Source organism: Coptis chinensis, chromosome 8 (genome assembly GCF_015680905.1).
Source record: "Coptis chinensis isolate HL-2020 chromosome 8, ASM1568090v1, whole genome shotgun sequence".
Taxonomy (NCBI): Eukaryota; Viridiplantae; Streptophyta; class Magnoliopsida; order Ranunculales; family Ranunculaceae; genus Coptis; species Coptis chinensis.
In genome coordinates, this window is record NC_141463.1 from 18859847 (window position 1) to 18931935 (window position 72089).

Genomic DNA, 72089 nt, shown 5'->3' on the forward strand with positions numbered 1-72089 from the left:
AATATGATGTGTAGTTATAATTCAATGGGAAATGATGGTTTGATGACTCAAGGCTAAAACCTCCATTAGAGGGGTTGATGAAGCCTTGATGAAAACTTAGTGGTATAGTGTAGAAACATTGTAGAATCTATTCCAATCTAGAAGGTCGTGATTAAGCCATGAGAATGGGTGGACGACCTCACATGCTAGTTAATTTTCGGTAGAAATGCCATGAACACTAGGGATTAGAACTTCGAATTTCTTGCCGTAAGAACGTAAGAATCGAGATACAAGAATCTATGTTAGGCTATTAAGTTGGATTTGAGGTGGATTCAATTCCCCTCTAATCATTTATCTAAATTCAAAACAATCATATTTCCATAGCATTTAGTAGTTTAAAAGTCAAGTAATCAAATTCAAGTAAGTATCGTAGTAATCACCTTCGTAAAGCTCTTATTGACTTAAGACCGACTAATTAGATTAGAAAACATCCATGCTAGAGCACTAGGAGAGGAACAATTTGTTACTCCACTCTATTTCGATAGAATTGAGAGTAGAAACTTTGATAAAATAGACACTTAAATAGTTTTAGTTTACTTACGTTTTGAGTTTTATCGTTCATTTCAGTAGGTAAACTATTCATTTTCAATTTATCAAATATACGCTGCCATCTTAGTTGCACTTTAGCATTGTTTTCATAGTAGAATTAGTCATTTTAAGTCCTATTAAACCCACCCACCCTTGTTTGATTCATACTTGCGGGTTATCCATTTCGTGGTTGAAAAATTACGGGTAAAAATTACACCGATGTGCCAGCCCTTCTCGAGCGACCATCGCCCTAACTCATTTGGACATAGAGCGACGACCCGCCCCCCATGTGGGAGCGACCGCTAAAAACACTGTAATTTGAAAATTACTCGAGCGCAAAGCGCGCCTATTCGGCCTTGGCCGATACGTGTTAAGTTTTTCGGATTTCGGCGGTTTTATTTCGAACTTTGCTCTTTCATATTTTTCAGTGTTCTAACCGCTATATACTGAACAAGCGTAAACAAGACGCTTATTCATAAGCGAAGCAAGGACGCAATCAGGTATTCCTTTCTTCCATACCTCGCGATCTCGGTTAGAGGTTCATACTAATATATCAAGATTGTTTGGGTTGTTTTCGTGTTTAGACTTAGACTTGCATGAGATTAAGGTCCGGTGGGGAGAAAAACACCGAATGTAATTAACCGTCAACAAACAAACATATCGAGAATACCAATCATAACACCTCTAACTACTATTCCACCAACCATACCGACATAATGGGTGAAGAAAGAGAGACTCCTCTCCGACTTCTACAAAGCTTTGAGCGATAGCCCTAAATCTTGCATCGTTCTAGCAGACCGATTGGGGGATTTTGAATCCCCCAAACATATTTAATTTGTTACCCGTTTTCCATGGTTTAGGCCATGAAAAACCTTACCAACACATCGTGTAGGATTGAACAAGTCCTTACAACATTCCATCATCCTACGGTTGGTGCGGAACAAATTAAAGCGAGGGTATTTCCCTTCACCTTAGCCGATAAGGCAACAGATTGTTAAGCGCCCAAAGCTTTAACTTTCGTGGACTCGTGGGCTAAACTTGTTCACCTATTTATGGAACATTTTTACCCACCCCTAAAGACGGATGAAATGCTTTCCAAGATTCATTTCTTCGACGTAACCCTCATGAATCATTTTTCGAGGCTTGGAATCGCTTTCACCGATCCGCTAATAGAGTGTCCACACCATAACCTAGCAAAAGACACGTTAGTTCGTGCGGTTTTTTCAAAGGACTTCAACATCACCATAAAGAAGTCCTTGACATAATGAATGGGGGGTAGTTTCCTAAGTAAAGGAGCCTCGGAGGCTTATAAATTTTTAGAAGAACAAACTAAACGCAATAACAATTGGGAGTGATGATATCCCCCTCTCGCTAGTTCTTCTTCAACAGTTAAGGCACGGTATGTTTGAGATGAAACCCGACCTTAACTTAAAAATTTAATCGAATCTCTAACTAAAAAGTAGAGGCTATTTCTATTCAACAAAAGCCTATTCGAGTCATGAATGTCAACTCCAACCCATGTAGTTTTTGTTTGAGTCCCGAAAGCACACCGACTCTATTGTCCTCTCGCCTATGAACAACAACAATCGAGCAAGATAATGTTTGCTCCATTAATAACTATCCTATTCCTAATGCCCCATGGAGACAACATCCCAACTTTAGTCGGCGAAACAATCAACAAGTTACAACTCCAGGGTTTAATAACCAAAATGCTAGGCAAACAAACAACTATAATCAAGCTCCACCTAGGCAAGGACAGGGACAAGGTCAGGGAAATTATAATAATTATAACAACTAAGCACAACCATGACAAGGTGTAGCACAAGGTCAGAATAATTATAATAATTATAATACCAATAGAGGTATCGTTCCGGTTAACAATAGTAACTATCAAAACCCACCCATAAATAATCAACGTGAGATAGTTCAAATTCGCACCAATTGCGGACTACTACACCTACACAACCGGATCGTATCGACGCCTTTATACAGGTTACCCAACAACTTTTCCAATCAATGACTCAATCAAACCAACAGATATTACAATCCATAAATCAGGGCATACAACAATTAGCCCAAGAGAAAGCCCAACCAAAAGGCGTGTTTCCAGGACAAGCGATACAAAACCCTAAAACAACAAACACAGCCTTTGAGGTAAACGGTAATACTAGTATGGAAACAACTATAGTAGGTGACCTGAATGCCATCACCACTCTCCGCTCTGGAAAGGTGGTTGATAACAAAGTAACTATGCCTATAGTTACCGTATCAGTACTCCCTACACCGGATATCGAACTAGATACCGACATAGAAACTGAAGAACCTACCACTGTAGAGGTACCAGTTAAACCACAACCTAAGAAACAGAAAGCCAAGGTTACACATCAAGTCGAGCCATACGCTAAATATAGAGCGAAACCACCATTCTCTCAAAAATTAGCCATGCTAACCAGGGATACCAACTTCGAGGAGATTAGGAACGTTTTCAAAAATCTAACGATAAACCTTCCTTTTCTCGAAGCTATTAAAAAGCTACCTAATCATGCTAAGTTTCTTAAAGAGTTGTGCACTACTAGGCGTAAGACCAACATACCTAAAGACGCCTTTTTAACTGAACAATTCCCAACTTTATCCGAAAATAATGGAATTGTTAAGTACAAAGACCACTCGGTAGATCCCCATGTAAAATGCACCTTAGGAGATTACCACACGACGACCGCTTTATTAGACTTTGGGGGAAGTGTTAACTTACTCCCCGTATTACTTGTATAAACAAATAGGTCTACAGGAAATGCAACCTACAAAAATAACGTTGCAATTAGCGGAGAGGTCTATTAAGTATCCTAAGGGTGTAGTGGAAAACGTGCTTGTTAAGGTTCAGGAGTTCTACTATCCTGCTGATTTTGTTATCCTCGATACAGAAGTCGTTAATGACTTCAGACCCCGATCATCTTAGGACGCCCCTTTTTAGCAACTGCCAACGACTTATTAATTGCCGCGATGGTAAGATGTCCTTATCTTTTGGCCATCTCACAGTTGAGGTAAATGTTTTTAAAATGATGAAACAGTTACTAGATTCGTCTATAGATGGGGAGGTTAGCATGATCGAGAGCTTAGCTCAAGATTATTTTAACAACACGTTTCCTGAAAACAATATGTACAAATTCCTTTCTTTTGGAAAGTCAGATTTTGTAAATGACTCCTACTTAGAGGAAGTCAACACCATCCTTGAGTCCACACCAATTGTAGACACTTCGGTTGCTCCACATATTGAGTATGAAGACTTGCTACCCAAGCAAGTATTCATTATGCAAAATGAGGACCCCGATGAAACATCTATTGATTTTCCTTCCACCCCAGTGCTTAAACTCCTTCCCCCAAAATTAAAATATATACAACTTGATCCGGATGGTAATCATCCGGTAATTATATCTTCTGTTATCTAAGAATGAAGAGACAAGTTTAATCCGGGTGATTAGGGAACATCGTTTCGATTGGTTGGTCCCTAGTCGACATTAAGGGAATTGACCCTAAGGTTTGCACTCATCGTATCCATTTGGGAGGATAACGCGAAGACTTCGCGACGAACCTCAGCCGCTTGAACCCCGCCATGAAAGAGGTGGTTAGGGAAGAAGTCTTACGATTACTCGATGCGGGTATCATATACCCAATCTCTGATAGCGAATGGGTCAGCCCCATTCATGTAGTTCCTAAGAAATCGGGAGTTACCATGGTACGTAACGAGAATGGTGACTATGTTGTCACACAAGGTCCCATGAAATGGAGGATCTGTATTGATTACAGACGGTTAAATGCTATGACACGAAAGGATCACTTCCCTTTACCCTTTATAGATCAAATGCTCGAACGCCTAGCTGGTCATGTTTTTTATTGTTTTCTGGATGGCTACTCAGGCTATTTTCAGATTATCATTGATATTAATGACCAAGAAAAGACCACCTTCACATGTCCCTTTGGAACGTATGCCTATAAACGAATGCCTTTTGGCCTTTGTAATGCTCCTGGTACCTTCCAGCGGTGTATGCTTCATATATTTAGTGACATGGTAGAGCGCTTTATGGAAGTTTTCATGGATGATTTTTGATAAATGTAAAATGTATAGTCTACCTACGAAATGAACGATGAATTCAAAACGTAAGTAAACTAAAACTGGACTTTTACACTCTATTATCAAATCTTCTACTCTCTATGCGAATTGCACTAAGTGGAGTAGGAAGTTCGTTCCACTCCTAGTTCCCTAGCATGGATTGTTTTCTAAGTCTAAGAAATCAGTCTAAAGTCAATGAGAGATTTACGAATTACGAACTAGACTACGATGCAACTACCCACGAAATGCAACTAGTCGATTATCAGACAACTAAGGGAATGCTACGTTGATTCGATGATAAGGAGTTAGAGGGGGGATTGATTCCACCTTAACTCAACTTAATCCACTAACGATGAGTCGTCGTAATCCGAATTGAACTGCTACACAGAACAATCGGTTCTTCCTAATCCCTAATTACACATGGCATTTCTACCAATTTATAACTAGCATGTGAACAATTAAACCCATTCTCATGGTGAACTAATTATTTCTGGCGTGGAATAGAAATTACGACGACTCTACGATAAACGGGATCAAGCTTTCATCAAGGCTTCTCAACCCCCTCTAATGGAGTTTAGCCTTGAATCATTCCGCAATCATTCCCATTTAGATTAAAACTAAACATAATATAAAGCATTGAAATTTACTTAATTAAACAATAATGAAATCTAAATTAATGACTAAAATGAAATAAGAACAAGAATTGAAATTAGATCTAGAAATGGAAGTGACAAAATCGAAATTGATAAAAAATACTACTTTATTGATCTAATTAAATGGAGAACAAGATTCAAAGGTTTAATCTAATAAAGGATTTGAAACTAATTAAATAAAACAATTAAATCTAGATCTAGAAGCTATTTTAATGGCTACTTTCTATTCTAACCTATCTACCTAACCTAACTGCCATTGACTGCCATTAACACTGAGTCAAGCTTTTGTTTTTATACATCCAGATCCAAAAATCGTGCATGGGCTTGGAGCCATGTTTTGGGCCAGAGAATCAGGCCCAAAACCCAATTCTTTCAGTCCAAAAAGGCCTCTTCAGCTGCAGTTGGCTTCCACAGACTTTTCGTCCACTTCTGCTCCTCTGATTGGGTCAAGGCTTGGACCATTGCAAAGCTCTTTCCGAGCCGGTCGTTTTGACATAAGGTAGGCCTCAATCCGAGGTCTGAGTCCAAAGATATGGCATTCGGAAGTTCTGCTGACTTTTGCTCCTTTATCTCGCTAAAGTGGCACATTTCTGCACATAATGGACTTTGAAGCCTGAAATGCATAAAACACGTAATCAGTATTAACTCTTACTTATTATTCACATAATTGGTCTAACAAGTATGATTATTAGGGGTTAAACCTACAGTTTTGGGCTCTTATCAAACCACCCCAAACAAAGATTTTGCTTGTCCTCAAGCAAAGATGAGAAATTAGAATAAGTGACCAAAAATGGAGTTCTAACTACTCTCGTTTATTTGAGTGCGATTGCATTGACCATATGCAACAAGGCCTTAAACCACTAGGAATTCCCTAGTGGACGAAGTTATAGCCTCGTGAGAGTTTTCAAATGAAGGTACTCACAAACTTCATCTATACTACAACGACTAAGAAAATAAAACTATTGTTTCCTTATTCATGCTCAACTATCTATACATCTCTAGCAATTGAATAAGAATAACCAAGTCAGAAACCTAAGTTAATATATGCATAATAATCCATCATCTACAATAAACATATACACAATGAGTAGTACTATAAAATGTTTAGCAGGTTTGTTTTCGAGAACTTCGGAATAAGCCCTTAAGTAGGTTCTCAACGATAATAGTCAAGAAACAACACTCGATTGTTCCACTCAAGTTTAAGCTACCAAATTGTACAGTGGGCACACTTTACCTTACAATCTCAATGACACACAGGAAGTTTTGAGTCGATCAAACACATCTACCACTTACTATCACACTAACCTATTCCTAATTGAGCTAGAGGTCTTTATTAGGTGTTACGGGATTAGGAGATGGTTTAAGAAGGAAGGAAATGGATATTCTAAAGGACAAGTCTGAGATAATAGAGTCTTCATATTATGTAACTAGAGAAAACCTTGTTATTTACTCTTGCTTCTACACTTTGTTTCCATCCTTAGCCATATTTTTCTTTTTTCTTTTCTTTGGCTTTTTGACTCCCTTTTATTCTATTTTTGGAGTTTTTATTTATTTCTATTTTTTTCTTTTCCTTGGATGGAAACTTCTTTTCTTTTTCTGAAGCAACTAACTTTTTTTTGTTTACACAGGTTTTCTCTTCTTCTTTCTTCACTCATTCTATTCTCGGACTTATCTTAATGGGTAGGTTGATTTATTATATATATATATATATATATTTTTTTATTTTGTTTTTTTTGTTTTTGTAATGAGGGGTAAAGGAATTGTGGTTTATGGAAGGCTAAAGAAAGGCTCGTGAGGGGCTTAACTAGCGGAAAATAATTCATAGGTTTGAATTTCTGGCTATATCGATCCAAAGAGGGCCTAAATTCTCGCTTTAGGATATGGCATAGTGATCAAGCAAGTGGACGGTGATTTCTCTATCCGGATTTTACTTCTCCCTTGTGTCATTTCTCAAATGTTCGGGCTCATATAAGGCTTTTAGGCTATATTCTCACGGGATTTGTAGAATAAGTACTCTAGCCTAGATTTGAAACTTTATCGCTAACAATCATAGATACTCATGTAATATATTTATAGATAGATGCAAAGATTATTACCTACATATTAACCTAAGTTTCTAACAATTATTCTGATGCAAAAACTATGTGAGACTTCTAGATTGTTAAGAGCATGGAGAAAGAAACAATACCAATATTCCTAAGTGTATAGCATAACTTATTTATTTATATTTTTAAATTTTTGAAATTTTAACTAGAAAACAAACACTACACCATAACGGTGCTATTTGCAACGGCAAAAGCGTAATAATAATTTTGCAACGCTTTTAAGCGTTGCAAATATGGCGTCGGTAAAGTGTTGGAAATATTTGCAACGCTTAAAAAGAGTTGCAAATAGAAATTTCCAACGCTTAAAAAGCGTTACAAACAGAAATTCAAAGCGTTGCAAACAGAAATTCAAAGCGTTGCAAACAGAAATTTCCAACGCTTAAAAAGCGTTGCAAACAGAAATTCAAAGCGTTGCAAACAGAAATTTCCAACGCTAAAAAGCGTTGCAAACAGAAATAATTTTACCAACGGTTTGTAACCGTTGTAAAGTTGTTAATTAATTTAAAAAAAAAATAATTTAAAATTCATTTGTAACGGTTATATAAACCGCTCGATGGGTTGCTAATAAAAAAAAAATAATTTCTCATATTTTTTTGTAGCGAGACCGCCTAAACCTACAATAACCAATGAATACAAGAATGGTTTAGACAAATATATATATAGCTACAAACTCACTCCAAACTTAAACAAACAAAATTAAGGACAGAAAACAAACTTCCCACGAAACAAACCACCCTTGCTTTCAAAATCTTCCTTTCACTCTAGGAAGTCCTTGGCATCTTCAAACCCAAAAAGCTCAACACCTTCGCATTCCCCTTCCACGGCCACAGAAACCTGCCCCGCCATGCCCTCAACCCATCGCTCTAGCAGTAGCATCTCCTTGTGCACTCTCCGACTGGATTATCAATACAATGAATAGCCATTAGAAAATAACAATGCAAAGAAAAATTAAAAACACTATGACTACCAAGGATGGCACAGTGGAATGAAAAAAGAAATAACAGAAGGCTGAACAACTGAACTCTTGGGATATGAAGACACTGAACTTTTGGCCGAGTGTAACATGTTTGATAGATAACACTACAAACGCCATACAACTAGCTGGAGAAAACCTTACCTTCGGGTTCTTCACGGTCTCGTCCACACTTAGAATTAGGCAAGTGCCTCTTTGTTGTCGATTTATAGCATTTATCCGAGACATTTGCAATCACGCACCAATGTAGGTAAAAGAAACCGAACAAAACAACATGGGAAATAACATTGAATACCTTAACAACAAGTAGGTTCCCATACAAAGTTGGCAAATGTATCTATGATTCCACCGGTGTTGTTTATATCGACCCGTAGCTGTTGCAACTTTTAATTTCTATTAAAATCACAAATACCTTAAATTTGTTTGAGGCATTTGACCCGGTTCTTTCTTTACTTTCTCCTGTGAAACAAGCATTCTATGTTAATGGGACTACACAATATTGGCGGTGATCCCGAAAAGCATAAAACAGAGGGGTATAATAAGCAAAGACCGACTGAAGTTCCACATCCTTTATTATAAGCAAAGCTCCTTCTGACCAAGCTCATCTTTGGAGAACTTTTATCCGTAAATGAAAAATACAAAATTAATAAACCCATCTCTTAAAAGCATGTGATCCAAAGAAAGAGAAATTAGAACATTAAATGCTTACCCGTCTTTATCACGAAAGCGCGTTCTGCGAAAAATCAAATAAAAAGTAGAGTTACATCCATCGCCAAACATAGTAATCCAAAGCACATATAAAAAAAGAAGGGGTAAAGCATACCGACTATTGTTATATCGTGCATTTGTTTGAGCAAGTAGCTGATTCTCGGCTGCTGAAATTTGAGAACATTAGTTCTAAGTTTTGATATCTCGCCCCCCCAATTCAAGTAGTTTACTTCACTTTACTTTTACTTGAATATAGTCTTTTTTAAAAAAAAAATTCTAGTGCAGTTAGTTTATAGAGCACGCGTTGCAAAATCTTGTATCATATCGGTCAAAATTCTAAGGTTCAACTAGAAATCAATCTCCATAATACCGAGATTCTCTCGCTCAGATAGCGTCACAAGAAATCAAATTTGTACCGCGGCCTCTCGTGTGCCCTATTAAAGAAGGCTTCCGATTACTTGTTTTTTTCTTGATTCTCCTCAGATACTTACCGATTAGTCGCTCCACATCTTTCCAGAACAAACCTTCCACCAATATTCCATCCTTCAGAAAACCTACAAAATGTTACCAAAGAAAGTCTTGGACTGCCCTGAAATATAGACAAAGAAAAGATGCTAATATATATAAAAATACCATCCAAGAACACTCTTGGTAAACTCTAATCGGGTTCCTTAGCGTAAACAGATTTAGGGTCGACCGCAATTCTCGGAGAGTATATAGGTCGGGAATACCTTGGTAGATTCAAGAGACCACCAACCCCGATCTTGTTGAAGGATCCCCTACAGGAAGATAACAATGAAAAGAATGAAAAAGACGAAGATGCCATAAATCAAACATGACTTCAAGTAGTTTACGTGCAATTCCATAATAACGTTCACTGCATCCAATTTTGTAACTATAAACGGACCACGGCCGCACATTGCATACTAACCCGTGTGGAATAAACAACCACACGGGTTGCTTCAAGATGAGGGGGCTGCTCGCGAATTTTAGCACCGTGGTTGAGGATCGAGGATCTTGAGCAAAGCATGAGGCGTGTTGATGCCGGTCCATGAGGGCTCTGTGGTACATGAGGGCACCGCTGTCCATGAGGATGCAGGGCTTAACCCGGCAGAGAAAGCTCGGATATACACTGGTTGGCCTATTGGAACCGGGCTGAAATGGTGCAATGTAACAACTCAAAATCAAAACTAGCAGAGCTAGCAATTTAGTGATTCAGCATAATAATTCCGCGGTTACAAGCCACAACAATGACTTACCTATGAAGTCAGTAGTAGTAGTAGCAGCAGTTGGTCGTACTTGTGTAGAAGAACATATTCTACAATGTTTGGGCAAGAGTCTCGTGAACAGGCATGCACATTTAAATTCAACTTCCTCCCAATTGGTACTCCATCCATGTTAACCTTGACAAACGAGAACTCCCAAGATGACCTTTCTTTGAACATTGCCATTGTTGTTGTTTCTTTCATCGATTTTTGTTTGTAACATCCTTATTTTTATTAGTCTCAATGACCATTTTGTCTTCATCGACCGAGGAATTCTTGGTTTGATTAACCAAGCTGTTAATCCTATAAGTCCTAATAGGTGGCCACCCCCCACAACCCGATTTGCTACCAACAAATTAAGAGTCTTTAATATTGTAATACTAGTAATTCCAATAGACCCTAAAAAAAGTCCATTCAAACACCAAAAATAGGAAATTTCAGCATGACAAAAAAAAAAAAAAAAAAAAATAAAAATAAATTATTATATCTTATCAACAAATCACACAAGACGAAAAAAATAAGAATAATTTATGAACACCGAGCAAAATACGATGATAAAGTAACACTCTTGACAAGCAAAGAAAACCAATAATGGAAAATGAGTTTACCGACGACGCCATTTGGAGAAGAAGAACCGTGGATCAGCAGCAGGTCTTTTAGTACCGTAAAACAGGAGTTTTAAGTGAACAAGGATGATTAATAACAGCATTATTATTACCAGAAGATGATGAAGAAGAAGAAATACAAGAACCAAAATCTTCTTCTTCTTCCTCCTCTTTTTTCTTCTACCTCCCTCTTTGTGGGATAAGAGAATATAACTTCAAATCTTCTCAATCTGTGTGTCTCTTTGTATCCCACACAAGTGTTATATAAAGTGTTTTAGTTTCATCCGATCGATTTCATTTTGTTGTGTGAAAGTAACTTTAATAGACCGATCAAGACTATTGAATAAGTGCAGGGATCCTAGTATTTGTGGTCAAAGTCTTGCTCTAACCATGTTGAAATATAAAAGAAGTGTGAGATATAGTAAAACCACAAAGTACCTTACATTGATCCTCCATTATGAGTATAATGGCCAGAATTGATCATTTGAATTTAGAACAACAATTGACCCTTAACTTTTTCCTCCAAAAAATACCATCTCATTCTTTCTCGGTAGCCTTTTCAAACAATCCAATGAGTTTAAATTGAAGGATCCGTGTGTGCATAATTATAATTTTCAGCTCAGAGCATTTACCGTCATCAATGCATTGGCGACACCAATAGTTACCGATAAAAGGTACATTATATTGTGCATGCTTTGGGAAGAATGAGGATCCCCGCACTGAGAATATCCATAGAACACTTCCAGCAGTAAAAAGAAGACCTTGAGACGATTACCAGTCCACGTCATCTCCTACAAAGTGTATTATTAATGGGTTAATGAATGGATTAAAAATGATACATAAAACATAAGAACAAAATGTTGAACGAAAGGATTGAAATCGAAAAGCAAACCTGTAGAATGACAGATACCACAAAACTGCATATGTATATGATGGCAGGTACCTACTCACATTCGTTAAATGGTAAGGTAGGACACAAAAGAAAGACGTGAAAGATTGTAAATAACAAGTTTATGACATATAGGCACTTTACAACAGCCTTTGATGATTGACCCATTTGCAGATCATTAATGACATAGAATGCAAGAAGTGCTCATGGAAATAAAGTAGTAGCATTAATGCACAAAGACAACTTGAAAAACCTATTCACTACATTTCTCTTCCATATCAACTCGCAGTAATTGCACAGAAAAACTGATACCAAATAAGTTTTAATTCATCTTTGAATATGAAAATAAGAGAGCTATTACCTGTGATACGTTGGTCACTAGTCGGGTGAGCATATAAAGCACGACAACTTGGTAGTACAAAACTTTCTTGAACCAATGGGCCCATGAAATTCTTTGACGAACTTTCCCTGGAACATTTGTTTCAACCTATGAAAAGGACACTTTTTTTTCACACTTAATCAAATTGGTTCACTACTTAAATGCTTGTTCATGAAGAGCTCAAGAACGGAGAACACGATTGAGAATAGTAAACACACCTTGGTTCTTTTGTTCCAATCAGAAATATGCCCACAAAACAAAGAAGACGAAAAAAATTGACAGTATGCTATCCAACGGGTCTTCGCTTTCAATTCACAAAAGGGTAAGACTAAAACCTAATGATAAGAATTCTAAATATGTTAAGTTCACCAAAAACATACCTCATTTTCAATGTCAATACGTGTTCTAGACTTGCTAGCACCGAAAACAAACTAAAAGCAATGCATAGAGGGTAAGATTGGCCACCTTTTCGATGAACAAAACAAAAAGGATCATTAGTGGCTTTGATTATAATGTCCAAACAAAAAATCAATTAAAATCATAAATAAGATGTGCTAACCATTGTAAAAGCATTACGGCAGCTAGCTAGGACAACTCGCTTGTTGGATTTAGTGTGATGCAATTCACCATAGACCTTCAATGTATTGAATTACAAACTAAATAACATTACCGATAAGAAAAAACATAAAAAGGAAAAATGTACGCAGATTGATTTAAAACTGCAAGGAATGAAGGACCAATACATATGTGAGACTTGTGCAAAGAGCCCAACCCACAATTGAAAATTGCTGAAAACACGCCAGATCCAACCGTTCGCATTATAGATGAATTTGTACCAAGATTTTGCAAGGAAGGCAACCACCAAACACGTAAGAAAATGAAATAGCGATTACGGTGATCCCCGCACCATGCCATAATTTGAAATGTCCAAAACCTGTCTATCTAACATGCAAAGAAGGAATTTTTTTTTGCGACACAAGTAGAGAATGAATGAAAGAAATTGCTGTTTTTTTTCGAGGATTGAAATGTGTTATTGGCACTTCGGTTATGATTTATCACGTAAACACGCCAAGATACTACACAACAAGAATTGTAGACACGATCCATGATTGCTTTTAATCCCAACAATTTGTGTTCAAGTCGTTATTACAGGCGGTGACAGATTTGAAAGTTCCTACACCGGATACTAATTCTAATGAAGCATGGCATTTGCAATATTAATACGGTTTGAAGATAAACTAAACCTTGAGGCCGTGGTCCATGCTATCCTTTTTCGGGCATATACAGAAGCTACTCCGGACAAAAATGTGAAAACCCTTGTCGGTTAAAACGGGATTTGGGTATCTAAACTCCAAGATTAAGATGTGTCCAAGTCCCAACACAATGAATGAGGGTCTGGACCGTGATAAATCACATTGAACACCGACGATTAGTTTCTAACTTTCTATTAGACATGTTCCTAATAGAGTGCAATCAAAAACAAAGATCTACAATAAATGAGATATCCAACAACATATCGTTTTTCTCAACTTTATCATTTTGTAAGCCTTACAACTAATAAAATATAGGTGACAAACAAGTAATGTAGCTAACAAAAAGTATTGTTCTTATCATCATCAGCATTTTGCAAACCCAAAATCGATAATAAATTAGGCGATGTAAAATAGAGCCTGAAGCACCTACTCAAGAACGACACCTTAGGAATATCATACAACTAAGTTTAAATGCTTCAAATGAAGAATGTTCCAGATATGTCGCTATAATTCTCAAACATACTCAAAAGCCAAAAGAATGAGGTAACAAAATAAAGAATATACAAGAAGAAGTAGATAAAGAGAGGGGGTTGGTTATGACTTGAATCAACCGATTATGTCCGCACTATCTACAGAAATTCACAATATTACCAAGATTATTTTGGTAGCTCCTATAGCTCTAGTGATTACCGAGGAGTTCAAGGTTCAAGTTCACTTCGTGAATTAACTTCTTTGATCACACCAAAAAAAAAAGGGAAAAGCAAATGCGTTCAAACTTCGTGAGCCTTTTCAGTCAAAATCACGAATGCCTATATAAAGAGATCCAAATGCATACCTTGTTACTGCAACAACTACAACTAACCGCCACAAGTAAGCAACCGACAATTTGATTAAACGTATACTTTCTTCCCAAAATCACTGTAGAGAGCAAAGCAGGTTGCCATACCAAAAATGTCTCATGAGGTAAGAAAACAAAATGACGAGGATGCCAAACCAATATATGACAAGTTGGTCTAACAAGGCCCATTAGACAATAAAGATAGAACATCACACTTATATGGAGTAAGCAATGAATGAGCAATCAGATTCCAAGTTTATTCAACAATTTTTTGGTACAGGAAAGATATACCAGGTTTCATTCATTTGTTTTTTATATGATAAATCGAGACATAACTAACTTTTTTGAGTCTAACTATGGCCGTATAATTGGGTAACACTTGTTCATTTTCGTAATCAGGTAAGAGTATGAACAATTATGCCAGTTTTTAAGAGCTAAAAACATAAAATGAAGATGGAGCTCAGGTACTCTTTGACGGTCATAATGAGTATGTTACTATCTAAGTCTTCTTTGCAAATTGGAAGAAAGTGAATTGAACTTTACAAATCAACATCACACGACTTAATATTGGTATATTTGGTCCCGGAAGCATTGCCGAAAAGGGGTATGCAAAACTCATTAGTACACAAAAATTAATAATGCACCAACTAATTGTACCTTTCCACCCCTTTAAAAGCTCAACAAAGGAGAACAACACGTCTTTTGCTTATGGTGCTCGATATCGACTTATATAAAAGCAAAGTTTCACTTGTATCAATAAACCCAGGAACAAAATGGAATATACATTTCGGTTATTCCGAGCATTGAATTTGAATAATGATCTCTACTTAATCAGAATGCCTGCGCCTAAAGTGTAATACTAACTACCATCTAAGTTTCAGATATACCTCCAGCCGGAGACATCCCAAAGAAGCAAGTCCAAGGGCTTCTAGAATACCAATTAGCACAAAAGAAGATTTGGGAAGGGATAGCATTTCCTTCGTCCACGAAGTCCAAAGACAATATCTTGCGAACAAGATGGAAAAGTATATACCAACATACCTGCATATAAGAAGTAAAACATTAGTGAAAGGGTAGTGCAACATTTATCTTAACCAACATTCCAATTCCCACCTTGATACAAATACACTTTGTACAATCTAGTCGTCTATGAAACCAAATACACTCAAACTTAATTTTCACAACCAAAGAAAAATACCCAAGTCCCAAAACTCAAACAAATCTCATGAGCACAAATATACATTGGTGCACAAACAATTTTTACACTACAATAAAAAAACAATTACGTAAACAGATTACCCGAATGTGGTGAATTGAGCAAGAAAGAAAGGGTACTCCTTCATAGGAACAAGAGCAAGTTTATATAAAACTCAATTCACGACGGTGAAAACAACGGTAATTGCAGAACCCAACAATGACTGGTCCCTTAATACTCTCACTACTAACTCCTCCTCCCCGATTCTTCCGATGATGATAAACATTCAACTCTTTTACTATGAAATGGTTTATTAAACAGTAAATGGTTTATTAAATGGTGTGGTTAGAGAGAGTTTTGAGCTGAAGTTCTGAGGTGGTTTGATTGAGATGAGTGGAAAGTGTGAGTTGTTATGAAAAATGGAGTTGTTATTTATATGCAAGTGTTTATGAGAAGGAGGAGAAGGGTCGACGACGATTTATCAAAAATAAAGTCATACCGGCCCCGTTTTGATCGATGCCAAAATCTCAAGAACCATAGCTTTCTTAGATCCATCGCCATAATAACCAACAAGATTCTTGGCACATTTCTCAAATTTGAAATTCTAGAAGTAGAAATCAAACCCCCAAAGTGCAATCAAAGCAACAAAGATCATAGATGAATTCAGCCCTAACCCTCTTCAACTCAAAACATTTTTTACCCTAAAAACATAATAGGAAGATGGGCACTCTTGATGGGGTTAGATTTTTCTGTTACTATTTAGGAGAGAAATCAGAGAATTTGAGAGAGGGAGTGAAGAAGGTGGCGTGGCCACTGACAAGTGAGTGAGAGCTTGAACAATAAAATGAACAAATAAACTAAGCGAAAAGGTCTTACCTTGAGAACTGAAAAGTTAGGAAGAAAGGACGGAGCTTGAGCAAATTTGAACAAATCCACTATTTTTCGTGATCCGAAAGTGCAAGTAAAGCAAGGATAAGGCGGTCGAACTTTCATCTCTTTCAATCCATACCGATGAGAATAATCATACCACGACTTCCTCCAAAATTAACCATAAAACAGTTTATTGAATGGCCAACATAGAGTAAAACCAAGAAACCCCATTTCTCATATACTAAACCCCCTAACCCTAGGTTTAGAAATTATAAAATAGAACTAAAAAGGGGTGGTAAAATTGCATATTGTGGCTTCCAAACCCCGTCTCTCTTTCTCCATTTCATCGTGCTCTATAATCTATATGGCGGTTCTGGTACACAAGTGTGTTTTCTTTGTTGAAAATAGAATGAAGGTTTCTCTATAATCTATAAAATAGAATGAAGGTTTCTCTTTGTTGAAAAGGACATAAAGATAAGAAAACCCTAACCTAACCCAGCGGCTGTTAGAGAGAAAGAGAGGTTTTCTATTTTGACATACCGACGACGATTTCTTTTTTGTTTCTCTATTTTTGAAATTTCGAAGTTGTTTTGGTTTTTTGGATTTGTAACACTTCTCCAACGCTTTTTAAGCGTTAGCAATTAATTCCGGAAATTCACTCAAATAAACCAACGCTTTACAACATTGCCAACGCTTATTTAGCGTTGGCAATTTACTAACGGTAAATAAGCGTTGCAAAGCAAAAAAGGTGCGTGTTGCAAATATCCTATTATGGTGTAGTGAAATGCATATTATATCTATCTATATCCTAACAGATGTCTTAATTACACGAGTTTCTATGCCCCCACAAACAAGAAGCATGTTTTGTCCTCAAAGCATTTAAATAAAGAGGGTAGGAAAAATACCATCAAGCGTGAAATTCGGGAACATCGTAAAACAAGGTTAGAACGCACTAATATAGGAAATAAAACTGACACAACTCTATACGAAGTTCTACCCATTATGGGGTTATCGAATTAAATTGCTTGGGACATAAGCGGCACTATTCAATGAAACTAAAACTTACATCCACTTTGTTATTGTTATTCGTCATCTTCGTCATCCTCTACTTCTATAAAGAAGTGAGGCTCCTTCGGCGATCCGCCATGCTATGATAATTTGCCAGGCTTCACGCCATTTATCATCTATGTTTGCTAACATATTAAGTGCCACTTGGTCTGATGGGGTGTAGGGTGCAACCTGGCGAGGTTGTATCCGCCACCCTTGCCAAGTCATTGCACGGAAAGATCGAATAATACTATTGGTGGGTCGCACCGTGTCTACCGTAATCCAATCCGTGAAACGTGTACAAAAAATAGAAAAGAAACATAGCATAATACGTGAAATTAGAACAGGCATAAGAAGGTACTTATGCCTCATGGTATGGGCTCGTGCTAAACTAGACATCAAAGTTCTGGGAAGGTCATAGAACCGGCGCCCCGTGGCTAAAGCAAGGAAAAACGCCGCAAGTGGCGCCATTCACGTAAGAAAACGCCATTCCCTAAAATGTTTAGCATAATCCAAAACATAACAGTTCCTATGTTCATGGATGGGCTACCAAGCGGCAACGTTATAGTCCCCTTTGGTCCTCAACATGGAAAATGCCCGCCCCATAAGCCTCGTGCAAAACTCATAAGTGTAGACATGCATATTATCGACCCAATAGCACCATGGGTCTTGTATCTCAAATGGGCATAGCAAGTCCAAGAACAAATGCTAGCAAGAACACGGTAATTTCCATTGGTTCATCGTCAATATTGATGGAGAACACTTGTTCTCCATCCGGTCTCTCAAAGAAAATGCAGTTATTATAAAAATAAGATGCAAGTCTTTGGAGAATAAAGTTCACCGGTCTTACCATAAGAGGTTCCCACCAACGATGTGATCACCTGAAACCAAGCACCGTAAGTAGTGCTTTGGAACAAATCTTCGAAAGACTGTTTCGGTATCAATGTTGGAGATGTCATCTCAAAATTACGCTTTGGAATAGCTGCGAATGATCCGGATACTACGCGAAAAACCGGAAAATTTCTGGTCCACGAAAGTCGGGCGCCGAAGGCCTTAACTAGGGGGCGAAGTCGCTCTTTGTATTTTGGAATTTCGGTGTTTGGCGCTGAAGTCTTTGACTTTGCGCTGGCGCGCCTCGAGCAAAAATTTTCTGTCGAAGTGTAGAAGCGAAGCCCTTCCTCTATGCTGGCGCTGGCCCGAAAGGCAGATTTGCAAAAATGGAGACGAAACGTGGGAATCGGGTGTGAAGGGTGAGTGATGGAGTTTAGGTGTAGTGTGAGTTGTGAGGATAGTTTGTATCAAGTTTATATAGGTTTAAAGTTGCTAAAATGGATGGAAAGTTGCCAAAACTAATTACGGCGGTTTCGAAATCCTAAAATTTCCAAAAACGAAACAACTCATATCCCGGATTCTAATTCAAACCCAAGATCTTTTAGGTTGATTTTATGATAGAATGTACCTATTTAATCTAGATTTCATCCTACAATGATACTTAATCATATTTCTGCCTAAACATCCATATTTTCACCTTGACTCCACAATTAATTCTAATCACGAGGGTTATACAAAAATAGTGCTTGAATTGATAAAACCACCCCAAACAAGTTGGGAAGGTGGGGTCAATATGAAACAACCATGCATAATGAAAATAAGCCCTTATATTAAAATTTCATTCGAGTACCACTACAAAATTCAAATTACGGAAATAAAAGTTACATTACAATAAAACAACAAAAGTAAATAAAACAACAACCACTATCAAACCTCGGACTCTCTAAACACCTCGCCATCGGTGGCGGAGGGCACACTCTCTAGTGGTGGCTCCCCGGGCTCCGGAAGGTCAAAGAGTAGCCGCCCTTCGCCGACGACGCCATGCCTCAGAATTTGTGTCCTCGAAGAGAGTCCGTATGAGGTGGGAAGCGCAAGCATATCCAATCTAAACCGGCTACTGGGCTTCCATCTCAGCCCTCGCCTGTTCCCATCTCTCATCCTCTCTGCGGGTGCGGATCCGAAGTTGTGATGAATAGTCGCCTGTCGAGTCCCGGAGGTCTCAGACAGATAGTGTTTAGTGAACGCGATGCCCCTATGAAGCACAGCCATGCTCGTGATCGACCAACACCTCCGAAGGCATCGATCAAAGCGCGGTCAAGTCTTCCTCATCCTCGGAGGCATCCCCGATGTCCCCAGCCTCCTCTTCATTCCAGCTCCACCATCCTCTTCTTCTTCTTCTCTATCCTCAGCCCTCCTCCAAACTTGTTGGACACACTCCCTATAGATACGCGTGTTATGGTGTAGGGTAATGTAAATCCTCTCAGACGCCGGAGATGCTTTCATCTTCAGCATGATCTTGGTGATTAACACAGGAAGAGGTGCCAAAGACTTTCCGACCCCTAATCATTTCAAGCCAAAACTCCAAGATACAGAAATTGTCTTTCGCTCCTGGAGTACCCATAAGGCGATGGAGGTAGGTCGGACCGATGTCAGCGACCTTGTCCTTCCCTAGGACATTCCGACCAATCCATCGAGTCAGAGCGGTGGTTGGTCCCGAGGGATGCCTCGGGCGCATACCAATGGGAGTTTGTATTGTAGCTCCCATTGATGATCCACGCCATCGAGGCTCTACCCCGTCAAAACGGGGCTCCTGTAGAGTGACATCCGGATGGATTCTAGGCGGAATGCCTAGAATCTCAAATACCAACAATCCGAAGAGTCAACTCCCTCCTCTTCTTCCTTACCATCACAAAAATCCTACTCCCCTCCAACTCCCCGGTGTTATAGAACCGCCGGACCAAGTCTTCGTGGTAGAAGGCTTCGGTCGAAATACCGAGACTATTCAGTCTCTACTAGCCATTTCGTCACCGTGAAAGCGGCGAAGTGGTCGGTGATGAAAACTTGCTCTCGGTATAATTCGCGTTGTTGAGCCATTTGAAGTTTGAATACGGTTTGGGGTTTGTAGAGGGTGTAGGAATAATGAGGAAAGACCTTAGTGATAAAAACGATGGTGGTGGTGATGTGGTGGCGTGGCAGCACCAATTTTGATTTTTTCGGGTGGTTTTGTTGGGTTAAATTGGTGGAGGTGGTTTGGTTTTAGTTTTAGAGGAGATTTGAATTGGATCTTTGATGGTTGGCGGAGTTATTTTGGTTTTCTTTTAATTTTTATTTTTGTTAGGGTTTTGAGCTTTGTTAATGGCGGTGGAAGATGAAAAAACGATGAACTGTTGCTGAGAATGTAAGAGCGCTGGCCGGTCGTCGTGGCGCGGGGTTGGGCCCCAAGCCCAAAATCGAAAATTTTGATTTTTCGATTTTTTCGCGAATTTCAAATCAAAATTCCCGCCGTTATCGGGTCCGATTTTTTGCGAATGAGATATGGAAATGATCAGGAGAGAATTTCCTATCCAATGATCCATAAAACACTCTATTCCGACTTCGGATGACATACGAGATAGTGAAAAACGCCTCGAAGTGCGTGCATGACGTAAGTTATGCGAACGAATGAACTCTAAATTAATAGATTATGTCAATCCGAATCGTAATACAATAAAACGGCCTAAGCAACTCTAATGGGACATAAAATATTTTAGTACGGAAACACAACACCCCACCCCCAAACAAATTTTTACAACGAGGCTTAGAAAATTTGTTTTTAGCAGTAGGTCTTTTACAGTCAGATTCCCGAGACTTTCTAGATTACTATGTTTATTTTTATTTTTTATTTATTTATTTATTTATTTTATTTATTTTTTATTTTTTATTTATTTATTTATTTATTTTTTTTTTTTTTTAGAAGGAAAAACAATAAGCAATAAAGACATAATTAACACCATAGAAAAACATGACTCAAAAATGCGAGAAAAACATGCAAGAGTGGAAAACGTGAGCTATGTGAACCGTGGACTTAGGATCCGGTACTTACAGCCACACACTCCATAGGGAGGGCCCGGTTTCCTTAATGGTGCACTCACCATTATATTAAAGTGAAAGGAAGTGCACCAAACACAGAAATTGAGTCGTTTATAGTCAGATACTCGAGACTTTATCTAAAACATATGTATGAACATGCAGTTGATTATATATCAACAACCGAAATAGTTGTGGATCATTCCATAAATAAATATCACAGAAAACATATCCAAACACAATGAAACACCAATTTTCCCTATGACTCAACCTAGTGAAATGAAAGTTTAAGTCGGATAACCCTATTGTGTAACCTATCATGCACCTTCATTTTCATTTTTGAATGAGTGGGTGTTCTAGTAAATAAGTGTGGAAAGGTGAATGGTTGTGGAGAATATGGTGGATATGGATAAGTTGTAGAAAAAGCGAGCCCGCATTACAATGAGGATGTGGTTTTAGCACCGAACTCATTCATTGTGTGTAGGTTTCGTCTCAATTCTGAAAATGAAGGTGTCAAATAGTTTGTCCTTCTCAAGTATCGTTTGCTAGGAGGATTTAAAAAATTATGAAGCGGGGAGAAACAAAAGGATCGAAAGTGCAAACTCAATATTCCTTTGAAAAGGGTGGAAGGAGGGGAATCGAGGTGGATGTTGTGCAAGTTAGTTCTTGATAGGGTGAATTGTCACCTACTCGAAAAAAACTCATCGAATTCGTGATCTAGATTGGTCATATCCACATTACTATGGTAGTCCTCTACATCTTTGAGAAAGTCATCTATCCCGGCCCTCATCAATAATATGTGTATCGACTAGTGTAGGGATGAAAATGTTGGAGTCCGACTTTCCAAAGGAAAGAATTTTGGGCATATGACTATCGGGGCGTGTTGTTGAAATAATCTCGTTTAAGCTCTCGATCATGCTTACCTCTCCATCCATAGACGAATCGGGTAACTGTGTCCTTGTTTTAAAACATTGACTTCAACAAAGCAAGATGGCCAAAAGACATGGACATTGAACCATCACGGCAATTAATGAGCGCATTGGCGGTTGCCAAGAAAGGGCGCCCTAAAATAATCGGACGAGTCGTTAGCGACTTCAGATCGAGGACTACAAAATCAGCCGGATAGTAGAAATCCTCGAACTTTTACAAAGACATTTTCGACTACACCCTTAGGATACTTAATAGACCGATCGCCTAATTGCAACGCCATTTTAGTGGGTTGCATCTCGCCTAGACCTATTTGTCTATACAAATAAAATGGGAGTAAGTTTACACTAGCCCCCAAGTCTAATAACGCATGAGGTCGTCAGATATAGGAATCTCCTAAGGTGCATTGACGAAGGGATCTACCAGTGGTCCTTGTACTTAACAATTCCATTATTTTCAGATAAGGTTGGGAATTGTTCGCATTAAAAAGCGTCTTTTGGTATATTTGTCTTCGCCTAGTAGTACACAATTCCTTAAGAAACTTAGCATGATGTGGTAGCTTTTTTAATAGCCGAGGAAGGGAAGGTTTATAGTTAGATTCTTGAAAACGTCCCTAATCTCCTCGTAATTTGTATCCCTAGTTAACATGGCTAATTTTTGTGGAAACGGTGGTTTCGCGTCTATATTTAGCAATGGTATCACCCGGATGTTTAACCGTGGCTTCTGTTTCTTAGGTTGTGTTGTAACCTGGTACCTCTACGGTGGTAGGCTCTTGAGTTTCTATTTCGTATCTAGTAAAATAGTAGGTGTAGGGGCTACTAGTGGGGTAACTATAGACATAGTTACCTTGTTATCAACCACTCTGCCATAACGGAGAGTGGTGATGGCATTTATCTTCCCTACATTTTCATATTCATTACTAGTATTATCGGTTAGCTCAAAAGGTGTGTTTGTTGTTTTAGGATTAGGTATTTGCGTGACACGGCAACACACCTTTGGTTTGGGCTTTATCTTGAGCCAATTTGTTGGGTTAAATTATTAACGGATTGTAGAAGCTGTTGGTTAGATTGAGCCATGGTTTGGAAAAGTTTTTGGCTCACTTGTATGAAGGTGTCAAGGCGATCCGGTTGTGTGGGTGTAGTAGTCACAGGTGGTGTGACTGGAACTATTTCACGTGAATTATTTATTGGTGGATTCTGATAATTATTATTGACCGGAACGATACCTCTATTAGCATTATAATTATTATAATTACCTTGACCTTGTGCTTAACCTTGTCGAGGTTGCACTTGGTTGTTATAATTATTAAAATTACCCTGACCCTGTCCCTGTCGTAGTGGAGCTTGGTTAAAGCTGTTCGTTGGCCTAACATATTGATTATTGTACCCTTGAGGTGTGACGTGTTGGTTATTTCTCCAACCGGAGTTGGGATTTTGTCTCCAAGGGGCGTTAGGTTCATTATTAATGGAACAAGCCTGTTCATAGGCTATAGGACAGTGGGAGTCGGGATGCTTTCGGACTCCAACAGAAACTACATGGGTTTGAATTTACATTCATGACGGGATAGGCTTTTTGTTGTACGAAATGGCCTCTACCTTTTTAGTGAGTGATTCGATTAGAGTTTTAAGCTCGGAATCGTGTTTAATTTCAAACATACCGGCGGCCTTAACTGTTGAAGAAGAACTAGCGGAGCGGGAGTAATCGTCACTACCCCCCCAATTATTATTTCGCTTCGTTTGGTCCTCTAAAAATTTATAAGCCTCCGAGGCTCCTTTGCTTAAGAAACTACCCCCATTCATTATGTCAAGGACTTCTTTATGATGATGTTGAAGTCCTTTGAAAAAGGCAACGAACTAACGTGTCTTTCACTAAGTTATGGTGTGGACACTCTATATAAGCATCGGTGAACGATTCCAAGCCTCGAAAATGATTCATGAGGATTTTGTCGAAAGAAATGAATCTTGGAAAGCATCTCATCCGTCTTTAGGGGTGGGTAAAAATGTTCCATAAAAGCGGTGAACAAGTTTAGCCCACGAAGTCCACGTGAATTAGGCTTTGGGCGGTTAACAAAGACGCGCTTTATCGGCTAAGGTGAAAGGGAATACCCTTAATTTAATTTGTTCCGTACCAACCGTAGGATGGTGGAATGTTGTTAGGACTTGTTCAATCCCTATTAATAGCCGATAAGGTTTTTCATGGTCTAAACCATGGAAAACGGGTAACAAATTAAAAATATTTGGAGGGATTCTCAATCCCCCACTGGTCTGCTAAAGCGATGCAAGATTTGGGGCTATCATTTCAAGGCTTTGTAGAAGTCCGAGAGAGGAGTCTCTTTCTTCCCCATTATATCGGTGGTGTGTGTGAAATAGTAGTTAGAGGTGTAGTGGGTGGTATACTAGATAGATTTGATTGTTGATGTTGTTGTGTATTTACGTCGGGTGTTTTTGTTCGGCCGGACCTTAATCGCATGCAAGACTAAGTCGAACTTAACTAAACATGCAACACTCCAAACAATTCGATATACTAGTATAAACCTCTAACAGAGATCGAGGAGTGGAAGAAAGGAATACACGACAAGGCGTCCTTGTTTCGCTTTATGAATAGCGTCTTGTTTACGCTTGTTTAGTGTATATAGCGAGGTTAGAACACTGAAAAATATGAAAGATCAAAGTTTGAATCAAAACCGTGGAAATCGAAAAATTTAACACGAGTATGCTGTCGCGCAGATAAGGCTGTCGGGCCCGAGTAAATAATCAAATTACAGTGTTTTTAGGGCTGGTCGCGCCCAAATGGGGCTGGTCGCGCTTCGGTGAAGTCGAAGTTCAGTTGTTTGGCTGGTCGCTGTTGGTATGAAGCGCTGGCGCTTTGGTAGACGAAATTCCAAGAACTTAGCGTCAGCGCTCCTCCTTTGCGCTGGCGCTCCGCGGTATTTTCTCGAATTTGTCAACTGAACTGGGCAAACCACAAGATGAAACAAACAAGGGTGGGTGGGTTTAATGGGACTTAAAATGACTACTTCTACAAGGAAAACAATGCTAAAGTGTAACTAATATGGCAAGTGCCATTTGATAAATGTAAAATGTATAGTCTACCTACTTAAAATGAACGATGAATTCACAACGTAAGTAAACTAAAAACTGGACTTTTACACTCTATTATCAAATCTTCTACTCTCTATGCTTAATTGCACTAAGTGGAGTAGGAAGTTCGTTCCACTCCTAGTTCCCTAGCATGGATTGTTTTCTAAGTCTAAGAAATCAGTCTAAAGTCAATGAGAGATTCTTAATTACTTAACTAGACTACGATGCAACTACCCACCTAAATGCAACTAGTCGATTATCGGACAACTAAGGGAATGCTACGTTGATTCGATGATAAGGAGTTAGAGGGGATTGATTCCACCTTAACTCAACTTAATCCACTAACGACGAAGTAAATTAAGTAATCGAATTGAACTGCTACACGAACAATCGGTTCTTCCTAATCCCTAATTACACATGGCATTTCTACCAATTTATAATTAGCATGTGAACAATTAAACCCATTCTCATGGTGAACTAATTATTTCCGGGTGGAATAGAAATTACGGCGAATTCTACGACGATAAACGGGATCAAGCTTTCATCAAGGCTTCTCACCCCCTCTAATGGAGTTTAGCCTTGAATCATTCCAAGAATCATTCCCATTTAGATTAAAACTAAACATAATATAAAGCATTGAAATTTACTTAATTAAACAATAATGAAATCTAAATTAATGACTAAAATGAAATAAGAACAAGAATTGAAATTAGATCTAGAAATGGAAGTGACAAAATCAAAATTGATAAAAATACTACTTTATTGATCTAATTAAATGGAGAACAAGATTCAAAGGTTTAATCTAATAAAGGATTTGAAACTAATTAAATAAAACAATTAAATCTAGATCTAGAAGCTATTTTAATGGCTACTTTCTATTCTAACCTATCTACCTAACCTAACTGCCATTGACTGCCATTAACACTGAGTCAAGCTTTTGTTTTTATACATCCAGATCCAAAATCGTGCATGGGCTTGGAGCCATGTTTTGGGCCGCAGAATCGGGCCCAAAACCCAATTTTTCAAATTCAAAAGGCCTCTTCAGCTGCAGTTGGCTTCCATAGACTTTTTGTCCACTTTTGTTTCTCTGATTGGGTCAAGGCTTGGACCATTGCAAAGCTCTTTCCGAGCCGGTTGTTTTGACATAAGGTAGGCCTCAATCTGAGGTCTGAGTCCAAAGATATGGCATTCGAAGTTTCACTGACTTTTGCTCCTTTATCTCGCTAAAGTGGCACATTTCTGCACATAATGGACTTTGAAGCCTGAAATGCATAAAAACACGTAATCAGTATTAACTCTTACTTATTATTCACATAATTGGTCTAACAGTATGATTATTAAGGGGTTAAAACTACAGTTTTGGGCTCTTATCAATTTTTCTATCTATGGAGACTCCTTCACAGACTGTTTGTCTAACCTGTCCAAGGTTTTGACACGGTGCGAAGAAAAGAGCCTCGTTTTAAACTGGGAAAAGTGTCATTTCATGGTGAAAAAGGGCATAGTACTAGGTCACATTGTATCTAGTGATGGCATCGAAGTAGATAAGGCCAAACTAGATAAGATAGCTTAATTTACCTAAAACCTGACCGTCCGCGTGATATTAGAGCCTTTCTAGGCCATGCAGTTTTTATAGGCGATTTATCAAAGACTTCTCGAAAATAGCTAGGCCTTTAACTAATCTGCTTTTGAAAGATGCAATCTTTGATTTTAATTTTAATTTGCACGCGAGGCTTTTGAAACTTTAAAAGCCGCTTCTAACCATCGCACCCATTATACAACCTCGATTGGTCTAAACCTTTCGAACTCATGTGTGATGCTAGTGACTATGCAGGTTGGTGCGATCTTGGGACAAAAACTAGATAATAAGTCCACCGCTTATTTATTATGCTAGCAAAACCTTAAACGATGCTCAACGGAATTATTCAACTACCGAAAAAGAATTCTTAGTCTGTCATTTATGCTTTAGATAAGTTTAGGTCCTTATTTGGTTGGTTCTAAAACTTTAGTTTACACGGACCATGCAGCCCCTTAAGTACTTTCTTGCAAAGAAGGATGCTAAGCGAGATTAATCCGATGGATCCTTCTCCGCAAAGAGTTCACATTAGAAATAAAAAGGACAAAGAGGGTCGAAAACGTAGTTGCCGACCACTTATCTAGACTCACAAACAACGATCGATGATTCTCGAGTCCATACGGACTCTTTTCACGATGAGCATCGTATGCCATTTTTCAGCACCATGGTATCGACATTGTCAATTATTTAGCGGCTGATGTTATGCCTTATAATTGGTCAAGAAATGAACGTAAGAAGTTCTTGGCCGAGTTAAGTTATACTCTTTGGGATGAGCCCTATCTTTTTTAAGTATTGCGGCGGATCGATTATTCGTCGTTGTATTCCCGGTGGGAATACAATGAAGTTCTATCGTTCTGCCATAACAAAAAGAGTGTGGTGGCCATTTTAGTGGGATGAAAACAGTCGCTAAAGTTCTTCAATGTGGATTTTATTGGCCTACCCTTTTTAAGGATGCCCAAGTGCATTGCAAGGCGTGTATAATTTTGCCAACAACTTGGGAGAATCACAAAACGTAGTATGATGCCATTAAATCCAATCTTAATAGTAGAAATTTTTGATGTTTGGGGCATTGATTTCATGGGTCCTTTCCCAGTTTCCCACGGTTTCATTTATATTCTAGTTGCCGTGAGACTACGTGTCAAAATGGATCGAGGCCCTAGCTTGCCGTGAAGCAATGACCATAAGACCGTTGTATTTTTATTAAAGAATATATTTTCTGTCGGTTTGGCATTCCTAAAGCCATCATTAGTGATGATGGAACACATTTTGCAACAGAGTGGTTGCATCCCTAGTGAAAAAGTATGGAGTTACACACACAAAGTAGCAACTCTTTATCATCCACAAACTAGCGGACAAGTAGAAGTTTCTAATAGAGAAATCAAAAGATTTTAGAAACAATCGTAAACCCCGATAGGAAAGATCTGGTCAAAGCGTCTATCGGATGCCTTATGGGCGATCGAACCGCTTTCAAAACTCCTATCGGTATGTCTCCCTTTAGACTTGTATTTGGGAAACCATGTCATTTGCCCGTTGAATTAGAGCACCGTGCTCGTGGGCTATAAAAGCCTTAACTTCAATATTGATGAGGTAGGTGTCAAACGCTGAAGTTGCAATTGAATGAGCTTGAAGAAATCCGAAGCGATTAAATGCGATCTCGCGAAGGATTATAAAGCTAACATGAAACGTGTTCATGATAAGCATATCTTAGCATGAAAGAGTTTGTGGTCGGACAAAAGGTTTTGCTTTACAACTCCCGCCTACATGTTTTCCCGTGCAAACTAAAACCCGTTAGTCCGCCCTTTTTCTCGTTATTGAAGTCACCCCTTACGGGGCAATCACCTTGGTAAATCCAAATGACAACAGTACCTTTCAAGTTAATGGTCAACGGTTAAAACATTTTCACGAACTTCTGTCCTCTGATGTAGAGGAAGTCCTTTTACAGGACCCTGTCTATGAGGACTAACCCTTGTCAATTGGTGTACTTACTTTCATTTCCATATACTGATAAGTACACCATTCAGGTAACCGGGCCCTCCCTATGGAGTGTGTGGCTGTAAGTACCGGATCTTAGTTAAATTAGTTTAATTTATAATTAGTTTTAGTCTAAATAAATCACAACACTACTCGCATTGTTCTCACCATTGTTTCTTTGTGTTTGATTAGTTGAATTCATTTAAGTCTGGAGAGTTAAGAGTGGAACGATTTCGTACTCTATATATTGCATGAATATATATGTGAGAGTAGAAAATAAATAATTGATACCGTAAAAATAAGGTTAGAGTAATCTAGTCGAGTTTTTATGGGTTATCAGGTTTGCATAAAGGCGTCAAAACGATCCAATTGTGGAGGAGTGTTTGCTATAGGTTGTGTGACAGGAACTATGTCGCATTAATTATTAATGGGTGGGTTGTGATAGTTATGATTAACTGGAACGATACCTATATTAGCATTATAATTATTATTGTTATAATTATTATAATTACCCTGACCTTGTCCTTGTCTCGATGGAGCTTGATTGTAATTGTTTGCTTGCCTAATGTTTTGATTATTATACGCTGGAGGTGTAGCTTGTTGATTATTTCGCCAACCGTAGTTGGGATTTTATCTCCAAGGTGCGTTAGGTTCACTATTAATGGAACAAACATTGTCTTGCTGTGAACTTTGTTGTTCATAGGCGAGAGGACAATAGGAGTCGGGATGCTCAAGACTCAAACAGAAATTACATGGATTAGAGTTGACATTCATGACAGGGATAGGCTTTTGCTGAATAGAAATAGCTTCTACCTTTTTAGTTAGATATTTGATTAAAGTTTTAAGCTCAGGATCGGGTTTAATCTCAAACATACCGGCGGCCTTAACTGTTGTAGAAGAACTAGCGGAGCGGGAGATATCGTCACTACCCCCCAAGTTATTATTACGCTTTGTTTGATCTTCTAAAAATTTATAAGCCTCTGAGGCTCCTTTACTGAGGAAACTACCCCCATTCATTATGTCAAGGACTTCTTTATGGTGGTGTAAAAGTCCTTTGAAAAAGGTACGAACTAACGTGACTTTCGCGAGGTTATGGTGTGGACAGTCTATAAGAAGATCAGTGAAACGATTCCAAGCCTCTGAAAATGATTCATGAGGATTCTTTTGAAAGAAATGAATCTTGAAAAGCATTTCATCTGTCTTCAGTGGTGGGTAAAAATGTTCCATAAATGGTTGAACAAGTTTGGATCATGAGTCCATTGAGAATTAGCGCCAGGCGCTTAACCAAGACGCCGCCTTTATCGGCTAAGGTGAAAGGAAACACCCTCAGTTTAATTTGTTCAGCACCAACCGTAGGATGGTGGAATGTGGTAAGGACTTGTTCAATCCTACGCATGTGCTGATAAGGTTTTTCATGGTTTAACCCATGAAAAATGGGTAACAAATTAAATATATTTTGGGAGAATTCGGAAATCCCCCACTGGGTCTGGAAGAACGATTTAAGATTTTGGGCTATCGTTCAAGGCTTTGTAAAAGTCAAAGAGAGGAGACTCTCTTTCTTCAGTCATTATTTTAGGTGTGGTGTGTGGTATACTAGATAGGTGTGTGTGTTGACGTTTATGATAGATTACGTTAGTCGTTTTTTCTCTACCTGACCTTAATCTCATGCAAGGCTAAGACCAATCTTAACTAAACACGACAAAAGTCAAAACAATCTTGATATGCTAGTATAAATCCTCTAACAGGAGATGCGAGGAGTGGAAGAAAGAAGTACCTGAATGCCTCCTTGCTTCGCTTATGAATAACGTCTTGTATACGCGAGCTCAGTGTGTTTAACAAGTTAGAAACACTGAATAACTTGAAGAAATGGAAGTTTGTACTAACCGGGAAAATCGGGTTGTTCAAGAAGAGGGTGCGGGTCGCGCTCAAGTTTATTTCGAGTTCCAGGCGTTTCAGCACTAGGCGCGCTCAAAATTTTCCTTGTACGGGCAAGAGTCGCGCTCAGGCTATTCTTGCAAAAAAAATTTACTTTATGAACCAACCGATCACAGTTAGAATCAAACAAGGGTGGGTGGGTTTAATGGGACTTTGGAAAGACTAACAATACTAATGAAAATAATTCTAAACGAACAGTTATTCAAAGGTCGTGTCACATAATCTAGCATGCAAATTCTAGTTGACAAGATCAAAAAGAGAGCAAGTGGATGGGCAGGAAAGTTACTTTCATTTCAGGGGAGAGTGGTCCTTGCACAATCTATACTGAACTGCATACCAGTGTACAACATGGGGATCTACAAATGGCCGAGACAAAGCATAAAGGAAGGGGAAAAAGCCATCAGAAACTTCATCCGGTCCGAAACCCAAAGAAGAAGAAAGACTATCACGCTAAAATGGGCGAAAGTGTGTAAGCCAAAGGCAGAAGGGGGACTAGGCTTAAGACCCCTGAAGGAGTTGAACCTTGCATTGCTCATGAAACTGGCATGGCATATGATCACGACGGACAACCAGTGGTCGCAGTATATGGTGCAGAAATACAAACTGAAGCACGGAAGGTGGCTGGCTAGCCACAAATGCTCCTCCATTTGGAAAGGGCTGAAATGGGCGTTGGAAGAAATGAAAGGGCATATGGGCTGGTCTATTGGATCGGGTAGCTCTCTAGACGTCTGGAGAGATGATGGGCTGGTCCAAACTCGCAATAGCCCCGCGATCCACATTTCGACCGAGCAATCATTCCTCAAAAGTTCGAGATTTGATAGTGAACAATCAATGGAGCTTTCGGATAGTTTGATCAATGTGTTCGCGACCGCTAGGGATGGATCTCAACTTCACGCCGCCACCAAGCACTTGGGATGGAGGATAGTAGAATTTGGAAACCGGATAAGGAAGGCATATTCTCGGTGACCTCGACCGCCGACACCATCGAGAGAAAGGGCTTTGTTTGGTGGGGTACTATCATTTGGAACAGTTATGTGCATCCGGGTGAGCTGGAATAGCTTGGAAAATATCGCAAAGAATCATCCCGATCGATGATAAGGTGAAGAGTAAATGCATCGTTAATTTGGTCTCGGTGTGAGGGATGCAAAGAAGAGGAGGAGAGAGTTACGACCATTTGTTATGGAGCTGCCCCACCACTCAAGCACTCGGGAATGGATTCTTCCGGGCTTATTCCATTTGAATTCGATAATAGCAAAGGAGAGATAGACTTAAAGGGTCTTTTTAAAGAAAAAGACTTGCAAGTCCATTGATCGTAGAGTTGTGGACTCATGGCAGTTCTAAGCATGCTAGTAGCCATTTGGAAGATGAGAAATTGCCAAAGATACAATGATGCCAGATTCAGCTCAGGACACATAAAGAACCAGGTTAGGAAGGGCATTCAAGTCACTGGGCGTCTGTCTATGAGCTACATGTACAACACTGCTGCCGAACTAGCTATTCTACACTCATTAGACATCGAATGCAAGCCAAAGCCGTTCAGTGCAGTTCAACAGGTCAGCTGGTACCCGCCAGAACAAGGAGAAATTAAAATCAATTGTGATGGATGTTCACCGGGAAATCCGGGAAGAGGAGGCATACCGGGTTTAACATTCAGAGATTACCAATCCAACTTATCGGGCATTCAGGCACAAGGTCTCGGGTGGTCACCAATTATGAAGCGTAAAGCATGCGATTGTATTAGCAGAGAGATAGCCATTGCACATGGTCGGAGGGTAATATGGATAGAAACCGACTCCCAATCGGGTTGCCCAATCTTTCGCGAAATGATCACATTCCATGGAAACTGAAGACTAGATGGGAAAGAGCCACTCATAACTTGATATCCTACAGGATAACACATAGTTGAGAGAAGCTAACTTTAGTCTCGACTTCGGCAAGAAAGCATGGGGCTTACTTTGGATTTTGATGCATCGGAATGGAGTGCATCACGCCCATCTTTTGTGCCCAAAATCGAGCCCTGATCATGTGTACTTTAGATTTAGCTAGAGTATGTTCACTCTTTTTGCAATATGGTGGGATCCTTTTCTGTAACTGGTTAATGTTGACTCATCATGTAACCTTATATTAATATTAATATATTCACATTTTGCCTGCAAAAAAAAACAATTCTAAACGAAACTAAGATGGCAGCGATGCCATTTGATAAAAGGGAAAATGATAGTTTTACCTACGAATACAATTACGACAAGGTAAGTAAAACTATATCTTCTTTATGGTTGGTTATAGTGGTGAGTATTCCCGCCTGTCACGCGGGTGACCCGGGTTCGATCCCCGGCAGCGACGCCATTTGGTAAAAGGTAGAACGATAGTTTTACCTACACATAAGCTACGAAACTCAATGTAAGTAAAACTAAAACTTTTTTCTACGCTTAATGTTATCAAAATTTTCTACTCTCGATGCTATTGCAATAGAGTTGTAATAGAAGATTCGTTCCACTCCTAGCTCTTTAGAATTCTAAGTTAACTACGATTATCAGTCTATCAAAATCGATGAGAGTAACGATGGAATTATACTACGATGGGAAACTACTAATCAATATGCGAATAACAAAATGACGGAATTCAAATACTAACTTGACAATAGAGAATGAATCAGGGGAATTTGATTCCACCTTGATTCGAATTAATCAACTAACAAAGAAATGTCATAATCCAATTTTCAATACTTTCGCATAACAAACTAGTATTTCTAATCCCTAATTATTCATGACAATCTCTACCAAAAAATAACTAGCATGTGAAGCAATCAAACCCATTTTCATAGTGAACTAATTACTTTCTAGAATTAAATATATTATCACGACGATTTCTAAGCTAACAAAATCAAGTTTTCATCAAGGCTTCCTCAAACCCTCTAATGGAGGTTTTAGCTTTGAGTCATTAAACTATAATTTCTATATGAATTTAAGCAAGACATGATATAAAGATTATAAATTTACTAATTTGAACTACTCAGGGATTTACAACTGAATTAACAATTAAGAAATGATTAACAACTAATAACTGAATTTAGATCTAAGTAATTTTATAAACCAAAACTAAATTTATGAATAACTGACTACTTTTATTAATCTAATGAAGAATTATCAATGATTCAATAACTAAATTAAAAACACAAGGTAATAAAACTAATTAATGGAGTCTAACTAATTTATTTTCTAATCTAGGTCTAGCTAATTAGTCTACCTCCTTTCCTCTTTTCAACAAGAGAAAGAGATCCCCAATTTCGTGCAGGGGCCTGGAGCCATGCTTTGGTCCAGAAAATCGAGCCCAAAACCCAATTTCTTCAATCCATAGAGGTTTTTTCAGCTAGATTTTACTTCAATAGACATTTCATCCACTTCTCCTCCTTTGATTGGGTCAAGGTTTGGACCATTCAAAAGATCTTTCCAAGACGGTCGTTTTGACATAAGGTAGGCCCAATTCCAAGTTCTGAGTCCAAAGATACGGTGTTCGAAAGTTTTGCTGACTTTTATGCACTGTTTTTGCCCGCGTTGACTTTGACTTTTCAGCTTTGACCGGGCTTTAAAAAGGTTTTTTCTCCTTGAATCTTGGCCTTTAATCACAAAACTTCTTAGCAACCAACCCTTGCTCCTTTATCTTGCAAAAGTGACACATTTCTGCACATAATTGACTCCAATGCCTGAAATACATAAAAACATGTAATCAGCATTAACTCTTATTTATTACTCGCATAATTGGTCTAAAAGTATTATTGTTAAGGGGTTAAAACTATAATTTTGGGCTCTTATCAAAGCCCTTTTGCGAGTATCATCAAATCAGAAACCATACAACTAATGAATGTTATGCTTTGAAGTGGTTAATAGAAAGAATGATCGAAAGGGGGATGCTCAGGGAGTTTGTCACAGAAGTTCGTCAAGCAGAGAGAGTGCCAACTCTAGCTAGAATTCTAGGTACTATCAATGTCATTTTTAGTGGAGAGACACTGGGAAGGAATGCACACAAAGACAAGATGAGGAAGACAGCGAGTTTACAACAGATGAATGAGGTGGTGAGCATACCTCGGTTAGTCGGAAGTGCCGCGATGGTCGAGGGAAACATAATGTTCACCCACAAAGATTTGGAGTTAGTAATTTCACCACATGAGGACGCCTTGGTAATTACCATAATGATGGGAAATTATCTAGTAAAAGGGGTATTGGTGGACTGCTGCAGTTTAGTGGATTTGCTATTTAAAGGGGCCATGGAGGAAATGAACATAGACAGAAGTCAGTTAAAAGCTCCTCAAACCAATTTGTATGGGTTCAATGGTAGTATGACAGTGCCCATAGGGGAGTTGATGCTACTTGTAACAGCAGGTCCGGCGACTGTATTCACTCGGTTCATGGTGGTGGACACTAGTTCACAATATAATGCAATTTTAGGGAGAAGATGGATCCATGAAATGAGGGCCATCCCATCGACATACTACCAGGTGATCCGTTTCCCCATGAATGGGGAACATATGAAATAAGACGAGATCAAATGGCAGTGCAGAACATCTAGCATGTGATGGTGAAGGGTATGGTCCGTGGAGCGCAAGGGGAAGGGTCTTCTCATGAACAAAGATCAGCGTAGCAATTATAGGAGACAACGGCAACAAAAGTTTACGAGCCGCCGTTGGGTCCGAAAACTTTGGATGAAGTTGAATAGTGAACTATGGGGAGGGAGATGAGGAGAAGTTTATATCAATTGGGTCTGACTTGTCGGAAGAGTGGAAAAGTAAGTTAGTGCAATTTTTGGCAGAAAATACAAATGTATTTGCATGGGTGATTGAGGATATCATGGGTAAAGACCCAGAGTTAGCATGTCATCACTTGCACATGAATGAAGATGCTAAGCCTGTGAGGCAAAAGATGAGAAGCATACGACCTAAGTACGCTGAGGGGATTCGCGAAGAGGTTATACGCCTGAAGGGGGAGGGATAATAAGGGAGGTAGAATTCACGGAATGGTTGTCCAATATGGTCGCAGTTCCAAAAAAGAAAGGCAAGGTCAGAATGTGCGTTGACTTTACGGACGTGAACAAGGAGTGTCCGAAATATTGCTACCCTATGCCGCGGGTGGATGAGTTGGTAGACAGAATTGCAGGCTTCAAAGTGTTTTCTTTCATGGACGCGTCCATGGTACAATCAGGTCGCCATGTACATCCCAGATCAAGAAAAGACCACATTCGTGGTGGAGGGGGGCACCTACTGTTACACCAGGATGCCCTTTGGTTTAAAAAATGCTGGAGCTATATTTTAGTGGTTAGGAGAAAAAATGTTTGAAGGCAAGATTCGGAAGGGGATGGAGATATATATTGAGGACATGGTGGAAAAGAGCATGTCAGAGGAGGAACACTTGGAAGGTCTTCAAGAAACTTTTCACATACTGCAGACGCATAAACTGAAACTCAATCTCGAGAAATGCACCTTTGGGGTAGCTTCTGGAAAAATCTTGGGTTACATAGTCACACACCGCAGTATAGAAGCAAATCCATAACAAATCAGATCACTAATAGAAATGTCGTCCCCTCAAAATGTGAAAGAAGTGCAAAGTTTGGCTGGGAGGGTCGCAACACTCAATAGGTTTATTTCCAAATCGTCGGACAGATGCCGACCGCTGTATTGGTTGTTGAGGAAAATGCCAGACTTTCAATGGACTGCGGAGTGTGAGGAAGCCTTCCTGGAGTTGAAGAGTTATTTAGGAAAGTCACCTTTACATCGCGACCGGAACAGGGGGAGAAGTTGTATTTGTATTTGGGTGTCTCAGAGTATGCAGTAAATTCAGTCTTGGTGCAAATTGTTGAAAAAATAGAGAAACCAGTTTACTTTCAGAGTAAGACAATGTTGGATGCGGAGACTTGGTACAACAGAATTGAGAAATATGCTCTGGCTTTGGTATTTTCTGCTCTAAAGTTGAAACCTTATTTCGACGCTCATTTAGTGGTGGTAATTACCAATCTGCTTCTCAAGCAGGCGTTAAAGGCAGAGAAGTCAGGAAGAATGCTAAAATGGGCAGTGATGCTCATTTGCTATGAAATTCAGTACCAAATCAGAATCGCAGAGAAAGCATAAGCAATGGAGGAAGTTTTGGTAGAGTTCCCAGCCGAGGACCCTATGTGGGGAAAGGAAAAGGTCATGGAACAAGAGGGAGAAGCTAACCATGACCCCTTGGATCCGTGGGATACGTGGAATGCTTGGAGAGTCTTCGCGGATGGCTCTGCTACAAATACGGGGAACGGAATAGGCGTCGTCCTTGTAACGGCTGAGAACACTAGGCTAGAGTTATCGATGAAATTGGGATTTGCAGCTTCTAATAATGAGTCTGAGTACGAAGCAGTAATAGCAGGGTTAGATTTGGCAAAAGATCTGGGGGTGAGCGAACTATCTGTTTACTCTGACTCTAACCTAGTAGTTTGTCAAGTAAATGGGGGGTTTGCGGCCCGTTGCCCAATGATGGTGAGATACCTGGAGGTCCTACAAAGAAAAGCAAGCAAATTTAATAAGATTAAGTTTACTCACTTGAACCACGGAGAGAATAGACATGCCGATGCATTGGCTTATGTGGCGGCAATACTGCCAGGGACGGAGGGTCGGTCTATTGAAGTACGGGTATTGAGTAAACCAAGTACCACAGAGGAAGATGGTGTTTAGTTTACCACTGAGAAGGATCCAGGTTGGATGATGCCCATCAAAACGTTCTTGATAGGAGTAGAGATAGAAAACACATAGGAGAGGCATAAAATGGAATAGGTGAGTCAAAGATACACCTTACTAGATGGGGATCTGTATAGGAGGAGTTTCAGTGGACCAATGTTGAAATACATAGGGCCGCAGCAGGTTCAAGAAATTTTGGCCGAGGTGCACGAAGGTGATTGTGGAAGTCACTCAGCGGGGCGAACAACCACACATAGATTGATATCACAAGGGTATTTTTGGCCACATATGAAGAGGGATGCCACATAGTATGCCAAGAGATGTGAAAAATGCCAGAGATTTGCACCGCTGATACATGCACCAGCTGAGCCGTTACACAGTGTTTTCTGCCCGTGGCCATTCACCATGTGGGCAATGGACATAGTGGGACCTCTGCCCATGGCGAGCGGTAAAAGGAGGTTCATGTTAGCGGCAACCGACTATTTTACCAAGTGGGTGGAAGGAGTGGCCCTACAACAAGTCAAGGAAGAAAATGTGAACAAGTTTATGTGGGAGAATATCATTTGTAGGTTTGGATTGCCACATACCATCATCGCGGATAACGGAACACAATTTACTCGGGGAAAAGTCCGAAAGTTCCTTCAGGCGTTCAAAGTGAAGCAAGGGTTCTTAGCCCCCTACAATCCGGAAGGAAATGGACAAGTAGAAGCGTCAAATAAAATCATAATGGATAATCTCAAGAGAAAGCTGGAGGAGCGGAAAGGAGCATGGGTGGACCAATTGAATCATGTACTATGGACTTATCGCACAACACTGCGAACCTCCACAAATGAATCACCGTTCTCAATGGCATATGGAGTAGAGGCAGTGATACCAATGGAAATGATAGAGAAAACAACACGAACCAGAGCTGTGGAATCGGGAAACAATGAGAGGATCTTAACCACTGAGTTGAATTTTGTAGAGGAAAAAAGAGATATAGCGCGTATACGGCTGGAGGAGTATCATCGAAAGTTGCAAAGACAATATGAGAAGCATGTGAAGCCGCGAACTTTCAATGTAGGGGATTTGGTACTGCGACGGGTTATGCCAGCCACCAAGAAGGAGAATGAAGGCAAACTGGGAGGGACCATATGTTGTGACGGAGAAGGGTACGTCAGGGACTTACAGGCTACAAACTTTAGCAGGGGGAAAGATAGATAAACCATGGAACATAAGAATGTTGAAAAAATTTAATAGCCTTGTTTAGTTTTTCAGTTGAGAGGAAAATACTTGCTTTGAAATAGAGATATGTGAGTCGAGAAATGATATCGTGTACTGTCGTTATTATCCTTGAAATAAATAGAGAACTTCTTCTAATGTAGAATATGTATGAGGAAATAGGTTCACGGACTGTATGTCCAATTCAACTTTGGGGCAAGTTGAGCTGCCCCCACCAAGCTTCACAGCCGACCAAAGACAGCGGGGAAGCCCAACTTGGGAGCAAATTGAGCTGCCGCCACCAAGTTTCACGGCTGACCAAAGACAGCGGGGGGGAGGATCCCTCCGTGGACTATATGTCCAAATCAACTTGGAGGCAAATTGAGCTGCCACCACCAAGCTTCACAGCCGACCAAAGACAGCGGGGGGGGGAGGAGGAGCCCTTCACGGACTATATGTCCAAATGAACTTGAGGGTAAATTGAGTTGCCCCCACCAGGCTTCACAGCCGACCAAAGACAATGGGGGGGGGGGGGTGGAGCCCTTCGCAGACTATATGTCCAAATCAACTTGGGGGCAAATTGAGGGGTGGAGCCCTTCGCGGACTATATGTCCAAATCAACTTGGGGCAAATTGAGCTACCCCACCAGGCTTCACAGCTGACCAAGAACAAGGGGGGGGGGAAGGTAATCCTTCACGGACTGTATGTCCAAATCAGACTGGGGGCAAAGTGGAGTTGCCCCCACCAGGCTTCACAGCAAAAATAAATTGCAATGAGATAAGCGAGGGCAAATTCCAATTTTTTTGTAATGAGAATTAAAAACGTTATGACTGTTTGCTCAAACAGGGAGGGGGTGATCTCATACAATGAGCCTAAAAAAGGAGATGAAGTGAAAATAGAAGCCAACTACATTTGGTTGAGTACCTACTAGGCATACCCAGAAAACCAGGCGTGGAATGTAAATATACAAACTTCAAAAGTATACTGTTGGATGCTGAAAATTAAAAGGCAAAAGTACAAAACTACATTTTTCACAATTCACTGCTGCCCTTCAACCCCCTCCTGCTGGGAAGAAACCTCACAACTTTCACCGCGGTGTTAGAATCATCATCCACATCGATGGGGGAGGTGACTGTGCTGGAAGTACCTAGAGGTAGCACTGAGGTAGCAGCATCAGGAACAGCGAGAGATGGCGTGGACATTTGAGTATCAGGGACATGAACTGGAGGCGGAATGGGGAGTAGACGACCAGCTGCAGTAAGCTCTTCAAGTTGGTTCTTTAGTTCGCTGGCAATCTTCTTCTCAGCTAGGACTCTGAATCTTTCTACCGCGTCCTTCACCGCTTTGTCCACAGCGGCCTGAGTGGCAATTTTATCCACCTCCCTTTGGCTCTCCATTTTAGAGGTGATTCCCGCTACATAGTCGTGGTGCTTGTCTTCAGCTTGCTGGAGAGCCTTTTGGGCCTTTAGAGCGACAATTCGAAGATCATCCCGGTCCTTCTCCAGCTGGGCATGCTTAGTTTTCCAACCGTTAGGGCCATTTATCTCCTATTTTGCGACCTCCAGAGATTCCAGGGTGTTGGTCAGGCCTCGCACCACGTAGCCGATATCCACACTCATCTAAGGAGAATACATGTTAGAAAGAGTTAAAAAGAAAAGAATAGAAAGTGGAAAGTAAAAACACCTTCTCCCAACCGGTGTAGATGGATGATCTGTGAGAGGTGAATGAGCCTGAGTCGCCGTATGCTTTGTCTCTGGGAAGATGAGAGCTGAAAAACAAAGATGCCGCGAAGGCGGATATTTACATCGCGATCTCTGGCCTTAAATTGGGGATGCTATATTTCCACGGCACCAGAGGAAGGAAGGCCTGACGAATGGAGTTCCATCCCAGGACGACAAGAGGCAGTCGTGGGCCTTGTTTGAGTGAGTTGGGGTTCAGATGGAGTCGGAGGCACGATCCGTGCCTTTGTTGCTGGTGGGCTCTTGGCCGCAACTTCAGTGGGCTCTTCACCTTCTGAGTCGTTGTCCCAAAGTTTGAGTTTGCTAGAGGTCATATTAGTGGCAGGAACAGAATAAGAGGGGTAGGCAAAATCGTCTTCCCTAATCCACTAAAGCAGAGTAGGAAGAGGGGGCAGTATCTGTAGGGGGAGTGCGGGAGCGGCATCTCGTTGGGCGATGGCTTGTGAGTGGGAGATCTTGGTGGTATATCCAAAATACCGGTGAGCTTTATGTTTTCTTTTAGGAGGGGGAGAGGATTTGGGTTTTCGCTCTTTGGGGGGCGGCAAACGGTAGAGGGGACCTTGGTACTTACCTATGTCTTTTAGAGAGGGGTCAAGCAAAAGAGGGTTTCCTTTTTTGGGATCTATGCCGAGAACCTCACACTGGTTACTCCCTAAATCACAGGGCCCTTGGAAAATTTCAGAGGAGATGCCGGCGTCGAATTGAGATCGCGAATCTGGTTTCCAGCCTAGGTCACAGAAAGAAGATATATATATTAGAAACAAAGTTATACGGAAGCGTTCCAGACCAAAGGGTTTGACTTACCACTTGTAAGGAAATTGAGGTGCCTTAGAGAAACTTCTGAAGGTAGGTCCACGGAAATAAAACTTCCGGACACATACAGTGGATAGTGGTGCCACACATTGTCAGAAGTTGTAATGCGGAGAACAAAAGACTTCTTCCGCGGACGTGTACAGAAGGATATATACCCTACACTTCTGAATTTGGTGCACTTTTTCATATATGTCGCAGAGTTGGATCTTAGGAGTGTGGGATTTGTTGTAATGGTTAGCAACATACATAACTCGCCAAAAGTTACCTATGTCTTGACAGGGTGGAATGTTTAAATGATTGCATACCTCGATGTCGAGAAGAGTTAAGGGAAAACGCAGACCGGCTACTATCTAGCCAACAGTCGCGATAAGGCATCTCGACCGCGGTTTTACCAGGTGCGGAAAATGGGAGACGCCAGTCACATGCTCTAATAACACGTCATCCGGGATGCCATAGGCGGTTTTAACTGCTTCTAAATTAGGGCGGCGGTAATATGATGGTGGGGGAGGAAGAGAAGCCTTCCTCCCTAAGGTAGATGGTACCGCGGTCGGGCTAGCAGAGCCAGAGGACGGAGATTCCGACCTATCCGCGGTGGAGTGACTAGATCGGGATGTAGAGGCCCATGATCCATCGGATCTGGTGGCAGAGGTATCCACCGAATCTGATCCCGACATGATACAATTGACACTAAGATGGATCAAGCGAAGCAATGGGGGAGAACACAAGGTAAGAAAGAAGGAAATAATACGAAACAATACCGAAAAGTGAGTATAGCAAATAAACGAGGGGAAGAGAGAAGGCGAAGAACAAACTTGAGGTGCACAGTAGCCAAGGCGGTGGAGCAACTGAAAAAGAGATGCAAATGGTGCTAGAAAAATCCAAGAGAGGGAGGAATGATAGGGAAGAAGTTGAAGGAGCTGAGGAAGATGAAAAGTGAAAAATGGAAAGGTGAATGAGAAAGGAGGGATTTTGGGTTTTTGGGGAAAGTGAAGGGTTTGAGCGGGATTTGAATAGACAGGGGTAAAAGGGGAATTGTCAAGAAAGGGACCAGGGGAATTGTGACACATGGGGTCTCAAAAATAAAAAAGTCAGGTTCAAATGCGCGTGCGCCGTTCACACGTGGATAACAGTGGAGCACGTGTCATGCAACAGATGGAACAGCTTATAGCATCCGAGATATGCTGTGCCTGGAGAACAGTAGGTCTCAATCCTATTGTATATCCGTGAACTTTCAATAAGACCGCGAGAGGGCATCTGTAGGGGTCATATTTGTGACATGAGATGTCATTGGTGGTTAGGGGGCCGTATGGGAATAGGGAAGCGAAGATAGGTTGCAGCGAATCCGAACCGCAGAAGCCTAACTGCTGAGAACTGCGGTGAGGGAAGAGAAAAAGGGGGAGAGGTCCGTAGTGGACAAGATAGAAGACATAAAGGGTCATTGGAGGCTAGTGGGCCAGATGCTGAATAGGAAAGAGAGGATAGGTTGCAGCGGATCGGAGCCTCGGAAACCTAACTGCCGAGAACTGCGATGAGCATTGAGGGACAGGTGGAGAGGTAAGAAACGTAGGATGAGGAGAGATGAACAGATGAAAGGGAGCGGTTAGAATGGGAGAGAGATATAAAGAAAAAAGAGAAGGTAGAGAAAAAGGGGGTGAAAAAAGAAAAAGAAAGAGAGAAAGAGTGAAGAGAAAGGATTAAGACTAGTAAGATTAGAGGTTGTAATAAGAGACAATACACTTTGCTTCTACACTTTGTTTCCATCTTTAGCCATTTTTTTTTCTTTGGCTTTTGACTCCTTTGATTCTATTTTTGGAGTTCTAACTTTTTATTTTATTTATTTATTATTTATTTATCTTTTCTTTGGATGAAAACTTCATTTTCTTTTCTTATTTGAAGCAACTAACAAATTCTTGGTTTTCCACAGGTCTCTCTCTTTTCTTTTCTTCATGTCATCTTTATTCTCAAACTCATTTAAAAATGGGTAGGCTAATTTTATTTTTATTTTGTTTTTGTAAAAGGGTAAGGATTTGTGGTTTATGAAAAGGCTAAAGAAAGACTCAGAGGGGCGACTAACGAAAAATAATTTTATATAGGTTTGAATTTCTGGCTATATCGATCCAAAAAGGGCCTAAATTCTCGCTTAGGATATGGTATAGTGATCAAGCAAGTGGACGTGTGACTTCTCCATTCGAATTTACTTCTCCCTTGTGTCATTACTGAGATATTTCACTCATATGAGGCTTTTAGGTTATATTCTCACAGGATTTGTAGAATAAGTACTCTAGCCTAGATTTCAGAAACATATTGCCAATATAAACATATATGCTCATGCAATATATTTATGGAAAGATGCAATGACTATTACCTACATATTAACCTAAGTTTCTAAAAACTATTCTAATTTAAGAGCTAACGTGAAACTTCTAGACTACTATCATTACAGAACAAGAAACATTACCAATATTCCTAAGTGCATAGTATAAATACTTTTATTTATATTTTTATTATTTTTTTAAAATTTTTTTAATAGAAAACAAGTGCATATTATATATATATATCCTAATAGGTGCCTTAAATTACGCTTGTTTCTATGACACCACCAAGGAATTACATATCCTGGTGAATAAGAGATGTTGTTAATCCAATCAGGATGTGGCAAAAACATGTTTTGTCCTAAAAGTATAGAAATAAGAAGGATAGAAAATACCATGGAAATGCGTGAACATTTTAGAACATCTGCGAAACAAATTTAGAAGATACTAATATAGATAAAGAAAAACATACGCAACTCTATATGAGTTTCACCCGTTATGGGAATAACAAAAATTACATTGCTTGGGACATAAGCAAACACGAACAGAAAGTAAAACTTACCTCATATCCATCACTACATTGTCTTCCCCTTCTATAAAGAAGTGAGGTTCCTTTGCGTCCTGCCAAGCCATGATAATTTGCCACGCCTCACACCATTTATCATCTACCTTTGTTAACATATTAAGCACCACTTGGTCGGATGGGGTGTAAGGTGCAACCCAATTAGGTTGTAGCCTCCACCCCGGCCAAATCATCACACGGAAAGAGCGTATAATGCAATTGGTGGGTCATACAATGTCAACCCCAACCCAATCCATGAAATGGGTACAAAACTCATTAAAGAAAAATAGCATTATGCGGTAAACCAAGACAGGCATAAGAAGGTACTTATGCTTCATACTATGGGCTCGTGCTAAACTAGATGCTAAGGTCTGGGGAAGGTCATAGAGCATACGTCCCTCAGTTAGAGCAAGGAAGACGTCACAAGTGGCATTATTCGCAGAAGAAAAACTCCATTCCCCTAAGATATTCAGCATGATAAAGAACATAATAGTGCCCATGTTAAGGGACAAACTACCAAGGGCTACGTTATATTGCCCTTGGTCCTTTATACGAAAAATCCCCGCCCCATAGGTCTCATGCAAATACTCATAGTTGTAGATGTACATATTATCAGCCATATAGCCCCATTAGTTCTGGGCAGCAGGCATAGACAATCCAATATCAAAGGCCAACAAAAACTTGCTTAAGTTCATTGTTACATCATCAATGGTGACACAGAACACTTGTTCCCCATCCAGTCGATAAAAAAACTTACAATGATCATAGAAATAAGCAGTAAGTGTAGGAGAATAAGTTTCATCAGCACTTACCATTAGAGGCTGCCATCTTGACTGCACAATTTAGTCGCGGAAGTAGTACCCATAGGTGTCACTCTTGAGCAATTCTTCAAAGGACTGCTTTGGTATAATTTGAGGAGATTTCATCACAAATAAACACAGTAATGAACTCCTAGAAGTGACTACTTAAAAACCCCGAAAAAGAACCGGAGGTCGTTGAGGTTGAGGTCGAGCTAGCGTTAAGCTCTGAATGGCTTATGTCGAGGGGGGCAGCGCTTCTACTATGACAAAAGGGAATTCTGTGATACTGGAAATTGGGTGTGGGCGCGCTCTGTGCTAGTGCAAAAGAAGGGCGTGCACACTCTGAGCCAGGCCCGTGGTATTAAATTGTGAGGTGCAGTGTGAAGTATATGGTGTGCCATGTATTTATAGAGTACTAGTTTCTTAAACAAAGGTCCTCAAGGTTCCCTAATTGATAAGGAAAGAGATGGAATAAGAAAAGGGTTGCTAAAAACCAAAATAGAAACATCCGAGAGAAACCTTAGCAGCCATTCTACATGGTTTTAACATCCTATCAAAATAGCAATCTCAATGCCTATAACCCTTGAGGTTGCACAAAATAGTAGTAGCTAATTCCAGCTATACCGCATTAGCATCATGCTCATATATAACTATATTCTTACAACCTTGCATTATTAACTTCCAAAAACATATGGATAGGGTAAATACAATGCTAAACAAATAATGTCACCCCCAAACAAGTAAGAAATGTGGGATTCATGAAAAATAGATATCATGCTTAGACAAAAATTAAATTAAATTGAAATTCAAATAACAACCAAATACATAATCTAATATTAACTACTTAACTAAACAACTTGGAATAAAAATTCTACTAAAACAGGGAAATATTCCTAAACATAATACAACTAACGAACTAGCCACAAGATGAGGAAGGGCCAAAGCCATCCGTCCTGCGTCGATGACACTCATGCCTTCCTGAGTCAGCAGAAGAAGAACCATCATGAGGTGGTAGGCGTCGTAGGACTTCTTTTTGAAATGCGCTCTATTGCTCCATGAAGGTATCTATGGCTTCCCAATGCTCTTGATGAGTTTAAGTGAGAGTCTCCATGTTAGACTGGAGATCCTGGTGACTATCACCTAGCAATTGAATATTGTTCTAAAGCTTCTCTTGGTTACGTTGAAGGTGACTTTGCTTAGTCTGAATAGCCTCACAGAGGTCATTAAGAGAGCGTTGGCCTGTACAAATCGTCTCATACTGGTTATGGAGAGTTCGCAGGCCATGATGAAGTAAGGAGACACGGGCTACTTCCATAGTAGCCCTTTCCAAAGCTCCTATATCAAAATAGGCTGTATCATCCTCCTCTTCCTCATCCGATTCCATCTCAGTAGCCAAAACCTCAAGCAAATTCCACTCCTTCTGAATGACCCTCCCTATAAATACGTGCATTCTCAAACACCTTAAACTTAACCTTACTCGACTCCGGAACACATCCCCAAAACAACATAATATTCGTGATTAATGTAGGGAAAGCTACATTAAGTGTACCAACTGCTATAATCTCATGTATCATAAACTCAAGGATGCAAAACTCATACCTCCTATTCTGAAGGATCCAAAGAATGTGCAGACAACTTGCATTGACGCCACTGGCTTTCATGGTGACAATCACGTTCTTACCAATCCACTGAGCCACAGCCGCGCCAGCTGGTTTCTTCTCAGAAACGTCTGACGAATACAATGCAAGCTAGCATTGTAACGTCCTTCCAACACCGTCTCCGTCATCAATGTACCGATATCTCTTTGTGTGGTGACTATGATATCTCTTTGCTCAATCCCAGTAACCTCAGCCAACTTTGCTGTAGTCAACTCCTTCCGACTACCACTCACTTCCACAAAAATCTTACAACCATTAATCACCTTCTTCTTGTAAAAAGAGAACACCAAATCTGGGTAATAAAAATCAACCGTAGAATACCACAACCCTTCCCACTTCCTAATACACATTTCGGTATCGTAGAAGGGTGCAAACTGTGGAGGAGTAAAAACTTGCTCAGGAAGGATTTTAGGGGTTTTAGGAGCCATCGAGATCTGGATTTCAAATTTGTGGTGAAGGTAAGGTGTGGGATAGTGAACCAATCACTCAGTTTAAATTGAACTGGTGTTGTGTGGAGGTTAGGGCGCGGGCGCGCTCAAGTTGGTCTGGCCCAAAGGGCGTGCACGTTCAAAGTTTTCTTGGTTCAGGCAATGTTCTTGAGTATGGAGGAGAAGAAGAAAAGAAGAAAAATCGCGTGGGGTTTTTAAAAGGGAGTCACCTGTGGGGCACGTGACTGTGTAGGGTTTAAAAATTTCGGGTCCAAACCCAAAACAAATCTGTAATACCCATCATGTCTTATGCCTACTATAACTTAAAACTAAAATTCCCGATTCGTTAACGGTCCGATTTTGACGAATGAGCTATAAAAATGATCAGCAGAGAAAATACAATCCAATGATATATAAAAAAAAACCTAAATCTAACCGTGGTTGACATAAAAAAAAGATGGAAAATACCTCAAAAAGCGTGCATGCCATAAGTTATGTGATCAAAAGAAATCTAAATTCATAGATAATGTCAACCCGAATCAAAGTACGACTAAACGGTATAAACAACAAGAATAGGAAGTTGAGCGATCAAGAATGGAAAGACCAAACACCCCACCCCCAAACAAATTTTTGAAAACAGGGTTCATAAAATTTGTTTAAAAGCGTGGGTCTTTTAAAGTCAAACTCCCGAGACTTACTAGATTACTATTTATAAGGTTTTTTTTTTAAACTTTTTATGCATAAGTTTTAATATAAAAGAAAACAATAAAGTAATAAAGACCTAAATTACTCCATAGAGAAACATGACTCAAAAACAAGAAAATATGAAAGAGTGGAAAACGTGAATTATGTTAACCGTGAACTTAGGATCTGGTACTTACAGCCACACACTCCAAAGGGAGGGCCCAGTTACTTTAATGGTGCACTTACCAATATATAGAAATGAAAGGAAGTACACCAAACATCAAAGGTCAGTCCTCATAGATAGGGCCCTGTAAAAGGACATTTTCCACATCTGGGGACATTAACTCGTGAAAATGTTTTAATCGTTGGCTATTGACTTGAAAGGTACTATTGTCCTTGGGATTTACAAAGGTGATTACCCTGTAAGGGGTGACTTCAGTAACTAGAAGAGGACCAGACCAACGGTTTTTAATTTCCCTGGGAAAATATGCAAACGTGAGTTGTAAAGCAAAACCTTTTGACCAACTACAAACTCTTTATGCAAAATTTGTTTACCATGAACACATTTCAAGTTAGCTTTATAATCCTTTACGAGATCATAAGAATCGCTATAGATTTCTTCAAGCTCATTTAATTGCAATTTGCACTTGGCACCTGCCTCATCAATATTGAAGTTCGGGCTTTTTATAGCCTACATAGCACGGTGCTCCGATTCAACGGGAAAATGACAAGGTTTTCCAAACACAAGTCTAAAGGGAAACATTCCTATAAGAGTTTTCAAAGCTGTCTGATACGCCCATAAGGCATCTGTTAAACGCTTAGACCAATCTTTCCGATCAGGATTGACTGTTGTTTCTAATATTTTTTTAATTTCCCTATTAGAGACTTCTACTTGGACACTAGTTTGTGGATGATAAGGAGCTGTCACCTTATGGGTAACTCTGTATTTCTTAACTAAAGAAGCAATAGCTCTATTGCAAAAATGTGTTTCACCATCACTAATGATGACTTTAGGGATGCCAAAATGACAGAAAATGTATTTCTTAACAAAAAACACAACTGTCTTATGGTCATTGCTACGGCAAGTCATGGCCTTTATCTATTTGGAAACGTAGTCCACGACAACAATAATATAAATAAAACCGTGGGAAACAGGAAAAGGACCCATTAAATCAATGCCCCATACATAAAAAATTTCCACTACCATAATGGGATTTAAAGGCACCATATTACATTTAGTGATACGCCAAAGTTGTTGGCAATGAATACACGTCTTGAAATGAACTTGGGAATCTTTAAAAAGGGTAGGCCAATAAAAACCACATTGCAGAACTTTAGCTGCTGTTTTCATACCACTAAAATGGCCACCACACTCTTTGTCATGGCAGAAGGATAGAACCTCATTATATTCCCACTATGAAATACAACGATAAATAATCTAATCCGCACAATAGTTAAAAAGGTAGGGCTCATCCTAGTAGTATAGCTTAACTCTGGCCAAAAATTTCTTACGTTCATTTTTTGACCAAACATCAGGATTAATATCAGAAGCTAAAAAATTCACAATGTCGGCATACCAAGGTATAGAAAAAATAGAATAAAGATGCTCATCAGGAAAAGAATCAGGTATGGACTCAGATTCACTATCACTGTCATTTGTTAGTCTAGATAAGTGATCAGGAACTATATTTTTGACCCCTCGTTTCTTCTTAATTTCTAAGGTAAACTCCTGCAGGAGAAGGAACTATCGGATTAATCTCTATTTAGCATCCTTCTTGGCTAGAAGGTACCTAAGAGTATATACTAAGGTCTTTAAACCAACCAAATAAGGACGAAATTTATCTAAAGCATAAACCACAGCTAAAAATTCTTTTTTCATAATAGTATAATTTCTTTGAGCATCATTTAAAGTATTACTAGCATAATAAATAACAGTGGACTTATCATCTAGTTTCTGGCCTAACACAGCATCAATAGCATAATCCCTAGCGTCACACATAAGTTCAAAAGGTTTAGACCAATCGGGAGGCTGTATAATCGGTGCAGATGTTAAAGCAGCTTTTAATGTTTCAAAAGCCTATTTGCAGTCATAATTAAAATCAAATATGACATCTTTTAAAAATAGATTAGTTAAAGGCCTAACTAGTTTTGAAAAATCCTTGATAAAACGCCTATAGAAACCTGCATGGCCTAAAAAGGCTCTAATATCACGGAGAGTCTGTGGTATAGGTAGAGACGCTATTTTATCTAATTTGGCCTTATCTACTTCAATGCCATCACTAGATACAATATGACCTAACACTATTCCTCTTTTAACCATAAAATGACATTTTTCCTAATTTAAAACCATATTCTTTTCCTTACACCATTTTAACACCTTGGAAAGGTTAGACAGGCGGTCACTAAAAGAGTCTCCATAGATAGAAAAATCATCCATGAAAACTTCCATGAAGCGCTCCACCATGTCACTAAAGATATGAAGCATACACCGCTGGAAGGTACTAGGAGCATTACAAAGGCCGAAAGGCATTTGTTTATAGGCATATGTTCCAAAAGGTCATGTGAAGGTAGTCTTGTCTTGGTAATCAAGATCAATAATGATTTGAAAATAGCCAGAGTATCCATCTAAAAAATAGTAATAAGCATGACCAGCTAGACGTTCGAGCATCTGATCTATAAAAGGTAAAGGAAAGTGATCTTTTTGTGTCATGGCATTTAAACGTATGTAGTTGATACATATCCTCTATTTTATAGAAACTCGTGTGGAAACATATTCACCAACAGCATTATGCACAACGGTAACCCCTTCTTTAGAACTACGTGAATGGGGTTTACCCATTCACTATCGGAGATGGGATATATGATACCTACATCAAGCAACTATAAGACTTCTTCCCTGACCACCTCTTTCATGGAAGGGTTCAAGCGATGCTGAGGTTCGTGTGAAGTCTTCGCGTTATCCTCCAAATGTATGTGATATGTGCATACATTAGGGTCAATCCCCTTAATGTCGTCTAGGGACCAACCGATCGCAGAACGATGTTCCCTGATCACTCTAATCAAATGTGCCTCTTCATCAGCAGATAACTGAGAAGATATGATCACCGGATAACTACCATTCGGATCAAGCTGGATATATTTAAACTCAGCAGGAAAAGGTTTAAGCACAGGGGTGGGAGGAATGGGTGGAAAGGCTTTCGGAAGGTTTTGTCTTGAGTAGTAAAGACTTGTTTAGGTAAGAGGTATTCAAACTCAAAAAATGGATCGAAAGAAGGATCAAAGATAGGAGTAGACTCTAAAAGGTCATTGACTTCCTCTACGTAGGAGTCATTGTTGAAGTCGGAGCTTTCGAAGGAAAGGAATTGATGCATCTGATTTTCTGGAAATGTGTTGTTGAAATAATTTTGAGCTAATCTCTCGATCATGCTAACTTCTCTATCAATAGTCATATCGGGTAGCTGTTGCATCATTTTGAAAACATTTACCTCAATAGAAAGATGGCCAAAGGACATGGACAACGAACCATCGCGATAGTTTATGAGCGCATTGGCAGTTGCCAAGAAAGGATGCCCTAAGATGATAGGAACAGTGTCATTAGCAACTTCTGTGTCAAGGATAGCAAAATCAACTGGATAGTAAAAATATTGAACTTTAACATGCACGTTTTCAACAACACCCTTAGGATACTTAATAAAACGGTCAGCCAATTATAACGTCATTTTAGTTGGTTACATTTCTTGTAGACCTATTTGTTTATATAGATAATAAGGGAGTAAGTTAACACTTGCCCCCAGGTCTAATAGAGCAGTTGTCGTGTGGGTATCCCCTAAGGTGCATTGTATAGTAGGACAACCAGGGTCTCTATACTTAACGATTCCATTATTTTTAGATAGAGTTGGAAATTGTTTAGTTAAAAAGGCGTCTTTCGAATTGTTTGTTTTCTGCCTAGTAGTGCACAACTCTTTTAGAAACTTAGCATGTTGTGGTAATTTTTTAATAGCTTCAAGAAAAGGTAGGTTTATCGTTAGATTTTTAAAAACTTCCCTAATCTCGTCAAAATTTGTATCCTTGTTTAACATGGCTAGTCTCTAGGGAAACGGGGGTTTCTCTTTATATTTAGCATATGGGTAAATAGGAGTTTTAACCTTGGCCATTTTTTTCTTGGGTTGTGGTTTAACTGGTACCTCTACAGAAGTAGGATCTTCAGTTTCTATATTGGTATCTCGTAATTTTTCATTTTTAATGACCTTTGGTGGTGTATCAATGGGCATAGTTATGATGTTATCAACCACTCTGCCAGAACGGAGAGTGGTGATGACATTTAATTCACATACGTTTAAATTTGTGTTACTAGTAGTATCGGTTACTTCAAAGACTGTGTTTGGCGCTTTAGGATTAAGTATAGCTTGACCTGAAAACACACCTTTTGGTTGGGCTTTCTCTTGGGTTAACTGTTGTATGGATTGTTGAATCTATTGTTGAGCTTGCATGCACGCATCGAAATGATCGGTTGTGAAGGTGTAGTGACCACAGGTGGTGTGACAGGAACTATCTCATGTTGATTATTAACGGGTGGGTTGTGATAGTTGTTATTAATCGGGACGATACCTTTATTATTATTATTATTATAATTATTATAATTACCTGGTCCTTGTCTTTGTCTTGGTGGAGCTGGGTTATAGTTCTTTGTTGACCTAATATTTTGATTATTAAACCCCAGAGGTGTAACTGGTTGATTATTTCGCCAACTGAAGTTGGGGTTTTATCTCTAAGGTGCGTTAGACTGGCTATTTATGGGGCAAACATTATCCGCTTGTGCGGGTGGTTGTTCATAGATGAGAGGACAATATGAGTCGGGATGCTCAGGACTCAAACAGAAATTACATAGAATAGAGTTGACGTTCATGACAGGAGTAGGCTTATATTGAACAGAAATGGCTTCTACTTTTTTTATGAGAGATTTGATTAGAGTTCTAAGCTCAGGATCAGTTTTAACCTCAAACATACTGGCAGCCTTGGCTGTGGAAGAAGAATTAGCAAAGCGGGAGATGTCATTACCCCCCCCCCCCTCCCCAGTTATTATTATGCTTAGATAGATCTTCTAGAAACCTATAAGCCTCTGAGGCTCCTTTACTAAGGAAACTACACCCATTCATTATATGAAGAACCTCTTTAAGATGATGTGAAAGCCCGCACGAACAAGCGTGTCTTTCACAAGGTTATGATGTGGACACTTTATAAAAGATCAGTATACCAGTTCTAGGCCTCTGAAAAGGATTCATGAGGGTTCTGGCAGAAGAAATGAATCTTTTGAATCATTTCATATGTTTTCAGCGGTGGGTAAAACTGTTCCATAAATAATTGAACGAGTTTGGCCCATGAGTCCACTAAATTAGGTGTTTAGCAGTTAACCAAAACGCCGCCTTATCGGCTAGGGTGAAAGGAAATACCCTCAGTTTAATTTGTTCAGAACCTACGCTAGGATGATGGAATGTAGTGAGAACTTGTTCTATCTTTTGCATATGCTGATAAGGCATTTCGTGGTCTAAACCATGAAAAATGGGTAACAAATTAAATATATTCAGGGGAATTCAAAAATCCCCCACTAGGTCTGCAAGAACGATGCAAGACTTAGGGCCATCGTTTAGGGCTTTGTAAAAATAAGAGAGAGGAGTATCTGATTCTTCAGCCATTGATGCAGGTGTAGTGTGTGATATTCTAGATAGGCATGTGCATTGACGTTTACGATAGATAATGTTAGTTGGTTTTCTCTTACCAGACCTTAATCTCATGCAAGGCTAAGTTTAATATGAAAGAAACACTAACAGCAGTCAAAAAACCCTGATATACTAGAATTAAAACTCCTCTGACAGAAGAGACGAGGATTGAAAGAAGAAGTACCTGAATGCCTCCTTGCTATGCGTATGAATAACGTCTTTTATACACAATCTCAATGTACATAAGAGGTTTGGAACACTGAATAAAAACTAACTTGAATGAAAAGAGAGTCTATAACTAACCTGTGAATCAGGCTTTCTTTAGTAGGGGCGCGGGCGCGCTCAAATATAAGGCCATAAGGGGGCGGGGGTGCTCTGTGATTTTTTTTAGAAACAGGCCTGCGCACAGTTTCTTAATGGGGATGGTCCTGAAAATTAAAAAGAAAACACGAAATTAGCTTACTGGAAGGAAGGGCGCGAATGCGCTCAGAAATAGTGTAAACAAGGAGCGGACGCGCTCTGAGTTACAAGTTTGAAAATTTCCAGTAGACTTCCAGGAGCAAAATCCTGTTTTTTCAAAAACAACAAACACAGTTAGAACACAAACTAAAGGGTGGGTGGGTGAAGTGGGATATTGGTAGAATTGAAAACATGAAGGGAAACTATTCTAAACACAATTAAGATGGCACCATTTGATAATTACTAAAATATCACATTTCTATTCTAAGGAATAGTGATTTTGCTAGGAATAAGAAAGCTAAATTATTCTAGAATTAGATCAAATTCCTACTTTCAATTATCATGCAATAACTTGAGTAAAGATTCGTTCCACTCCTAATTGCTAAGAACGTAATAATTTCACTAACTTAAACAATTCAGCAATATTAATGAGAGCAATGTTTTTAATAAGAATAATATGTGGGAATAACTAATTAAGATATTCTAAATTATACTATGGCAATTAAATACGTAGATGTGATTGAGAGAAGAAGGGATTAGGGAGATTTGATATCCACCTTGATTAATCCCTAACATGCTAGTATAGATTTTTATTGCAACCCTAATTTTTATGTTTTCACACAAGGTTCAACATAAAGGTTAGGTATTTTTATCCCTAATTATTTATGACATTTCTAACCAACTAATAATTAGCATGAGAGGAACTTACACCCATCTCATGGTGAATAAACTACCCTCTAGATTTAAACTCTTAAAAGCAATTATTCTATACTAACATATCAAGTCTTATGGAGGTTTAGCTATGAATCATGGGATTATCATAAATAAAAGAATAAGAATAAGAAGACATGATAGAAGATTATAATGAACTTGGATTTTATTAATGGTGGCTAGGCTAAATAACATAAACAAGGTTTACTAAAAAGAAAAACTAAGAGACAAGAGACTAATTAACTAATAGGCGAGAGAGTTAGAGTTTTGCCTTTGTACTCTTTATATAGGAGAGGGCTAGGTTTACAATTTCATGCATGGGCTTTGAATCCATGTTTTGGGCCACTAAATCAAGCCCAAAACCTAATTACTTAAGTCCAAAAAGGGTTTCTCTACTGGAAATTATTGCAATAGTTTTTTGTCTACTTTTACTCCTCTGATTGGATCAAGGCCTAGACTATTAGAAAGCTCTTTCCGAGCTAGTTGTTTTGACATATAATAGGCCCAATTCCAAGGTCTGAGTTCAAAGATGCGGCTTGCGGAATTTCTATTGACTTTTATGCTCTATTTCTGCCCGCGTTGATTTTGACTTTTTAGCTTTAACTGGGCTTTAAAAAGGTTTTTTCTCCTTGAAACTTGGGCTTTAACCATAGAACTTCTTAGCAACCAACCTTTGCTCCTTTCTCTTACAAAAATGACATATTTCTTCACATAATTGATTCCAAAACCTGAAATAACAAAAGTACGTAAACAATACTAACTCTTATTTATTATAAACATAATTGGTCTATATGTAATGTTATTAAGGGGTTAAAACTACAGTTTTGGGCTTTTATCAGTTATTCAGTCTACTCACGGACTCACCAAGTATTGAATGGGAAAGAATGATATTTGAATCATTACAATATTATAAAGCTAAAACTTTTTGGTACATAATAATTCGATAAAAAAGAATTAAAAAAAAATCAATTATATGAAAACGGTCCCCGTTCTGTGAAGGGTGCCAATTTATGTAATTTAAGTAAATAATTTAAAAATAAAAATAATTATTTTTTCACAAAATGTGAACTGACCATGTTCCGCCTATGAATTAAAGTGTAAATTAGGGAAAAAAAATGACTGGTTGTCAAAATATAATCAATTAAAAAGTGTCGTCGACAGTTAAAATTTAAGAGTTCAATGACTTTTCCAATTTGAATTTGTGCATGAAAGAAAGATAGATTCTACTTTTAAATTTTAGGATTTGTCAGTGGTTTGGTCATAAATCAAATTAATTATGTTTGTTGAGTTATTTTTTCATTTTATTAATACTATATTATTATGCCTACAAATCATTATAGTATTCTATAGTTAAATTTTTTTGATACATAATAATTCAAAAAATATTTAAAATAATCAAATCAATTTTATGAAAATGGTCCCCGTTTGTTGAACGGGCTCAAAAACTAGTACTTACTATTATGCCAAGTTGTACTTTTGAATTGGATCTTGTTTTTTACAGGTTGGGTTTCGGTTATAATGATATTTTCTCTCAATTGACAAGTCTCAAATCTATAGTCCCCTTTCTTATTCTTTTTTAGTAAAATGAACCATTTGGTCAATTCTGTTATTTCTGGGATTACGTTATTGCAATTAGTGAAATTCCTTTATATAAGTGTTATTTGCATTTGATGTTTCTTTTATATTAGGCCCTTAGAGATTTGTTATAAAAGGACAATTGAGATTGAGTATATACAATAGATTTTGTAAGTCCGTGTTTGAGTTTTGAATAATGTTGCTCTTAGTGTACCGAGTAAGTCCTATATGAAGAGGTCACTTTGCCTCCGCTTAAATTTTATTCTTCCACTAGCAAAATGCTAAATGGGCACCTATATCACAAACAAATCTCAACAAAATTCCTCGGGGGTTTTTTTTTGTTCACTGTAGTTCAGTTTTTAACTTGATATCTATCTAACAAAACAGAACGGTGAGAAGGGCCCCATCCGGAGGCTACAAATCTTCCTCACAAATTATGACATGGTAGATCCAATGTATTCCAGGCCTTGAGTTGTTTACTCTCATTGTGTGTTATCCACTTGACAATAAAGTCAATTGTGGTGGGTCAGTGTTATCTTAGTTAACAATGGTTGCTGGAGTATGGGCTGAGCTTTTAACAATTTAGGATCTTAACTCAATGGACCAAGTGCAGCACCTAGTAGGCTCTTGGTGCATGGTGGTGTTATGTCGCGTTTATGGTAGAGCCAAAGGCTCGATGAGCTAATCAGTGTCGTACGTTAAAATATCGGGATAGCACCGCAAGCACGTCGAGGCCTCGCGGGCCATAGGCACGGCATACCCTATTCTATACAAAATATAGTTTGATATTGAAAAAAGAAAAAAAAAACTTTTATATTCTATGTTACTACTTTTATGAAGATCGAGGAAGATAATATGTCGTTACAAATCTTACACATCGATTTCGGAGTGTTTTTTTTTATAACTTCACTTTAAAAAATATTATTCATTATAATAACATATTCTTTTTCTCTGAGTTTCAAAGATTGCATCACAGGAAATTGAGTATGATGGTTCCATTGCGATTTCATTTAAAAGCCTACTCAATGAAATATCACATAAAGTAGGAATATCAATCCCAATGTATAAATCAAAGTCATGAACGGTTGATATAAAACATGAGTGGTTCTTGCAGGTGGTTGTAATCGAGTCTACAATAGAAAGATATGATGGATATCCAATGCTTATGAAGATTGGATCAGAGCAAGTTGCAGCAAGAAATAAAAATACACTTTTTTAGAAATACATATGAAATTGAAATCATTTACTACAACCTACGGAATGACTTGAAAGAACCTGCTTGATATATGGGAAGTTGTCAACAAACTACATCCACTTAAGGCACCTGGCCTAGATGGATTTCAAGTGGTATTTTACTAAAGATGTTGGGAAATAGTAGGCCTCTGATCATCAAGATAGTTAAGGAATTCTTCATTTTTAACATGCTACCCCCTGATTTAAACGAAACTTTTATTACCTTGATTCCTAAAATCCCTTGCCCATATCACATTTCAAAATTCTGACCCATAAGTCTTTGTAATTTCACCTATAAAATCATTTCAAAGATTCTTGCCAATAGATTAAAAGTCCAGTTTCACAAAATAATCTCACCTTTTCAAGGAGCTTGTCAAAGGAAGATTCATTGGGGACAATATAGGATTAGCTAGTGAGGTTTTCCATCACATGAGAAGAATAAAGAAGAAGAAGCAAGGCTGGCTAGCACTTAAACTGGACATGAAAAAAGCTTTTGATAGGGTGGAGTGGAAGTTTCTATCCCAAGTGTTAGAAAGACTTGGTTTCAGGAACAAATGGATCTCAATGATTAATTAACAAGTGCTTAGAGACAGCGTCCTACGGAGTGCTCTTAAATGGCTCACCTTTGAGTCATATCCTCCCACAAAGGGGTCTCAGGCAAGGAGACCCCTTATCACCTTATCTTTTCATCCTAGTTATAGAAGCACTATCTAGATTACTAGGAAAGGTAGAAGAGGAAAATAAGTTAAGTGGTTTCAAGATCAGAAAACAATCACCTGCAATCAGCCATTTACTATATGTTGACGACTTGATTGTATTTAGCAAAGCTAGTTTTGAAGAAGCAAGTAATATGAAGGAGTTGCTCATGCAGTATTGCAATGCCACAGGTCAAAAGGTTAACTGGAATAGATCTAGTGCATTTTTCAGCCTAAATGTTCATCATAGACATCAAAGGATATTGCTCAAGAAATGGAAAGTATGAAAATTCTTGGACAAGGAGAAGTACTTGGGAGTGCCTATACTGCTGAGTAAAAAGAAGGGGAAGACTTTGAATATTTAGTTGATAATCTGCAAAAAAATTAAAAGTTAATGGGTGGAAGGCCAAGATACTTTGCCAAGCCAATAGAACTACATTGGTACAATCAGTAGGTCAGACAGTCCTAATATATGCCATGGGACTCTATCCTTTACCAGTAAGCACATGTGAGAAGTTGGACCAAATAAATAGGGATTTTTGGTGGAATGGGAGTGAAAATTCCAATGCATGGCACACTCTCAGCTGGGACAAACTGTGTAGAGCTAAGATACATGGAGGATTAGGTTTAAGAAAGGCTATAGATATGGACATGGCAATGCTTGCCAAGCATAGCTGGAGATTGATACAAGATGATGAGTCAGTATGGGCAAGAACATTCAAAACTCTGTACAAGTGGGACTGTTTTGCTCCAAAGACAACTCAAAAGAAAGAACCTAGATCTTATTTCTGGAAAGGTGTCAAGAACAACTTGGAAGCTGTTCGGGAAGGCTTAGTGTGGTCATTGGGCAATGGCAGCAGCATAAGAACTTTTACTGAACCTTGGATGATACTAAACAACAAGCCAGTGACACTCTCCGACCATGTTAAAGCAGACCTCTCCTTCTCAGCAGTGGACAATAGTGGATATGTAAAGGACTTGGTAGCAGAGGACAACACAAATTGGAACCAAGAAAGGCTGGAAGAATTTCTTCCCACGCCAATCAAGAAACACATCAACCTCATATCAGTGAGGCCAGATACACAGGATCGGATTATATGGTGGAGAGATAGTAAAGGAGACCTCACAGTCAAATCAGCTTACAAGTTGCTCACAAAGAAAACTGAGAGAGGAGAAAGCTCAAAATGCAATTATTCCTCAATAAAAAGAATATGGGGTTTAGAACTTAATGCTAGTACTCAACTATTCTTGTGGAAATTGTATATGGGAGGCTTAGCCATTGGGGATGTCCTGTTGAGAAGACAATTCAAAGGAAATGTGAGCTATGTTTTCTACCGGAAGGAGATAGAAATAGATTACCATGTGTTTTTTGGCTGGGAATGGTCTAGAAGATTGTGGATGGGATCTATACTTGACCAAAGAATGATGCAGAATGACGATAAAGACTCCATATTTGCACTCGATTCACTTCTAAACTGTATTCAGAGACAAGACTCTGAAGGTAAATATGCCTAAATATATGCAATTTGTCTGCTATCAGCAATATGGGCTTGCAGAAATAAGTTTAAGTTTGAAGGACAAGAAATAAGGGTTCAGGACATCTACAAGAATGTGTACACAGACACAGAGCAAGTCACTGAAGCATATAAGAAGGAGACAAATACTCCTAGGAAGACTGCGACATCAAATACGATGGTTGAGTTCACAAGAGCATAACAAATGAAACATGAGAACTGGCATAGGATATATGGTGATGGAGCTTATGAGAAAGACATAGGAAGAGGAGTAGCAACATTAATATGTAAAGGACAGGATGGGAGGCTAATTGGAGTAGTATACAGCAAGTTAAAATGTCAAAATGCAATGTAAGCAGAATGCAGAGGAGTAGAGCTTGCAATAATATTGGCATGGAAACTACAGATTAAGAACATGGTAATACTAGGAGATAAACAAAGGCTCGTGAAGACTCTGGCAACAGGAGAAAGCACCCTTGTGTGGGATTCTGAAGATGACTATAACAGGCTCAAGAACACTATGTGAGAATATAATGAGAACTATCCATCAGTGATTGTTAAATTCTTTTTGTTGAGCAAAGATAGTAATAGAGACGCTAACCAACTAGCAAAATGGGCCAACAAGTATGCAGGGATTAGCCCCCCACCTTGTTGGTTGCAGAATTTTGTAACACCACTTTTTAAAGTTTAAGTAAGAATGGAAGTTGAATATCGGAAAAAAAAAAAAAAAAAAAAAAAAAAAAAAAAAGACTTGAAAGAACCTGCTCCAAATTACACTGGTCCAAACTCCATAACCTCCTCCAACATAAAAGTAAATCAGCAAAGATGAGGACAACAATCTTGAGGACTCAAATTATGAAGACATTGAGGAGACAAGCGAGGCTTAAAGACTAAGATCAATGTTCTTTTCTTTTGGTAACTGACTAAGATCAATGTTCAATGTTTTGTAGTTTACCTACCATTTTTAAGTTTCCCTAAACCTGAGTTAAATAGTGCCTCCGCCAAATTGCTCTATCTTAATGTGGGTCATGGTTACCAAAAAAAAAAAAAAAAAGTGGATCCATGGATATTTACGTCTTCAGTTCTTAATTGAGGAACTAGTTCAACCCGGAGCTAATTGCGGAGTTATAATTTAACTGAATATTTGGTTTTAATTGTCATGCACAACTCCACTTATACAAACTCCAAAAAAACTCCACCATGAAAAACAATAAATTAGAAGCTGATTTTTGGTAGAGATGTTCTCCTCATAATATAGATTATCCTTACAAAAAATCAACACATTTGAAGATGTTTAGACTTATCAAAATTTGCTTACAATGTTATAAAAATTATCCAACGGTCCAGATTTTTCAAATTTTAAAACAACTTTTTATAAGGTTAAACATTTTCGTTTTGGTTGATTTTTTATAGGGAGATTCTCTATTATGAGAAGTCTATCTTCACAAAAATCAGCCCTCACTTCATCTCATAAATTCACTTTTGGTGGTGGAGTTCATATAACGAGCTCGTTTAATTATAATTGATATTTCCTCTCAATATAGGCAAGTAAGTCTCAAATCAGTAGTCTATTTTTTTTTAGTAAAATGAACCAATTTATCATATTTAAACGGTAAGCAAATGGCAATTCAATTATGGGGATTTTAAGATATCCTTTTTCTAAAATTCTATTATGCGCATTTGATGTTATTTTTATATTCCCTTTGAGATTTTGGTATGAGAGTGAGCATATACTTTTTTTTTTTTTGCCTAAGTAAGCAATATGATTTTATAAAAGTGGTTATTAAGCCGAAAGGAGTGTTTTATCATAGGCCCTCCAAGATACAAGTCCCAAAACACAACACAAAACCAACAAGTCACCCTTTAAGAGTACATTTAGTAAGTGAATCTATAGTATGTAGTATCCGACAAGTCTCATCTTTAAAGCCAGTGGGGCATTCCTTCCTCTAACTCTGCTATTGTCTCTGTTGCACTAGCTCCATGTCTAGTAGCACAATCTGCAACCATATTCACTTCCCTCCAAGTTGAGGTGAGATAGATTTACTGCATCTTAGATTTACACTTGTTCCGCCTAGGAGTGATGAACCAAAGCAGCCTATTATGTCTGAAATCATGTACAACAGCCATGGAATCAAATTTTACCCACAACATATACCAACCCCTTTGTATTGCTAGTTCAATGCGCTCTATGATGGCTAACGTACACCTCAGCCATGAAGTTAGTCTGGCTGCCAATGTTTCTACTCATCATTACCAACTTAAACTCACCCATGTCCCGCTTGACCTGGATTACCTCTTGAAGAGCCATCCACATTTGTTTTAATCATCCCTTGGTTTAGTAATAACCATCTGCAACTTTGCACTTTGGGTGCCATCCTGTGCTTAAGTGGAAGACCCCAGCTTCATAGAATGCTTTCATAGGTTAAGCTTGACATAGACTTTATTTTGTGGACAGTTGTCATGCCCCAAATCTCAAACAATTATATACCTAAGATACATAACTTTTCTAGAAAATTTTCGACAGAGTCTCCTCCAGATCGGTATTTTCAACATTTCATGAACATAAAACCTGTCATAACCTAAAAATCAAAGCAATATACATCTCATTGATCAACCCAACTACTTAACCGTCTCAACCAATGCCAGAGCAGTTAAATAACCGGTTTATCAAAAATGAGATCACTGCAACACTGGGACTTAATACGCCACAGTATTTGAATGTCTCGACTAATGCTAGATCACTCAAGCACCTCATACAAAGTCATTACCAAAACATAAGTTAAAATATATACATCTGAGTTTCATAGCTATCAAAAGGTTTACATCATTAACAAATGGTATGTCACACCCCAATTTTCGATAGAATTCGAAAAAACAATATTTGTTCCCGACTCTTCGATTTTTGAGGTGTGATGCACTCTCAACTCCCAAAAACCCATAATCAGTTTAAATATGTGGATAATTAAAAACCATTAAAAATTTTCGAATAACCAAAAGTCCTCTTCATTACAAAAATTCACAAATATGATTAGGTTACAAATCTCCTTTCAATAACTCTTTATTTAAAATTACAAATGAAAATACAAAAACATTGTCTCAACTGAAAATCTATTTCACCTTAAGGAAAAACAAAATATATCCTGAAATGTGACGCTAACGCAAACCACAAGCAGTAACCAACTTTCTTCAACATTAAACCTATCAAGACTTATTAACTATGTTTATTTAATGAACACACCCGATAAGCAAACATGCAAATCGGGTCAACATTATAAACAATGCTGGTGTGAGTAGCCCTAAAATATAAATTATACTTATACATATATATAAACAATCCATAAGGCATTTAGTTCCTCCATCGAGACGCCTTAACTTCCAACGACTAATACAACATTCTTAAGTACCATAATTAAGGCAGGTAGTTCCTCCACTGAGGCGCCTTAGCTTCCAATAATAAAAATAATCATATCGATATGTACATACAACATGTAAGACAGTTAGTTCCTCCACTGAGGCACCTTAACTTCCCATTAACCACACAACGAACCATACACATAATAAAAGGCATTTAGTTCCTCCCTCGAGGTGCCTTAGGTTCTAACTAAACTAATAACAGAGTGGGTCGTCTATACGTACCGCATTTCATGCTCAATTACAGAGTGGGTCATCTCTGCCCAAGTAATTAGTTTGACCCACCATTCGCAAAACTATATACAATCATATACTTAAAGATATATCATTAACCAACATATTACCATGATTATATTATTTAAGGCTTTCTTTGCGTGTCCCTAAAATCACGTCGTATCTATGTCTTACCTAGTTTCCCTGGCTACCACAATCGCTACCCAATGCCGAACATGTACATCCACATGCCTCCCCTCACATAATGAACCACTCCGTGCGTAGCTACCCTAAGAGGGATATCGTATACCAGGTAACCCTCACACGAAAGCTATTATGTGAGTACTTCCACTATTCGGCATAAAAATATTGCGCGTCTCGTTCAAATTTTGCGAATGAAATAATCAAGCCACTATTCGGCTATGCCAAAAGGGCCATTCAGATTCACTGAAACGCCAGAAAGGCCAATCAAATTACTTATGCCCGAAGGGCCATTCAGATTCATTGAAACACCAGAAGGGCCAATCATATCACATACACCCATCACAAGGGCTAAATCGCATGAGTTGTGGTAGCTAGGTTCTAGGATTTTCGTTACATAATTTATTCAGGTGTCATATATTTATATCTCAGAATAATTCTTATTCTATCTCATGCCAGTATACTTAATTGTACTGAAGCTCAACGTTTCTCGTTATAATACAATCCACATTATCACGTGCCAATACTATTCATTGCACGATATCCAAGTATCTCTATATCAAATCTCGAAACTTATTATTTCACGTGTCAATCATATATTGCACTACACCATATGGAATATCTCAAGCCTTCATAAATACTACCATTCATTTAAGTAGCAACTCATAATAGTAATCAATCATGTAATGTATTCGTTCAATATATTTAGATGAACTCAATTCACCATCAAAGCCCAATACTAAAGTCCATGAATCTGAGTCCATGTGTAGTTTAATTCTCATAAAAACGTATATATCTAAGTCTTATAAGAATTCCCCTCTTGTTACGTGTCAATATATTATATGTTTTACACACTACTCACGTCAAATCTTAATTAGATAATGACAAACCAATTTATACAGGCTTCCATAACCTTTTTGCATTTGCTTTGTCTATACAATTTACAACATAAAACGTAGCACAATTATACAGTCAAAAGTCCACAATCAAAGCCCGAAACCAAAACCCAAAAGTCTAAATATTTAAAGCCCCATTGGATCTATTTTTTAAGTTATATGGACCGGCCCAAAAACCAAATTAGAAACTGGCTCAAAACAAAAATGGGTTCGACCCAGAGAATTAAACTGAACCCGGCCCAAAACTTAAACTAAAACTGGTCCAAAACAAAAGATTAATTCGGCCCAACAACTAACTAGTGTTTAGGCCCAAAAACTTAAATTAAAACCGGCCCAACCAAAACAAAATAACATCGGGCCCAAAGAAACCAACCAAGGCCCAAGCCCAACTGACCAAACAGATCGTCTTCTCCCTCCAGCAACTGTCTCCTCCACCACTTCCAGCCACCATCCACCACTCACCGGCACTCCAAACCAAGCCGAACCAACTCGGTTTTGCACCCCCTAAAAAACCGAACATGCCGATACCACCCAATAGAAATTCCAGTAACCTTCCAAAATCGCATTTTGACGCCATTAATGAACCTTCGTGCTTCAACAGTACCTCCCTACTCTCTCACACACTACACTACCCCCATCACTAACAATCCATTCAAATACACAACCAAAACCCACCAACCAAAACAAAGTTTTTAAATAAAACTGGGCGATCTCTTGTCGCCTCCATTAACACCCTCTCAAAGCTTCGACAACACCCTTTCTCCACCACCAAATCATTACACAACCAAAAGTCCAAAATAACAATTCAACCAACACAGTTCACCCAACAACCGATTCTAATCACAGTTCAAACACACTTCACCAATACCCCCTACAGTTTAACCACCGATTTCAACCAACAAAAAAAATAACCCACACCACAACAGTATAACAGTTTCAACGATATACAGTACAAATGTTAGTTTAGGCTCGCGCCATTAACATCCCCATAAAGCTTTAGCACTTCATTTTCAGAGTTCCACCAGTTCCGACAGTTTCAATAATAACAAAACAATATACTCATATTTAACCAGTTTAACAATAACGACACAGAATAGAACGAAGAATAGTGAACAGTAAAACTATTTCTGTATACCGGTGAAGTAGAAAAACTAACTACTCACCTCTATTAAAAAGCACCACGAATCCCTCGTAGTCCGAATCGTCGCGCTCCAATGGTTTATCAATCAAGCTTTTATCTCTGCCTCTATTTTTATTTTAGTTTTATCTCCAAACCCTATTCTCTAGAAAAATATGTATATATACCTGGGTTTGAAACCTACGCCCAACACAGACTTGGGCCCAGAAATTAGGCCCACATATCCCAAATCCAATCCAGCGAATTTTAAATAAATAATTAAATTAATTAATTAATAAATAAATACGTATTTTAAATACAGGCGTTACATGGTACATACTAAGCTACTACAAAATTTTCTAAAAGACAGAATTAAGAGGTACAAAACTAATATATCCATAAACAAAAGTTACTTATTTGTGCTCTCAGCCCATAAACTATAGCAAAACCTATAAGGGCATAAAACTATGCACCCAACATGTAACAAATATCAACTAAATCTTAAGAAAAATATAGGATAGCAGGTGCCGACTAGCAAAGTGAGTAAAACCTTTGGGTTATGATACTAGGGGTATGGGGCTCGAATCCTACAAGCATCAAAGAGTTACTGATCTCATTTAAAACATGTTTGCCAATAAAAAAGAAAAAGAAAAATATAGGATAATTAAGGATTGAAAAGAAGAATTAACACACTATACATGTATAATAAAATTATACATTATGATTAACGCGTCGTTAGTAAGTAAACCTAATATATTGCAAAGTCAGTTATTAAAATAATCAACAGACCTCATCTATCATTACAAAAGGGCAATAAAATAATTCCTCATAAGGATCGGAGTTATATAATATCCCTAAGGAAATACTCATAAGGTCAAGATAAGTTCTTCACCATGTACTCAAGGAGTTCGACCGTCATGTGCTTAATGGGTTCAACATGGCCGCATGTATTAACCGACATGCCAACAACATGTGTTCAACATGGTTATATACATCAACTGCCATTCTAACACTATGGGTTCAACGTGGTCACGCCACTTTCGTCAAAGTTTGTTCAACATAGCATCACTTAGTCACATAGGTTCAACATAAAGACCAATTATAATGACATAATGAATATCTCCCATATGTAGAACGAGTTAAGAATAGTACGGAAGATAAAGCAAAAGTACATGATCTTTACAATTTTCACTATAATGAATGGAACCTATCATTATAATATCCTTGTCGCCTAATCAAACAAATAAACCTCATGGCGATCTAATCTAGTTAATGCACATAAACAATAACCAACCATTAATTAGGATCACACCTCAGATACTATTAGCTTAGGTAAATCAACATTTAATAGAACTAGTAGGACAAATAATGGGAGCTAACAGATAACACCATCAAATAGAGCAACAGATAGTGCATCTAACAATGAAGCTAATGACCATTTACACTTATACATGTCTTGCGTTGTCCTTTTGTAACCAAACAAATATAACGTTAAACCTAAATTGCTCAGTTTCGGTTCTTATAAGTGTAAACATGTGAACATTCATTATCACACTTAGCACAATCAATCATATACTATTCCAAAATAAAGCAATGATCAAATATCCAATATCGAATAATCCTACTAAGAGTGGCTGCCTACGTACCCTTTAATGGTTTCATGGAATCGACTACAAACCGTGAAAACCCATGCGTAGCGGAATAAGGGTGTTCACAATTTTGTTTAGAATCATACCTTTAATCAGCTGTGATAACTCTGAGAATCAGCAACTTCTTGATCTTCTGTTGTATTCCTATCCTTGGAATGGACGTTGTGTGGGCAACGATCTACCAACCATTTCTTTCTCTTTTCTTACCTCTCTTTTTTCAATCATTGAATTATCAATTTCGGCCAAGAGAAAAGGGTTTTTTATATAGGCTACAACAGGGACCATGAGGAGAAATTAGGGTTAGGTCTCCTGACGGGCTTGGGCTTCCCATGTTCACCCAGAACACACGGCCTAAGTTCGTCAACAAATGGCTTATTCCACTAAAGGCCATTCTTGCACTACCGCCCTAATCCCAAATTACGTGTATTACGGTAATGGGCTCCATATTATATGCTCGTTGATCTCCCCGTGTTAAGATATCGAATGCCCATTGATTAAGTTAAGTTACTAACAACTACATTAATCAACTTCTTATGAACTTGAGTAGTACCACTCAACCTCATTGTCATGTAGGATTAAATCCACCTGTAGGGTTTACATGACAATCCTTATGAGCTCCTCAAGGGGACATCATCAACCCGACTTCTTGTGGGTCACGGATTCCTTCTATAATCAACAACACACCTTACATATAATCCATCGAGTTTGTTGATTCACAAATGAATCTCACTCATTGATGATTTAAAACAATGTACAATGCACATAAGTGCCTGTTATTATATCTGGATTAAGAGGACAAGCATCCATAATAACAGAGGTGTTTGTTTTCTTATATAGTCAGTATAAAGAGAAACAACCTAACTTAGTCCTGTTCAATACACACAAAGTGTACTAGTGTAATCATGTAGTCAAGATAGACTAAGACTAGATTATACTATAACCATACCAATGGTTTGTCCAAATCCATCTTGGTTGTGAACGTTTACTTATACTTTATAAGGTACTGATGATATGATCTTCTGTGTGTCACCACACACCATATCATCTACAACATAAAGTATTAGACACATGCATATAACTAATAACATATTCATAACATTTACCCATATGATTCTCATTCAAAATATAAAGAATTAGAGTTAATACAAAAGTAATACTTTTAGTATATAACCCTATTACCTCCTTCTGTTCTCTCACTTCTTAGTGTTTACAGATTGATTTTTTTTATAGAGATGTCTTCGAGAGTTTCGAATGAACCATCTATTAGGAGTGGTGCTAATACCACAATAACAACCTCAATGAAGAGGAAGTCAGATGATATAGCATGGGAATGGGGTGAGTGTAGGGACCCAAATAATAGAAATTTTGTTTGGTGTTTTTTGTGTGATAAAATGATATTTGGGGTAAATCGGTTGAAGGAACATCTAGTTCATAAGAAAGAGAATGTGACATCATGTCCAAATGTAATCATAGAGATTCAAAATAAAGTCAATGTAACGTTGTAGCAAGTAAGAAAGAAGAAGCTTGATAAAGCTAGAATTCAAGGTATTCTTGAAAGACAAGATGAAGATGTTGATGAAGTTGAAGAACAAGAAATTTGTAATGGTGGTGGTAATAGAAGCCAAGGTATTTCCATTGGTGGTGCTAAGAAAAGAAAAGTCGTCGACAATGTTAAAGGTCCGCTTGATCGATTATTGCCAACTGATAAAATGAAGCAAATCACTTTGGATAAAAACAACCCTCACAAACAAGCTTTGAAGAAAATAGCATGGAACAAGATAACAAAGTTGGCATACGAAGTGGGATTAGCTTTCAATGCAGTACGCCCACCAAGCTTTACAGAAATGATTCATGCTATTGGAAATTACGAACAAGGTAACATATTTAGAATTTTTGATTATTTAGTTATTTTCTTTTTGAAGTAGTTGGTTGTTAAAATATTGTACTTATTATTATTAGTATTTCCTTATAGCTATGCCCCCTCCTAGTTATCATAACATGCGGGTGACTTTACTGATGGAGGTGTATGATGAGACAAAAGAATTTGTTAATACTTTTAGACCACATTGGGAGCTATATGGATGTTTGATTATGTTTGACTTTTGGACCGATGGAAAAGGTAGATGTTTGATAAATTTTATGGTTAGTTGTCCAAAAGGCACAATTTTCTTGAAGTCAATTGATGCATCAGAACATGTTAAGGAAGCAATCTACATTGTAGAAATGATTAATGAAGTGATTGTCGATGTCAGGGTTAAGAATATTGTTTCGGTAAGATACGTGGACATTTTTGTGTACAAAAGAATAAATACAAGTTACTAATTCATTATCAACTTACTAATGCATTTCTCGATCTTTTCAACAGTTTGTGACCGACAACGGATTCAATTATAAATTGGCGGGAACAGTGTTGAAAGAAGAGCATTATTCAGGACTCTTTGTGCAATGCATTTTATTAATTTGATGCTTCATGATTTTAGGAGTGGAGAGAGGACCGCATTGCCTAAAATAAAGTCTGTATTAGCTGAAGCAAAAGTAGTGGTGGTTTATCTCTTTAACCATGGGAGAGTGTTAGCTTGGTTGCTAAAGTAGTTGACCGGAGGTAGAGAGTTAGATAAATCTTGTGTAACTAGGTTTGCTACTCGGTTTTACACATTGCGGAGCATGTAGGAGAATAGGCATCACGTGCAGGTGTTGTTTGTTTCTGAATATTGGAGAAAGATTGATTTTGCGAAAAACCCTGAGGGAAAGAGAGTTGAGAGAATAGTTGCAAAGGAGTCTTTCTGGGATAATGTTTATTTCTCTTGTCAAGTGATGGCTCCATGAGTGGATGTTTTGAGAATGGTGGATAGAGAAGAGAAGCCGTGTATTGGCTATATATATATGAGGCGATGGGAGGGCTGAGGAGCAAATTGAAAAGAACTTGGGGTTGGACACAAGGACATGGACGAAGGTGAAGACCATTATTGACAAGAGGTAGGAATATCAACTCCATTGTCCATTGCATGTAGGTAACAACTTCTAAGTTTTTTTTAAAAAAAAATTAGCAAACATGCATGTCATTATTTCAACTTGAGCCTTGAGGTATATATTAAGTACTGACTCCAAACATTTTGGTATGAAGCCAGGTTTTATCTAAATCCATCAATCTATTTCAAGGAAACTAAAGCTGTGATGGAGACAAACAATGTAATTAAGGCATGTCTTTTTAAAGTTATAGTGGTGCATATACCTGCGTCTGAGTTGGAGAAAGCAATGGATCAACTGAAACTTTATAGAGATGCAGAGGGGACAGTTGGAATAGCGGCCGATTTCTGATTTAACTGCACAACTCATATCTTTCATATAACCAATATATATATATATATATATATTTGTGGAGGAATGAAAGGGTGGGAGACCAATGCACCCAAGAGAAGCGGAGGAATTTGTGGACTGTCTGCGCTTCAAAGCAGAACTAGTTGACCTGAGATTCGATGGCTTCTTCTACACATGGCACAACAAGGTGAAGGGCAAAGGCAAAATCATGAGCAAAATTGACCGATGTATGGTTAACAGTCTTTGGGTAAATGGGTTTCCTAATTCCAAAGCAGAATTTCTGCCTCACGGTGTTTCTGACCACTCGCCTATTCTCCTATCTTGGGATGACGAGAGAGGAAGGCGACGCCTTTTAGATTCAAGAACTCTTGGCTTGAACAGCCGCAATTTCACTCCATGCTGAAAGAAGTGTGGCAGAATCCTTTTTTCTCCAACCCTATGTATGTTCTAATGCAAAAACTTAAGCTTCTGAAGGAGAGGATAAAGCCGTGGGCTAGGAATAACTTCTCAAACATCCATGGAAGAGTTCAGGAGGCCAGAGAGGACCTATATGACATCCAGAGACAGCTCCAATCAAAGCCATGGGACCCTTATCTGGGACAGAAGGAACATGTAGCATTGCAGAGGTATGGAGAACTGGCAGGTATTGAAATCTCTGAGATCAAAAGCAAGCAAGATAGTGAATGGATGTTAGAAGGAGATAAATGCACAACTTTCTTCTTTAAATCCTTAGAAGAAAAGAAGGCCAGAGCAGGGATATGGTCTCTCCAGAATGCCCAAGGGAATGATATCACGGGACACGCAGAGGTGACCAAAACCATCATCGATTACTACACGTCTATTCTGGGCACTGAGGCACCGGAGATAAGTAGAGAGAACTTCTTCAATCAGTTGCAAGTCTGAAATACCATCTCTGAACATATGAAGACTATCCTGGAAGAGGAGGTTACAGCGGCTGAAGTAAAAAAGGCACTCTTTGAGATGAAGGAAAATACAGCTCCAGGGCCGGATGGGTTCACCCCCACTTTCTTTAAGATGTGCTGGAATGTTGTTGGGCATGATTTCTCTCTAGCTATCCTTAATGCCTTTCAAAAGCGTATATTTCCTAGAGGAATAAACGCCACTTTCTTATGTCTTATTCCTAAAGTCAATAACCCCAATTCAGTTGAAGATTTTAGGCCTATAGCCTTGTGTAATACCGTGTATAAATGTATTTCTAAGGTTATTGCAAATAGGATTAAGCTAGTTATTGATGATCTGGTTTAGCCTAATCAATCAGCTTTCATACCTAGCAGATCCATTCAAGACAACATTCTGCTTTCTCATGAGCTCCTCCGAGTATATGACAAGAAACATAGCACACCTAGATGTACCATTAAATTGGACATTCGGAAAGCTTTTAATATGGTCAGTTGGGAGTCTATCAAGGCAATGATCAGGACCTTCGGATTTCCAGATAATATGTGTCAGTGGATTGAAATGTGCATTTCATCCCCTTCCTATTCTGTCATGATTAATGGTGCGCCGGAAGGATATTTTAAAGGTGGAAGAGGTGTCAGACAAGGAGATCCCTTATCTCCATATTTATTTGTCCTAGTTATGGAGATCCTGAGTTGTGTGATTCAAGAAAGGCTTAACAATCGACT

The 72089-nt window shown here is 38.7% G+C and overlaps 1 protein-coding gene, 1 long non-coding RNA gene and 1 pseudogene across 2 annotated transcripts; 1 reads left to right on the forward strand and 2 right to left on the reverse strand.

The window, feature by feature from the left end:
- Nucleotides 1–8062: 8062 nt before the first annotated feature.
- Nucleotides 8063–8594, reverse strand: LOC147480355 (uncharacterized). The gene is made up of 2 exons (XR_015206991.1): nucleotides 8551–8594; nucleotides 8063–8328 (listed from the first exon to the last, which is right to left on the reverse strand). It is a non-coding gene; the product is annotated as an uncharacterized LOC147480355 (long non-coding RNA).
- A 2789-nt stretch (nucleotides 8595–11383) lies between these two features.
- LOC147480356 (uncharacterized) lies at nucleotides 11384–15586 on the reverse strand (annotated as a pseudogene).
- Nucleotides 15587–32166: 16580 nt separating this feature from the next.
- On the forward strand, nucleotides 32167–32685 carry LOC147480357 (uncharacterized). The gene has a single exon (XM_086578625.1). It carries the CDS (start codon nucleotides 32167–32169, stop codon nucleotides 32683–32685), a length of 519 nt encoding a protein of 172 aa, XP_086434751.1.
- Nucleotides 32686–72089: the final 39404 nt, after the last annotated feature.

What these genes read in the sequence shown, in the direction of transcription:
- LOC147480357 (XM_086578625.1), top strand. Translation starts at nt 32,167, where the DNA reads ATGGCAGTTCTAAGCATGCTAGTAGCCATTTGGAAGATGAGAAATTGC.